Source organism: Medicago sativa, chromosome 7 (genome assembly GCF_051527215.1).
Source record: "Medicago sativa cultivar Bolivia chromosome 7, Bolivia_mono, whole genome shotgun sequence".
In the NCBI taxonomy this organism is placed as follows: Eukaryota; Viridiplantae; Streptophyta; class Magnoliopsida; order Fabales; family Fabaceae; genus Medicago; species Medicago sativa.
The window spans coordinates 92,097,486-92,167,833 of NC_140755.1; the positions used below are offsets into that span (position 1 = coordinate 92,097,486).

Sequence of the window (70,348 nt, forward strand, 5' to 3'; positions counted from 1 at the left end):
TAACCTTTTTCAAGATTACACCCATCCACCCACCCAACCATGTGTTTCCAGAATGAAAACAGTTAATAACTTTTTCAGAATTGATCCTCATACCATAAAGCTTATACAAATACAATATCTCTATTAATTCAGGTTGTCACAGTAATTCAACAATTATTCTCGATTTTATAGTTGTCTTCTTAATCACAATTCCAACAAATTAATCATTAAGATTATTGTAAAAAAAATATTAATCGTGAAAAGATTATTGTAAAAATAACAGAGGGGAAAAATCGTGAAAAGCTAAGGATTGAGAAATATAGAAATACATAGGGTATGTTCATGTATAATCATAACATAGCCCAAGCGTTAGATCTATTCAATTTAATTTTTAACTAAATATTACAAACTATAACAGATCATTTTCATGATCATAACCTAAAATAACTTGTTTTCTAGACATGAACAAAGGGAGGCACCATTGGAGCCGACATAAAGGAGATTATAGATTAAAATTCCGGTATAGTTTTCTTTTGAAGAATAAATTCCGGTAGTTATAAATTCTGAAAAACTTCCAATTGATTTTCGATGTAGTTATAAATTCTGAAAACTTAGACCATTTTTCGATTCTAGAAACACACTATGGAGGTGGAAGGGTGTGATTTTGAAAAGGTTAAAATCGGCATGTTTGGTCATTTGTAGGGTAGGAGTATAATTGTTGGGGTGTGGGGTAAAATGTTCATTATTTTGATGAGCAACACCCAAAAAACTATCAACAAGTTAACCATGGTCAATTCTTTAAAAAAAAAAAAAAAAGAAATAGCCACGGTCAAACCAATGTCATAAGCAGAAATTTCATTCGCTTTCTAAGCATTAGCTGATCACATGCCATTTATACGGACTAGGATTTACTGTTGTAGTGAGACCCTCGATTCAAGGATTAAATATTACCAAGAAAATTAGAGACCTAAAGCCCTGAGTGTCCTCTATTGCCTTGCCAACTCCGTAACTTCTACGATTTAAATGGCCACCTTTCCTCAAACTGTATGGAATATAAACATATTAACATTAGCTATGTCACTCCAACATGGAAAAAAAAAAAAGAAAAGGGTCATTTTGACTGCAGAAAATAGCACCAACAGAAATAAACTGAAGCAACTTTAGCAAATAGCTAATGATTTTTAATACCATTTTCTTCAAATTTGACTAGTGGTGATGATGGAGGGTGGAGGTAGTTTCAGGATTGGTAGTTCATCAATTTGGAGGAACAGTGATGCAGCTGAGATTTTTTCAAATTCTTTCCACCAAGAAGATGATGAAGAAGCTCTTAAATGGGCTTCAATTCAGAAACTTCCTACTTTTGAACGTTTGAGGAAAGGATTGCTCACTTCACTTCAAGGGGGAACCATCGAGATCGATATAGAGAACCTTGGGATGCAAGAAAGAAGAGATTTACTTCAAAGACTTGTAAGACTTGCTGAAGAGGACAATGAGAAGTTTCTGCTCAAACTTAAGGATCGAATGGATAGGTTCGAATTCAAAAAAAAATTGTTTCTCTTGTAATTTTAAAAGAGATGTGCTGATTTCTATGCTTATCATTCTTTTCTTGTTCATTGGATGAAATCAGAGTTGGAATTGATCTTCCTACGATAGAGGTTCGATTCGAGCGTTTGAATATCAATGCAGAAGCTCGTGTAGGAAGCAGATCTTTGCCTACCTTCACTAACTTCATGGTTAATATAGTAGAGGTAAAGTACTAACTTTTAAAGATAGTACTAACTTGCTATGTGATTTTTTATTGAAGGGGATTCTAACTAAACATTTTGGTTTATTTCTTTTACATTTTAATTTTAAAGGGCCTGCTGAACTCTCTTCATGTACTTCCAAGTAGAAAACAACATCTAAATATTCTCAAGGATGTTAGTGGAATAATAAAGCCTTCAAGGTATCATTAGAAACACTGTTCTATTCACTGATTTCTCTAGGGACTTTTGAACCAATGTAACTTAATTCAATTTGCTTTCTTTTTTCCTCAGAATGACGTTGCTTTTAGGCCCTCCAAGTTCTGGAAAAACGACACTCCTGTTGGCTTTAGCCGGAAAACTTGATCAGAAATTGAAGGTTAGAAAATTAAAAGGAGAAGATAACACCTCTTATCTATGTTTGCTATTCTATCTCAAGTTTCCAATCTTAAATATATAGCTAGAATACTAATATAGTGTGGCTTCATGATCAGGTTTCTGGAAAGGTGACTTATAACGGTCATGAAATGAGTGAGTTTGTCCCCCAAAGAACTGCTGCATATGTGGATCAAAATGATCTTCACATTGGAGAAATGACTGTTAGAGAAACCTTGGCCTTCTCAGCTAGAGTCCAAGGAGTTGGACCTCGTTATGGTTAGTTTCTATACGAGATTTCTTTATGCTTATATTCACTATTGAATACACAAGCTGAAGTATTAAGGCCTTGTTTGGATAACCAGCTAAATTTGTCACTTATAGCATAAACGTTTATTATTGGAAGAAAAAAAAACACTTATCATGTAAGTGCTCTTGTTTTCAAACTGTTTTCATAATAGATGTTTTCAAAAGCTATCCTGGCAAGCTTATGGAAATAAGCTGAAATCAACTTATGGATATGTCATAAGTTGTTTCCATAAACTCTACCAATTCAAACAAGCCCTAAATTAGAAAGTTTTGACCACGTGTAATATTGTTGACATTCTGCAGACTTGCTAGCAGAATTGTCCAGAAGAGAAAAACATGCAAATATCATGCCTGATCCAGATCTTGATGTGTACATGAAAGTAATATAAAAGTTTTTTTATACTCAGTGGATCACTTTATACATTACTGATAATAAAGTGGCAGTCATTTTGATTCATAATGTTCACAGGCTGTAGCAAGTTAGCAACCGAAGGCCAGAAGGAAAATTTGATAACAGATTATGTCCTAAGGGTAAAGTAATACTTACTTTCACGTCTAATGTCACCATAACTACATTTTAGTATTGCGATTTGAAGTCTCTCTTGTTTTTTTGCTATACATTTGTAGGTTTTGGGAATAGAGATATGTGCTGATATTGTTGTGGGAAATGCAATGATAAGAGGTATCTCTGGTGGACAAAAGAAACGCCTTACAACAGGTAAAACTAATCTGATTTCAATCTTAACACGAATTGTTATTAATTAACTCAATAAATTGATTATTAGGACTCTATAAATGTAGGGGAGATGTTGGTTGGACCGACTAAAGCTTTATTCATGGATGAAATATCTACTGGTTTGGATAGCTCCACAACTTTTCAAATTGTTAATTCAATGAAGCAATATGTCCACATTCTCAAAGGAACCGTGGTGATCTCACTCCTGCAGCCGCCACCAGAGACTTACAATCTTTTTGACGACATTATTCTACTCTCTGATAGTCACATTATATACCAAGGTCCCCGGGAACACGTGCTTGAATTTTTCGAATCAATTGGTTTTAAATGTCCAAATAGGAAAGGAGTGGCAAATTTTTTGCAAGAAGTGAGTGTCATTGTGTCTTCTCTCATTTTTTGAAAAAGAAGCTTTTATAATTTATAATGTGTGATGAGAATTTGATTTTTGCGATGAAAATTGTTATGTTATTGGTGACATCATGGAAAGACCAAGAGCAGTACTGGGAACACAAAGATCAACCATTTAGATTTGTCACGGCTGAAGAGTTTTCTGAGGCATTTCAATCATTTCATGTTGGCAGAAGACTTGGTGATGAACTTGGCACTGAATTTGACAAGTCTAAGAGCCACCCAGCTGCTTTGACAACCAAGAAATATGGAGTTGGAAAATGTGAGCTGTTAAAAGCTTGCTCATCAAGAGAATATTTACTTATGAAGCGCAATTCATTTGTCTACATCTTCAAGCTTTGCCAAGTAAGTTTGGAAATTAGACATTTTCATTTGAACATCATGTTCCAAACGCAAGCCATCACAATTTTGCCTTTAGTTGAAAGGCACATCGTCGGGCTGACCCTCTACATATATGTTATGAAGAACTAGTCAATATTCCAAAATCTGTTATAATGTTTTTAGCTAATATTTCGTGTGGTGAACAATGAAGAACACGACAACAATTATGGAACACAATATTCAAATCCATTACTGATGACTTCCCTCTCGTTTTAGCTTTCTATAATGGCAATGATAGCCATGACCATCTTTCTCCGGACTGAGATGCACAGAGATTCAGTGGCTCATGGAGGTATATATGTAGGTGCTTTGTTCTTTGGCTGTATCGTGATCATGTTTATTGGAGTGGCTGAACTTTCCATGGTAGTTTCAAGACTTCCTGTTTTTTACAAGCAAAGGGGATACCTCTTCTTCCCTCCATGGGCATATGCTCTTCCTGCATGGATCCTAAAAATCCCCTTAACTTTTGTGGAAGTGGCTGTTTGGGTATTCCTCACTTACTATGTCATTGGTTTTGATCCATATATTGGAAGGTAAGAGTGATATGTTTTTTTTAAGTCCTAAGTGTACTTGTGAATGTGCTCAGTTTGGATAAACAGTTTAATTAAGCACTTATAGCATAAGCACTTGTATAAGCTATTTCTATAATAAAAGTCAAATTGTTTTGATATAAGTTATTGTTGGAAATTCCGCCTTAATTGCGGTTCGCCCCTAGTAGCCTAAATTGCGACCTTTGGTTAGCTTTCATTGCAGCCTCCAACACCTTCATTGTGTTGGCTTTGAGGGGGTGGATTTAGTTCCACATCGGATAGATAGGACTCTTGAGAAGAGTTTATAAAGAGAAGGCACTCCTCACCTTACAAGCCGGTTTTGTAAGGATGAGTTAAGCCCCAAATTTCAACAGTTATCTTTGAGATCGTATAAACTTTTCATTGGTTTTTATCGAGTGCTTCCATTTCGAAGTTCATGGATTGTTTCCATTTCCTGTCAGGCAATGTCTCATATAAAGAGGTAGGTATTGTGGTAGTGTTTAGACTTGTGAGGAAGGCTTTATAGATGGATGAAAACTGGAAGGCAAACAAAACCTATCATAAATATCGATGATGAATAGTACCGATGCGATGAAAAGTATTGCAAAGTGAACAGTCCGGTTGAATAAACAGTGGCAGCGGATGAACGGTGTTTTCTGATGAACAGTGTTAGTGGTGGATAGTGTTTTTCAGGATCTCAGAGAGGCTGCAATAAAGGTGGAAGAATAAAAGAAGCCGCAATGAAGGAGGAAAAACAAAAGTAACCACAAATATGGTGGCTAAGTTTATGCGGAAGCAAGGCCCCCCAAGATCAACGACTAATGTGTTTATACAGTCTTTTCGAATATACTAAAAATTTCGTTGTTTTCAACACTTCCTGATGATATGCATTTGTCTATATACTTCCTAATGCAGATTTTTGAGACAATACCTTATTCTAGTACTAGTACACCAGATGGCTGCTGCATTGTTCAGATTCATTGCAGCAGTTGGGAGGGACATGACAGTGGCTCTAACACTTGGATCATTTGCACTTGCCATCCTTTTTTCTATGAGCGGTTTTGTCCTATCGAAAGGTATCATTATGGATACAAAACAAATAAACAATCACAGTGCTTGTTTCATTATGTTCAATGCTAAGAGTTCTCTCTTTTCTTTGCTTTATGCTTACAGGTAGTACAAAAAAATGGTGGGTATGGGGATTTTGGATATCACCTATGATGTATGGACAAAATGCCATGGTAATTAATGAGTTCCTTGGGAATAAATGGAAACATGTAAGCTTTGTTTTTTTTTACTATTCTATATCTTAATTTTCTATGACTTCCTTATCATATAAATAATCTAATGTACCACCAAGGTCTAGCGCAAGTGGTTGGTCCATAGTGTGTGCGTTGTAAACACCGAAGTACCGAATTGGATTCTTACTCATCAAAAAATATAAATAATCTGATGATTTTGATATGTTTTCTTATGAAAGGTTCTTCCTAACTCAACCGAATCACTAGGAGTTGAAGTTTTGAAATCTCGCAGTTTCTTTACTGAGACATATTGGTACTGGATATGTGTTGGTGCTTTGATTGGATATACATTACTTTTCAACTTTGGATATATCCTTGCTCTCACCTTCTTGAATCGTGAGTATCTTCACCTTAGATGTATAATTAAACAGATCAGAATACAGTTCATGTACTAATGTACTACAAAATTGATCATGCAGCACTTGGGAGGCATCAAACTGTTATACGACAGGAATCTCAAATCAGAAAAAGAACTGATGTATTGAAGTTCATAAAGGATAGCTTTTCACAACACTCAAATAGATGTACTTTCATCTCATAAATAACTACTGAAAATTTAGTAATGTCTTTATGAGTAATTGTTGATTTCAATTCACATAACGACTTATGAATAACATTGGAGCTGCTTCACAGTGAGAAACGTCGAAAGTAGAAGTGGAAGCATCTCGCCTGGTACTTTATTCTGTAGGCAAGAAATAGTTGGTGTAGAGACAAATCATAGTAGGAAAAGAGGAATGGTTCTTCCATTTGAACCACATTCGATCACCTTTGATGAAGTTTCATATTCTGTAGACATGCCACAGGTAATCTACAAACGTAATAAACAAAGAGTTTAGTTTTGATACACTGTCAGTGTTAAAAGTTTTACACTCTCAACACATCACAGCCATATGTTTGACTTAAGACGTAGTTCTAGTTAAATTCAAACTTTCTAATGATTTGATGGTTATAATTGATCGACAGTGGCATTATTGTGAAGTAAAGTTTATCAAATACTTGAACTGAAATTACAGGAAATGAGAAACCGAGGTGTTATTGAGGATAAGTTAGTTCTTCTGAAGGGTCCTAGCGGAGCTTTCAGACCAGGTGTTCTCACTGCTCTGATGGGCGTCACCGGTGCAGGAAAAACAACTCTGATGGATGTGCTTTCCGGTAGAAAAACTGGTGGATATATTGGTGGGAACATCACAATATCTGGCTATCCAAAGAAGCAAGAAACCTTTGCAAGAATTTCTGGATACTGCGAACAAACTGATATCCATTCTCCTCATGTTACTGTCTACGAATCTTTGCTCTATTCAGCATGGCTCCGATTGTCACCTGACATCAATGCTGAAACCAGAAAGGTTGGCATCAGAATCACTTGATATTTTTCCATCATATTGCATTCATGTACTTGTGTTATTTAGTTACCAATTACCATTCATTGGAATTATTACATTATCAGAAAACATGAGAATAAAAAGGTTTGAAACTGACTAATGCTTTCAGATGTTTATTGAGGAAGTCATGGAACTTGTGGAACTGAAACCGCTACGATACGCATTAGTAGGACTGCCTGGTGTTAGTGGTTTCTCGACAGAGCAGCGCAAAAGGCTAACTGTTGCAGTTGAGTTGGTTGCTAATCCTTCAATAATATTCATGGATGAGCCAACTTCTGGGCTAGATGCAAGGGCTGCGGCTATTGTTATGAGAACAGTTAGAAACACAGTAGACACTGGAAGAACTGTTGTTTGTACCATCCACCAGCCTAGCATTGATATATTTGAATCTTTTGATGAGGTGAAAAACAAAAAATTTAAAACTCAAGAAATTAAAAAAAATAAAAATTGGTTGTTCTCTTCCCATTGCAATTTACCAAGTGTCTAATATCTTTCTCATAATGAAATGCAGCTTTTGCTACTTAAGCAAGGAGGGCAAGAGATATATGTGGGGCCACTTGGACATAATTCTTTCAATTTAATCAATTACTTTCAGGTAGGTAGAAAATATGTATGTATGTATGCAGCATCTATGTGTGCACGTGTGTGTAATTAAAAGTATGGAATATTGATTTCATTTTTTTGTTTCAAATTATTATCTACTTGTTAACATTTCATAATGCACACGCTTGTCTTGAAGGGGATCCAAGGTGTTAGCAAGATTAAAGACGGTTATAATCCAGCAACATGGATGTTGGAAGTCACAACTTCATCTAAAGAAAGGGAATTGGGGATTGATTTTGCAGAGGTGTACAAAAATTCAGAGTTATACAGGTATTTTCACTTGTATGAAATCAAATCAAACTATAGAACTAGAAAATAATCTACTACAACTGTTTCAGGAGAAACAAAGCACTTATCAAAGAATTAAGTACTCCAGCACCAGATTCGAAATATCTTTATTTTGCTTTGCAATACTCGAGATCCTTTTGGACACAATGCAAGGCTTGCTTATGGAAACAACATTGGTCTTATTGGCGCAATCCTGAATATAATGCCATTAGATTTCTGTACTCAACTGCGGTGGCTGTTTTGCTTGGAAGCATGTTTTGGGACCTTGGCTCCAAAATGTAAGATCAAATTGTAAAACTAGAAACTTTTTATGGCTTCAAGTTTGTAAAATTTCATTTCATCATTGCAGTGAAAAAGACCAAGATCTTTTTAATGCCATGGGATTGATGTATGCTGCTGTTATCCTAATTGGTGCCGTGAATAGTAATTCAGTGCAGCCAGTGGTTGGTGTCGAAAGAACGGTCTTTTATAGAGAAAGAGCAGCCGGAATGTACTCAGCTTTTCCATATGCTTTTGCTCAGGCAAGAATCCAAACCAATTTATAAAATACAGTTTCTGATATCATCATAGATGTCTTTAATATCTTAAAGAAAATAACAAAAAATAGTTAATAATTTAATCATTTAGTAATTTCATAGGTTATTAGGAAGATTTAAAACTACTACTTTTTTATTTACTTCATTACGTGTAATTAATTATCTTGCATTGCAGGTTGTAATTAAGCTCCCATATGTTTTTGTACAATCTGTGGTCTATGGCCTTATAGTGTATGCTATGATTGGTTTTGAGTGGACTTTGGTTAAAGTTTTGTGGTGCATATTCTTCATGTATTTCACCTTTCTCTACTTCACCTTCTATGGTATGATGTCTGTGGCCTTGACCCCAAACAACCCCATTTCCATCATAGTTTCCTCTGCATTCTATTCAGTATGGAATCTCTTCTCAGGCTTCGTAGTCCCAAGACCAGTAAGTTTTTGACTTCCTCGAATTCTTGATGCATTTTAATTTCATCATTTTAGTAGTAAGAATCTGACTTTCTAACCTCAAGAGACAGTCAGAGACAGTTGTAAAATAGTAATTAATTAGTGTCATTTTAGTTAATAATAGTTTTCTCTTTCACATTTTTTTATTTTAAATCTAATGCATTTTTAAGCATAGCAATAGTAGCATATAACTAATTTATAGGTCATTTTTTCCCTTGGTGGCTTTGGCTAACAGAGTATTCCAGTGTGGTGGAGGTGGTACAGTTGGGCAAATCCAGTAGCTTGGAGTTTGTATGGATTGGTCGCTTCACAATATGGAGATGTAAAACAAAACATTAAAACCAGTGATGGAAGCCAAACAGTGGAAGGTTTTCTGAGAAATTACTTTGGTTTCAAGTATGATTTTATAGGAGTGGTTGCACTTGTCAATGTTGCATTTCCAATAGCATTTGCTTTGGTCTTTGCCATAGCAATCAAGATGTTTAATTTCCAAAGGCGTTAAGAACATTCAATTTTTACATTTTGTATCCCACAACCATTATTGTATTTTCTTTATTTACCAAATAGTGTCATAGCTCGAGATTATGCTATGCTCGTGCATATTTTCACAAGGGCTTTGTTAGCATGTTTGTCCATTGATCTTGAGCTGACATATGAGACAATTATGCTTTTGTTGATAACATTTTCCCTTACAAAGAATATGTTTAATTCCATATGTTTACAGCGTCAGTGTAGAATTGGAGAGAGAGAGAGAGAGAGAGAGAGAGAGAGAGAGAGAGAGAGAGAGAGAGAGAGAGAGAGAGAGAGTACTTGAATCATCACAAAGATTTAGTTTGTTGATCATAGCAAAATGGACATTTCACATTTTCATATATCAACCAAAAAATACCATAAAAGTTTTCTTTGACAACAGTCTCGTGCATTCAGCAGAGAATAAATTTCGACATGAATGATGCAGTAAAACATCAAAGATTCAGATTTGCTTGTGCCCAAAGGTTATTTTCACTTTTGGGACATGAATGCCTAATAGTTTTTTGGAAACACTTTCTCCAACCCACAACATGAGTTTGGATGCACATATCCGAAAAAACACCAACTTTGTGCTGTCTGGAAGTACACTTCTAGACCATTTATGTTGTCCGGAAACTACACTTCCAGAAACATGTGCAATATTTTAATAGCGACGAGGATGGAAAAATAGCGTCCATAGTTTTCGGAGGGCTGTAGAAATACTATCCAACCTCCTGACAGAACAACAAAAAAAATAAAAAATAAAACAGAAGAGGCTGATTCAGTAGCCTGGGTCTTGTTGGTCATTACTAATCGGCAACATGGATCTCTGACAGCAAATTTGTTTAGCAGAGAATGCCTATCTATCACCCAGCAATTGACGATCTGATGCTTCCTGCATTATGAGGGTAAACGAATTAACAACATTGTAATGCAAGCAGGAAACTTATTTTGTGTGCAACGTAACGTGATTAAGTGTCATGGAATAGAGCACGACAGATGTGACTCGGTGATGACTAAACCGTAAGCACAAGATTGTGAGTTTGTAACAAGCAGAGAACAAAATCAAGAGTCTTCCACTGTTAATTGAGCCTCGTTAATGCCTGGCATCTTGGCATTCAAGCGAAATCAACTATGCGATAAAAAAAAAATCCAGACGATGAGTGATATGTGTGCAAAGTACAAAAGAAAAACTAGTTAACTTACAATATCTACGAGAAAGCATGCAATTGAGGGAGCATTTGGGTAAACAGCTTAGTTAAGCACTTATATTCAATGAAAGTTTGTTGTAAAAGTGTTTACGTATAAATCATTTCTGCAATTGAAAAGGGGATGAAGCAAAACTCTGCATTAGCTGTGTAAGCTGCTTGTATAAGTTATTTTTGGAGCTGATGAAAATAAGTTGAAAACAGTTTATGGACATATGCATATGTTATAATAAAACCAGGTAAGATCTTCCAAATACCCAGTAAATGTAAAACCTCAAGTTCGGTATGAGCAAAGCCTTTTAAACTAGCAATTAAGTCAATGGTATGAAGAGTTTATCTAGTGTAGAGCACGGTAAGACAATCAAAGATAGCCTGTAATTAACAATTACAAGTTTACAACTACCATGTGATTTTTTTGAATTAATTCAACATTTTTACAAATTATTGTTGTGATTTCAAAATTTCGCTATTAATCAGGTATTGATATGCTAAAGAAGAATAGCTGCTAAGTGCTGACTAACATAATCATGGACCAATTTGGAAGTGGATGCAGTATATCTCATAAGCATGAACCAAGGGAATCTGAAACCCAAAATTCAAAATCCAAAACAAATTTTTAAACAACATAGAGAATGACACAGTGTAGGAAGTGAATAATCTTAAAAGGTAACAGGTCATATCTTTAATGTTGAAAGTAAAACAAACTTATGGACATTACATACAAATGGAAGATTAAACTTACTATTTGAGCGCTTCATATTCCTGCAGAATTTACTGCCGCATTTGCACCGAAACAGCTCCACAGACTGATCATCGTCATCAAAATCGATACCATAATCCTGCAAAAACACTATGCACATAAGCTTTCCTAGAGACGAAAAATCAAGTCCTGCATATGTAAACAATCCAAAGAAAGTGAATTACACAAAAATGAGAAGCAATGAAGATGTCCACTGACAGATGGCCGGCCAAGAGCCAACTAACCATTATACATGGCATTTTTCAATTCAGTAGCCAAGTACCAAATAAAAAGCTTTATATCAATCATGATTCACTAAATACACCAAACATATTACAGAACCAAATCGACATACCCAGGTCAACTCTTCCTGTGCTGCGATTTTTCTGGATGTGAAGAAGGCAAACTGCATGTTTCAACATTCAAAGACATCAGTTAGCAAGGTTTCTAAAGGGTCAACCTACACAACAAAGGTAATTATAAATGACAACTTGAATTTTGAGAATTTGCCAACTTCTCACATGATAATAGTGATGAGATGGACCCTCAACTTCAACCGGGATCTCAATCAAGTTTGCATCTAAACATCTGCCATAACGGGATAGAATTACTGAGAATCTTCTAATTTACAATTGCAAATTATGATTTAAGTGTCTGCCTGGCCACCCAGAAATACAGTAAACAGTAAAATAAGCATATTGTCAATAGCATGCAAATGGAACGAACCTTGGTCTACAGAAATGCTGCCACTAATTTCCCAATCTGTCCATTATTAAACTGAACCACTTTCACCCTAATTATGCTTCATATTTTATGTTAGGTACTTTTTGTCTGGGCAATTTAAAAACAACACTCTTGGAATTTGGTTTGGCCTAACTCAACTACACAAAACCAAAAGCCTTATTCAAAAATTAAAAACCAAGTACAGTTACGTCTAGCCCCCCGAGTATACTTACCGATTCCATGTTCCCCCGATTTTATCAGTTTCAGGCTTTCATCTAATCAGTCAACACTAGAATAGTGAACATCTTCCACTTTCTCAAAATAAATTATTCATCTTATCACACACACACACACACACACACACACACACACACACACACACACACACACACATATATATATATATATATATATATCAAAATTATTTTCCCTGGAATGATTCCCTCCCTCCTTATCACACAGCTTGTTTAAGTTGAATCGTTTCTGGCCTGACATTTTGTCTTCTTACATTAGGCATGAGTTTATTCTATGAAAACAATTAGAAATTGGAACTTTTTTTCCTTATTCATAATCTACTCCTGCCGGTATGTCAAAACAAGCAAAGTGTGTGAAGAACAGAACAATTGTTAAAAACTTGTAATGACGAACCCAATACATACCATAGAAATGACAGAGGTTCACACCACAAGGACACCGTGGAAAAATTTAGTTATAAGACGAGTTTCACTCCATGGTTGAAAAGGTTGACAAGTCACTTGCTTACACAATATTGAACCCAAAGTATTCAAATCTTTACAAGTTATTCTCTAAAATGATTGAGTTGTTCTTTGCTCAGTTTGATATTTGACAAGTCACTTGCTTACACAATATTGAACCCAAAGTATTCAAATCTTTACAAGTTATTCTCTAAAATGATTGAGTTGTTCTTTGCTCAGTTTGATATTTTGACATGGTGGTCACTTGTTTGAGTTGAAATTAATTATAAGGTTGATGAACTAAACCGGGAAGCAAAATGCGTTGTACTATTCTAAGATCATTAATCAGAAGAAAACACTGATGCAAACGCAATCAACATCAACAAGACTAAATTGCTAAGGATTCATTCATTTTATTAAAAAAAAAAAATCAATAATCCAAGTAATTACTTTTCAAAAAATAATCACAAAAAACTTCTGTTAAAACATGAGAAATTGTAATACCTGTGATTAATAAACCTAGCAGCATTTCCATATGATGCCGCATATAAGCAAAGAGCTTGGTTATCCTTTACAACTCCCGAGTCCCATTCTGCATCCAATAAAATTGGGAACGTATGTTTCCCATTTTTGGGATATTTCAAGTTCCTCTCATGCAACTCTTCGACGGTTAAAATTTCTCCAACAAACTCGCATACAAATGCACCTTTTGGAAGATCCTCTAAGGTACGAAGACCCCACCCTTTTCCGTTTGAAGTTAAAAACACCTGAGTAGCACGTAATCATTAGAGCAAAGATGTCTAAATATGTTAAGGGAAATGTGTTTAAGAACAGAAAGAAACCCATAGTGTCGCCTCAATGACATCAACATCGAAAAATATATATTTGTTTACAAGTAGTGAAGATTACTCAAACAATCACCTGCAAGTTGCAAGTTATTCCACGTTGGACAATCCGATTGCCACAATGTTTCCCACAACCACATTTGCTCCAGCACTCTTTAATAAACTTCCTCTTCAAGTGTCCTTTACATGGTTCTAAACAACCATCATTCTTTGATATTTCAAGTGGGCATTCTGTACAATAGGAATGATTTTGTGGATCACGGCTGATGGCAATACACTCTTCCACGAACTCTTCCTTTAGTACACCTTGTGCAGTGTAGGCAAAATCCCCTCCAGTTTTATTTGCACAAGAACATGGTTTAGATGATAAGACACAATTGCCCATACAGGTAGAACAACAATCTTCACTCCCAATACGAGATAGAGACATATTAACATATGCATCTCGGAACACCAAGTTTCGGGGTATGTAGTGGAACGGAGGTGGGATATCATTATTAGAATCATTCACCCATGAAATTTTCACTTTTTCTTCTCCCTTTGTTAGGTCATTGGTAGCACAAACAGCCCTTGTATCATCAATTGTATGATGATGGTTTGGAGCATTCATTACATTGCAGGAATTTTGAGGCATAGGTTCCCCTGACTCCTTCCCACCACCATTTTCTGATAAATCATTCATTACATCCTTGGAAACTAGTACAGCATCATTTGGACCACTTGGGCAGTGTGAAGAAACGAGAGCTTGAGGTGCGACCGAGGCAGAAGAAGACTTGACAGAGATTGATCCATTTGCAACAGAAGAATCTTTATTTCCTCCGTCAATTAGTGTGCCATTTGCCTCGGATTCTTTTGAAAGGCCAACTGTTGGCGTTATCTTTACAGATGCTTCCTGCAAAGTATTATTCAAATCAGTTCCAAATTCCACCAAGCAGACACACATATATCTCAACATTGTCAGTTTTTAGACTTGGATCATGACTAGGCAAAAAAATATCCGGTCCCCAAAGAACTGAGGTGCAGCTTAGAGAAAATGTTACCTCTCCCGTAGACGATGAGGCTAGCTCGGCATTAAAAGGCACTTCTACATTTGAGGAAGGAAGAATATCTTCACCTTCAACATTTTCGTTTCTGTATGGTGATGCCACAGTGTTGTTGCCATCTTGCTCTCCGGCTGTATCATTCTTCGTTGAAGAATCTGGAACACTTGATGGTTCTTTTGAAGGAAAATAAATCAAAAGAAAACTGATCAAACAATCATTAATACAGAAATGTATGCAGAGTCCACAATAGAATGTGTAGAAGAAAGATAAATGGCACAAAGGTAACATTTTTTTTTGTAGATCACAATAAAAAGACCATTTCTGGTGTAACAGAAAACAGAAACTGTCTTAAAAAGAGCTTTCTGGAAATGCAGAAGTAGTACAATATGCAAGTGGAGAATTGCATATAACATAAGCCAAGGAATCACATGGTGGGATGCCATCAAATGCCGGAATTTAAAGGGCAAAAAATCAATCAGGTTCATCGCAACTATAACTAATTCAAAGTCGAGCCAAAATTTGAACCAGCAATATACAATACTTATTATTGGATTTAACATAAGTAAACTTTGACATGTCGATATTACACCAAACGCTAAAAACCGTGAAAAGGAAAAAACTTCTTTTGAAGGCATGGTCAGTTAATTACCAGGAAGAATAATTGAAAGTGGGACGTAATCATATTCCACTTCATCAACAGGCTCATCCTTGGGGGTGATAAAAGGGTAAGCATGAGGCGTTTTGCTTTTTGACAACAGAGAGGCTCCTGGTTCAACAGCCGGTTCTCTAAACGCGACTGCAGGTTGAGTTCTGTCAGATATAGATCTTCTCCCTCTTAGAGGTTCTTCAGGTGATGCAGGCTTCTTTCCCTTGTCAACAACGGCATTTCCATTGGATAGCAGTCTGGAACTACTTTCGGGTACTGTACCAGGTTCTGGTTTCGGTGTTTTCAATGCAAAGGCAGCTGTACTTGAGCCACCGCTGTTCAGAAGGCGCCCGTCTTGGCCTCTTAATTTCAACCTCTTCAAAGGCCTCACTCGCTCTTCTGGACGAGCTTCCTCATCCACCTCCCCTTCCTATATGTTTGAAAAACCCTAACACATTTCAGCAGCCATAGAATTAACAGTAACAAAGAAACACAGACAAACTCAACATTATATAATTCTCCATCCGGTCTCAAATATAAGAAAAGATTCTTTTTTTCAGTTTCATTGAATAACTAATGTATGATGTATAGACCGGAGGGAATAACAATTAACAAGTTTTGCGAACGTCAACCTTGTTTTTCTTTTCCTGCTCCGGCTCCAACGCCTGTTAAATGATATAAAACAGTGAATAAACAAACAAAACCAGATACATAACATGTGAATGCAAGAGATAGTATAGTATAATTATAAACCTGATTATCATCTTCGTCGAAAATAGCATCAGCAAGAGCCCGATAATTCTCTTCTTCAATAAGTTCCCAGTTTTTATCATACAATTTAAGCAGTTTCTTCAACACAGGTTTGACTTTGTGTTCCTCAATCCCAAGGCACGACATTGCACGGAACGCAGCTACAACTTTGGGATTGGGTGCCATTGTTGATGAGACAGACAATAGTTAATTTACCCTAACCAACAAACAATGTTTCAATTATTACACGAAAACCGAGGACAGAAACTGAGGTTGTTGATTTTGAAGAGTGGTGGATCATGCAAACAATTGAAACCTAGAAATGAACAAAAACGTAAATTAATCGGTGAAGAAAGTAATTGAAAAAAAGACAAAATTGAAGTCAAAGCAAGAAACGGTGCATAAAGAACGAACCTTGGAGAGTCGAAGAGCGTGGCAATGTGGTCAAGAATCTTGAGGGTTTTGAGTGACGAAAATTGCCTGCATATTTTTTTTATTTTTATTTTTTTTTTTTGTGAGAAAAGGGAATGGAGGGAATGAGTTTTTGAGAGTGAAGAGAGAGTGTTATGTTAGGTTAGTTTGATTTTACCTGTGTTGTGTTTATTGACTGTGTGATTGGTTCACATTCACTCACGGATTCACTTGTGTGAAGTGAGTGATTACGATATAGCTTTTGCTGTTCATTTTTACAGAGCCAAACACTGTGAACAGTGTGAAAGTACGCTTTTTGACAGTGATAATTGATGTTTACTTCCAACGGAAGCGCGTTTCCTCACGCGGCCCGAATTCTTATTTACTGGACAAATTCCAGCCCGGCCCAAACCATTCAACCAAATGCAAACCATACGCTTTTTCTAGTTACTCCAACAAATCAAACTCTATCAAAATTCTTCAAAGTTAAGCAACTAATCAATCAAATAACAAATAAGTGTTCAAAATCTCTAAGCCTACGCATTGTGATTTTTATATGTTAGACTTTTTTTTAATTGCTCGTTGTGTGTTAGGGATTTTTATTATGAAATTGATGGTTGTTTGGATAGTTGTTGATCAATTATACTAGATTAGGGATTAGTGTGATGTTGGTAGTTTAAGAAATAAAATAACACAGTGGGTATTGTATGTATATTATGTGCTCTAAATGTTTGATGAAATGTTTCAAATTTCTGTCGATTGTTGTGTAGATATGGCTAACGAAGTTGGTAGTCTCATACTCAGTAGGTCTACCAAGCACAACTTCGTACGCAAAGCGAATGCTGCAGCTAATCATGCCCTAAACAGAACCAACTTAGGCATATGACTAAGAACGGTGGTAGATCAGGTACCTCATAAGTGGTTGACCATACACTTGTTGTGCATAAGACGAGTCTGAAGTAGCGATAAACGTCACTAGAAAGGGGATTTGAAATGTGACCTTTTTTAAATTTAATCCTGAAACTTTAACAAGTTTATATACTCAAGAACTTTCTTGCTAAAGGTAAGACAAATGCAAGATTATATATTTTTTATATTAAGCAATTGTTATATCAAGGACCATGTTATTCTAGATTAAACAAAGTTTATAAGCGACTTTTAACTATGACAAGAATGTTATGGATTAAACAAAGATTAGGTATTTAAGGAGTTATAATAAGGACCAACATGTTTTGAAGAATAATTATATAATATAAGCAAAATGCAAAACAATATTGTAGATTAATTTAGTGTAAAATGTCTTGTATATTAAGCAATTGTTTTATCAAGGACTAAAAAGTTCTGGATGCAGTTGTATGATAAAATTAAAATTATTTTAGGAGCAGAGAACTCTGGATTAATTTAGTTGTGTTTTAATTAGGACCAAAGTGTTATGGATAGATTAATAATAGTTATAATCGTGATAATGTGTATGTGCATAGTGTAACGTACATAATAAGAGAGAATGAAGATAGAGTAACACAAGAGATTTAACTTGGTTCACCAAAGCTAGCTACTTCCAATCCCCACACTTTGTGTGAGATTGTCCATTATAGTATCTAACTATTAGAAACTTTTGAATAGCATTATAAGTTCTTGATCACACTAGATCAGTCTGTTACACTTTGTGCTGTCAACCTCAACAAACTTCTACAATTTTTTGCTTTCGCACAAGATAGGTTGGTATAACTATTTCTCAAGCTATTGTTACAGATTAACTTGAGAATAAGATACACTTTGTATGGTGAGATAGGTTTGGATTAAAGAAATTTCTCAACACATGTTTGAGATTTTAATAAACAAGTTCGAATGAGTATGATCCAAATTATTTAGTGAGAGAGCTTGGAATTTGTCTGTATGTGAAGAGTGTGTATGTAATTATGATTTTCACTTGTAAGAATGCTTGCTTTTCTCCTTCAAGTATTCTAGTATTTATAGACGAGGAGCTATTTGGTGGCCAAGTAGAAAAATAGAGCGGTAGGAAACATTTTTCATATGTTCTTAGGCCCCTATTTGATTTCTCTTTTCTTCTAAAAATAAAGTGTTTTTTGCCCATAATATTATCAGAACGTTCTCGATGTCCAACTTGCTTTATGCATCCATGTGAAAGGCATCCAATTGTAATGAGTTATTGATAGTTGTATAGAAGTGACATGCCTATGTCATTCTTTTGATGTCATGTTTAATTCTCATGTGTTTAAAGCCTTTATAAGATATTTTGCTGAATGGACTTTGTTTCTTTTCCTTAATGGATCGAAAACAATCATTAAGGCCCAAAACATTTTGATAGAAAATTAGCAAGTGTACTAATTAATATCGAAGTAATAAAATAATTCGTATCCACAGGGACTGTTTTGATTTCGACTAAACAATAATGCTATTGTTAAGATGTGTAAATATGGGGTTGCCCTAGGCAGTCGGGTTGATTTCAATGATAATTTGAAATAACAAAGTAAATAAGTTTGGTTTAAAATCAATTTAGAAAGATGACTAGGTCATTCGATTCATCTGTATTTCACTTACTAGCAACCTGATCCTTATGTTTTACGAATATTACAAAGTAAACGACAAATTAACACATTAACTTAGGTCAATCCCTTGATCCTAAGTTCGCTTATCTAATCATAATTCCCTAATTCCTTAGGTGAACCTACAATCATCAAAGGCTATTGAGTCCGTTAATTCAACTATCACAATCTAACAACTTTCCATCCCTAGATCATCCGTTAGATTGAACAATATAACTATGTCCGAGTTTCAAGCTATTATCAGTAGTCAAGTAAACCCTAGGATCGATTATATAGTGTCAATATCATAAAAGCATTAAGAACAAGTTATATTGAATAAACTAGATTAATATTCATAAAACGACAAGAGTTTCAGGTTACATCAGTGAAGCTAATACAGAATCATCTCAAGACCTAGTCACAATAGATCTAGCTACTCATGGCTTAAGCACAAATAACTAAATACAAAAGAGAATTCATTACATGTAAATGATGACCGGCTATGAGTTTTGGTGGGATTCCACCGTTTGCTCAGTGATCCAGCTCCAAAAGTGTGATTTCTTCCCAAAAATTTCGAACCCCTTCCACATAAAACAACTTGGCTTTTATAATTTCAGTTCTGGGTTCGCCAAAATCGGAGCCCGATGTGTAAAATCGGAGCCCGATTTTTCATTAAAAGTCAAATTAATGTCACACGCTCCTTCAAATCGGAGCCCGATAATAAAGAATCGGAGCCCGATTTTTTACGTAGCTGCAGCTTCCCATCAGGTCATGAAATCGGGCTACGATGCTCTGAAATCGGAGTACGATTTCAGGCTTCCTTCAAGTATGAATTCTGCTCTTTGTAGCCTTTATCTTGTGCCAACAACACCTGAACTCCATTGGAATTACAAAAAAAATGCTCTAAAAGTAAGGTGTGACCTAGTGTCATCACAACCCCAAACTTGCATCATTACTTGTCCTCAAGGAATAAACTTTAAAAATGAAATTTAACAGTAACATAGCATTTACCTCACCAATGGCAGTGTCAAAAGTTCATCTTCTTGTTAGCAATTAGAGGGCTAACATGCTTGCCAATCATCATCCCACAACTTCACGCAACAATTTGAATACAGGGTGCACACAGTCGACATGCCAATACTATATTGCCAAAATTTGAAAACCTTCTAAACATCAATCAAAGTTGCATCACATTTCACACTTTTAAGGACTTTCAAGGTGTAACGGGGCCATGGTTAAACAAGGTGGGATAATTTGGGAAGTAGGTTAAAATTTAAAACTTTGGAGTTATGCTACTTCTTGAAAGAAAACAACCCATAAATTGGAACCACATAAACATTTGGGAATTTAGAGAACACCATGAAGCTCTTAGATCACTTATAATTACAAAGTCTCTATTTTTTATATAATATATTTTTTTTTTTTGTAAGTTGATTTTTTCTGTACTTCAACTTGATTTTCATTCATATTTTTTTTTTTTTTTTTAGAGAGACATAATGATCTTCCAAAAGAGTATAAAATTTTGTTCTCTAAACCCCCTACCCCAAACTTAGAAAGTTGCTATCCCATGAGCAACCCCAAACTTATATTTTTACCAACATATAACAGTGCATAACTCCAACAAGAAACGGGTTCAACATCCTAAGGCTCTAGGCATATAACATGGTTTGTCACCGAAACAAAGGGGTCTAACCTATTGGCTCAAAGTTGGCTTAAAAATGGAAAAATTCAATTCAAAGGGTAGGCTTCAAAGGCTCAAGGTACAAGCACTTTGCCTTAGTGTGTTATGAGATGCAACCAATTGACATAAAGAAAGTCCGCAAATCCTAGAAATAGCATAGCATGGAACACTCATATTTGTGAAAATTGAAAAATAAGTATTTGGCTTATGAACTTACAAGTTGAGGTTTATGGAAGTTGTGACCATTTACACTGCCGTACACTTCACCGTTGACACTTGTGCAAGCTCTACCTCCTTTGAACCTTTGACACCCCATTGAGGAATCACATGCTACAAAACTGGTAAACTTCAAAATTAAGGAAAATTCATCATTAACAAATTCCGATGCAATTACAAACATGGGAAGACTAACATCAAGACACTAGCAGCAATCACACATGAGTTTTTTTTTTTTATTATGCAGAGTACTGAATCGAAAACAAAAATAAAGACTACACTACTGAAATTACAAGTGAGCATCACTCGTCATGCTGCCCGGGGTCTTCACCCTGAGGGAAAAAATCTGACTGTGAAGGGACATCCGCCAAGTCAATCTCAATGTCCATGTTTTCACCAAAATCGTAGTCTTCCTCTATGTCCTTTCCCCTCTGTGCAGCTCTCTCCCTAGTCGCCTGAAAGTAATTCTGCATGTTTGTACGAGAACCAAACCTCTCAAAAGAATGCCCCGGCTTCCTCTTGTACTGAATCTGCATAGCTGCAAACTGCTCTGAAAAACGCGGAGGCTCAATTAAAAGCTGTGAAGACGCTTCATCCATCCAATTGGCAGAGGTGTAGATGTATTCGGCCAATGCCGGGTGCATAGGTGGATACTCGTCCTGAGGTGGTGCCTGGTGCTGCTGGTGAGGCGCCTCCGGTTGTGGTTGATGTTGCTGATGCTGATGCGCTGCTAGTGGTGGTACTCTTGCAGCCTTCTTCTCCAACCTTGCCATTGTCGACTCGGTGATGGGCACTTGAGACTTTAGAAGCACATCTCCCGGTTCCGGTAGCACTCCCGCATTGTGACACAACAGATTAATCAAACAAGAATGGCCCAGAGCAGTATTTTTATGGATCATTTCATAAATGTTATACGCCATCAACTTCCCGACATCCATCTGTTCCTGCTCAGAGAATAAAACCAATAGAATAAAAGCACGGGCCAGAATCATTTCAGCAGCAGCGGAAGTACTCGCAATAGTTGATAGAATGAACGATGCCCACGCCCTCGGAATCGGAAGCAAATCGGCAGTATCAAGCCTCTGAGGGTTGTTCGTCGGGTGTTTCCTTATCCAACCTTTTCCTTCTTTCATCAGCCCTATGAGTAGCTCATCCCACGCCTCTTGTCCCCGAGGCCAATTCCCGGATGTCCTTCTCCTTTCAACATCACAAACAGTCGGTACAGGTAGTCCCAAAGCACGGTTTATCGCACGGGGACTAAAGTCAACATTCTTCCCTCGCACTTGAGATACATAGCTTCCCTCTTTTTCACAGACAGCATTTGCAAAGTACTCCATTGCGATTGACTTGTTGCTTGTCTTGCCCACCATAGCATTCAAATTTTCCCATCCTTTCTCTCGCAATGTCCTCTCAAAGGTGTTGTACCCAGTCAGTTTAGTGAGATCAAAAGCACGCTCACCGGTGAACTCCAATTCCTGAATGACCTTGAATCTTTCCTCAGCCTTTTCATCTTTGAATCTCCGATACGAGGGCGGTTGGGTTTGCGGTGTTTGAGTTGGGTTTTGATTGGGTGGTGGAGGGTTTGATGAGGATGCTTTGGTTTGGTTTCGGGTACGTTTACGTGGTTGTACTTCGGTGTTGTCGGATGTTCTAGCCATTTGAGCGGTTTGGGTGGAGAATGTTGTTGGTATAGAATGTGTTTGATGAAATGGGTCTAAGAAAGTGTGTGAACTTGAAAGTCAAAGATGGGTTAATTGGTGGTAGTGATGAATTTGAAAGGTTATGATGAAAAGGTGTGGTTAAGAAGATGATGAATTGGAAGATGTGGTGTTAGAAATGGTGGTTTACGGTTCAGGGCGAAATTTCAGCAGAGCTTCGCTGCAATTTTCGTTTGTGAAGAAAATGAATGTGTTGAGGTATATATAGGCACAGGAAAATCGGAGCCCGATGGTGAAAATCGGAGTCCGATGGTTGGTTGTAACGGTCAGAAATTGTGCAGTTCCAGAAAAATCGGAGCCCGATTCCCTAAAATCGGAGCCCGATTTTTTACGTATCAAAACTTTTTCAAGTGTGAAATATCGGGGTACGATGATACGTGATCGTAGTCCGATGTTTTTTTTTTTTTTGTAAGAAAAATCGTAGTCCGATTTAGGGATATCGGACTCCGATTTTTTACGAAAGCAAAGTTCTAATGGAGACAGCAAATCGTAGCCCGATATTTTAAAATCGGACTACGATTTCTCTTTTGCTTCCACACTTTTTTTTTTTTTTTTCAACACATAAGAAAACGTAAAATTACCCGAACATATAAACAGTGGGTTGCCTCCCACTCAGCGCTCGTTTTCCGTCATTAGCTTGACTTCTGACGACCTTTTAAAGGTCGGATAGTACCAGGCCCACTCTTTCTTTGGGCATGTCACCTCCATGATAGGGTTTTAACCTTTGCCCATTTACCTTAAAGCTCCTCTCACCATCAGGTGTCATCACCTCTACAGCTCCATGTTGTGACACCTCTTTTACTATGAACGGTCCCGACCATTTGGACTTCAATTTACCTGGAAACAACTTCAACCGCGAATTGAATAATAAAACTGGTTGCCCAGCATAAAACTCCCTATTGACAAGGTTGCGGTCATGATATTTCTTTGTTCTTTCCTTGTAAATTAGCGCATTTTCATACGCTCGCAGCCTCATTTCCTCCAATTCATTTAGTTTAAGGAGTCTTTCCTTACCAGCTAGAGTTTGGTCAAAATTTAAAAACTTGATAGCCCAATAGGCTTTATGCTCTAACTCAACTGGTAGGTGACAGGACTTTCCGTAAACTAATTGATATGGTGAAAAACCAATAGGAGTCTTAAAGGCAGTTCTATAAGCCCACAATGCATCATCAAGTTTCTTTGACCAATCTTTTCTAGATGATGCTACTGTCTTCTCTAGAATTTGTTTCAACTGTCTATTTGACACTTCAACCTGCCCACTAGTCTGAGGATGATAGGGAGTAGCAACTTTGTGCTTAACATTATATTTTGAAAGAACACTTTCCAAGTACTTATTGCAAAAGTGCTTCCCCCCATCATCAAGACTCTAGGGGTTCCAAACCTAGGAAAGATATTTTTCTTTAAAAAGTTCACTACAGTATGGGCATCATTAGCCATGCAAGAAATTGCTTCCACCCATTTAGTCACATAATCAACACAAACAAGGATATAGAGGTGAGAATAGGAGGATGGGAATGGACCCATGAAATCGATGCCCCAACAATCAAATGGTTCAATCTCAAGGATTCCCTTGAGGGGCATTTCATTCCTCCTAGAGATGTTACCTGTTCTCTGACATTTATCGCATTGTTTGACAAATTCGTGGCAATCCTTAAATAAGGTTGGCCACCAAAAGCCGCTTTGCAATATCTTGGCTGCGGTTCTTTCACCGCTGTGGTGGCCTCCATAAGCTGAGCTATGGCAGTGCCACATGATACTTTTTACTTCATCACCTGCAACACATCTACGCAACAAACCATCAGCATTAGTTCTAAATAAATATGGGTCATCCCACACATAAAAATTAGCCTCCTTGAAGAATTTCTTCTTCTGCTGATATGTGAAATCTTCGGGAATCAAATTCCCTGCTTTAAAATTTGCCATGTCTGCAAACCATGGCCTCTCAGCTACCACAAACAACTTCTCATCTGGGAATTCGGCCTCAATGGCCTTCTCCTTTTTTGTAACTTCTTCATTCTCCAACCGGGAGAGGTGATCAGCCACCACATTCTCTACTCCCTTCTTATCTCGGATTTCCACATCAAACTCTTGTAATAAGAGTATCCATCTCAGCAATCGGGGTTTAGAGTCCCCCTTTGTAAGCAAAAATTTTAGTGTTGCATGATCTGTGAAAATAACCACTTTGGATCCAATTAGATACGATCGAAATTTTTCCAAAGCAAATATTATAGCAAGCAACTCTTTCTCGGTAGTTGCATAATTGACTTGGTTTTCGTTTAAAACCTTGCTTGCATAATAGATGGCATGGAAAAATTTCTCATGGCGTTGGCCAAGCACTGCTCCAACCGCGTAATCACTTGCATCACACATCAGTTCAAATGGGAGATCCCAATTTGGTGCAATGATTACCGGCGCAGTGACCAACTTCTTCTTAATTATAGAAAACGATTCTAAACATTCAGCATCAAAAACAAAATCATTTTCTTTAACAAGGAGGTTACAGAGGGGCTTAGCAATTTTTGAAAAATCTTTTATAAATCGCCGATAAAAACCAGCATGCCTCTAGAAACTCCTCACCCCCTTCACATTGATGGGAGGAGGAAGTTTCTCTATAACCTCAATCTTGGCTTGATCAACTTGGATGCCTTTCCCAGAGATTTTATGGCCCAAAACTATACCTTCAGTCACCATAAAGTGACATTTTTCCCAGTTTAAAACAAGGTTAGTTTCGATGCATCTCTTAAGAACAACATCCAAGTGATGTAAACAATCATCAAAAGATTTACCGAAAACAGAAAAGTCATCCATAAATACCTCTATGTTCTTCTCCAGCAAGTCTGCAAAGATGGCCAGCATGCACCTTTGGAAAGTGGCTGGTGCATTGCACAATCCAAAGGGCATTCTTCGATAGGCGAACACACCAAACGGACATGTGAACGCTGTCTTCTCTTGATCCTCCGGAGACACCGCAATCTGGTTGTACCCCGAATATCCATCCAAAAAACAATAGAAGGCCTGTCCAGCAAACCTCTCCAACATCTGGTCCATGAAAGGTAACGGAAAATGGTCCTTCCTAGTAGCCTGATTCAGCCTACGGTAGTCGATGCACATCCTCCAACCTGTCACCGTCCGAGTGGGAATCAACTCATTCTTTTCGTTTGCCACCACGGTCATCCCTCCTTTCTTAGGTACCACATGCACCGGACTTACCCATGCACTATCTGAAATTGAGTAAATCATGCCTGCATTCAACAACTTAAGGACTTCTTTCTTGACCACCTCTTTCATAGTGGGGTTAAGGCGCCTTTGGGGTTGGACCACCGGTTTATATTCAGCCTCCAAATGAATTTTATGCATACAATAGGCTGGACTGATTCCCTTTAAATCTGATATGTGCCACCCAAGAGCTGCCTTGTTTTCTTTAAGAACTCTCATCAATTTTTCTTCTTCAAGAGGCGATAAGGTGCTACTTATGATAGCTGGATGGCTGGCATCTTCACTTAAAAACACATACTTCAAATGAGATGGAAGTTCTTTCAATTCTGGTGCAGCTGATTTCTCCTCACTTTTTGCTTCTAAAACTTCAAATTTCCTGCTTGAGGATTCAACTTTTAATGCCTTCAATTGCTGCACACACTCATCCACTTCATCATTAGTGTCCTTCTCACCAACTTCAATTGAATTTGCCATCACTCTTTCTAAGGGTTGCATAGGAGTCACCTCTTGATTTGTCTCATCAACCAGATTATCAATAACATCAATCCTATAGCACTGAGGATGATCATTCCTATGCTTCATGGCCTCAAAAATATTAAATACAACCTGTTCATTCTGAAACCTAAGTATCAATTCTCCCATCTCAACATCAATCAAGGCTCTCCCCGTTGCTAAGAAAGGTCTTCCCAACAACAATGGTGTCTCATCGTCTTCCTCCATGTCTAATATTACAAAATCAGCAGGAAACATCATATCATTTACCTTTACCAATACATCTTCCAACACTCCATAAGGATGAGAAATAGATCGGTCGGCAAGTGTAAGAGTCATCTTTGTTGGTTTGGGCTCCCCGCATCCTAACTTTTTCATCATAGAGAGCGGCATCAGATTAATGCTAGCCCCCAAGTCACATAGTGCTCTTCTAACATTCACCTTTCCAATAGTGCAAGGGATGGTAAAAGCGCCTGGGTCTTTCAATTTAGGAGGTAGCTTCCTTTGAAGGATGGCACTGCAATTTTCTGACAAGGCAATGTTTTCACCATCTCTAGGTTTCCTTCTTCCGGTTAGCAAGTCCTTCATAAACTTTGCATACAACGGCATCTGTTCAATGGCCTCACTAAAAGGAATGTTCACTTGTAGTTGAGACAACAGCTCCATAAACTTTTTGAATTGACCAGCCTCCTTCTCTTTCTTCTTTGATAGATGTGGATAAGGCAATTTCACATACGGAGGGACAACTTGTTTCTTCTCACCCTCTTCAAGGAGCTGGCTCTTCGTCTTCCTCAACATAGACTCCTCATCAATCAACTTCTCATTTTTTTCTCCCTCTTTATTTTTTTCTTCATGTTCATTTTCAACTACGCCCTTATCATTTTCAACTACTTCTTGTTCATACTCCTCCACTTCAACTGTTTCATTCTTTTTAGTCACCTTTTGGGGTAAAGGTGTCAACACCTTCTTACTTCTCAACTCAATAGCCTTGCAACTCTCATTGTTCTTTGGATTGTCTTGAGTGTTGCCTGAAAATCCTCCCTTAGTGTGCTCAGCCATCTGTTTTGCCATCTGCCCAATTTGAGTTTCAAACATTTTTCGGGCTGCCTCATTATTTTTCCTTTCAGCTTCCTGGCTTGCTTTCATCTCCTCCAAATTGGTTTGAGTCATTTGCATGAATTTGGTCATGGCCTCTTCCCAAGCTGCTAGGGGTCTTTGTTGTTGCTGCGGTTGTTGGCGTTGAGGGTTAGGAAGAAGAGGGTTAAGGGTATTTGTGTTGGAGTAACTCAGGTTAGGATGTTTGGAATATCCAGGATTGTAAGTGTTAGAGTAGGGATTATTTTTTTGATAATTTCCCATGAAATTGGCTTCCTCACTGGATCCCTCTAAGGTACACTCACCATTTGGATGATCTCCTTGGCAAAAATCACACCTTTGTTGCACTTGTTGTACTTGGGCATGTTGGGCTTGTGTTTGTCCCAAAGTTATGGCTTGGACTTGTTTAGACAAGGTTTCAAGGTGTTTGTTCATGGCTGCTTGATTGGCCAAGAAAGCAGTGTTGTCACTCACCTCAAACATTCCCCTCTTCTTTTTCTCAGCATCAGCTCGATGCTCATTTTGGGTCATGTTCTCTATCAGGTCTCGGACTTCGTGATCAGTTTTGGTTCTCATACTTCCACCTGAAGATGCATCTAAGAACATTCTATGGTTAGCGGTTAACCCTTCGGTAAAGACTTGAAGATAAGATTTTTCATCTAAGCCATGTGCAGGACATCTCTTCAGCAAAAGGTTAAAACGCTCCCAAGCATCATACAAGGTCTCACCCTCCCCTTGTTTAAAGTTGGTGATCTCATGTTTCTTCTCCCAGTATTTTGACATAGGGAAAAATCTCTTAAGGAATTTAAGCTCAAGCTCATCCCAAGTTTGAATGGTTCCACTAGGTATGGACAACAACCAATCTTTGGCTCTACCGGTTAGAGTAAAAGGGAATAGTCTAAGCTTCTTTTGGCTCTCGGTGACATTACCGGGCGGCACACAAAACTGACAAGTTTCATGGAAATGGCTCAGATGCTCATGAGGGCTTCTGTCATCGCGCCCATCATATTGGTTCTCCTTAAGGTTTTGTTGGACAGAACTCTTAATGTCAAAAGCTACCGGGTTGGCTGGTTGGAAGACATGAGTTAGATGGCCACGGTTGGCATCCAATCCATAGTCCCCCATCATAGGTCTTTGTGGTTGTGCGTCTCCCATGATTATGACTTCAGGTTCAGATTCAACGTCCTGACTTTCCGTTGATGAAGAACCTTGGCTTGTACTCTCAGCTATTTTAGCTAACCGAACTGCTTTTCGATTAGCTCTTGCGGTCTTTTCGATCTCCGGATTGAACTGCAAGTCCTCAGGTCGGACTCTACCTCGCATACACAGCAAAAGAATACCTTAGTAGCACTGCACCACAACAATAAACAGATATTTTTTTTTTAATTACAGATAAAAATTTAAATGACAGAAATCTTAACAATTAACGTTGTTGCCTCGTTGAAATTAATCAACAGTCCCCGGCAACGGCGCCAAAAACTTGATAGAAAATTAGCAAGTGTACTAATTAATATCGAAGTAATAAAATAATTCGTATCCACAGGGACTGTTTTGATTTCGACTAAACAATAATGCTATTGTTAAGATGTGTAAATATGGGGTTGCCCTAGGCAGTCGGGTTGATTTCAATGATAATTTGAAATAACAAAGTAAATAAGTTTGGTTTAAAATCAATTTAGAAAGATGACTAGGTCATTCGATTCATCTGTATTTCACTTACTAGCAACCTGATCCTTATGTTTTACGAATATTACAAAGTAAACGACAAATTAACACATTAACTTAGGTCAATCCCTTGATCCTAAGTTCGCTTATCTAATCATAATTCCCTAATTCCTTAGGTGAACCTACAATCATCAAAGGCTATTGAGTCCGTTAATTCAACTATCACAATCTAACAACTTTCCATCCCTAGATCATCCGTTAGATTGAACAATATAACTATGTCCGAGTTTCAAGCTATTATCAGTAGTCAAGTAAACCCTAGGATCGATTATATAGTGTCAATATCATAAAAGCATTAAGAACAAGTTATATTGAATAAACTAGATTAATATTCATAAAACGACAAGAGTTTCAGGTTACATCAGTGAAGCTAATACAGAATCATCTCAAGACCTAGTCACAATAGATCTAGCTACTCATGGCTTAAGCACAAATAACTAAATACAAAAGAGAATTCATTACATGTAAATGATGACCGGCTATGAGTTTTGGTGGGATTCCACCGTTTGCTCAGTGATCCAGCTCCAAAAGTGTGATTTCTTCCCAAAAATTTCGAACCCCTTCCACATAAAACAACTTGGCTTTTATAATTTCAGTTCTGGGTTCGCCAAAATCGGAGCCCGATGTGTAAAATCGGAGCCCGATTTTTCATTAAAAGTCAAATTAATGTCACACGCTCCTTCAAATCGGAGCCCGATAATAAAGAATCGGAGCCCGATTTTTTACGTAGCTGCAGCTTCCCATCAGGTCATGAAATCGGGCTACGATGCTCTGAAATCGGAGTACGATTTCAGGCTTCCTTCAAGTATGAATTCTGCTCTTTGTAGCCTTTATCTTGTGCCAACAACACCTGAACTCCATTGGAATTACAAAAAAAATGCTCTAAAAGTAAGGTGTGACCTAGTGTCATCACATTTTTTCCTTCATTTTACCAAGAATCAATGCATGATTAAATGTCTTCTTTTTGTGAGGCAGTATGAATGTCTTGATTTTGATGTAAATGATTCAAAAGTTGAGTATTCTTGTAAAGCCAAATCTCGTCTGTTTGTTAATTTGTCTTTCAATGTTACTGCTTTATTTATCCGTGATACAAGAATGTTCTCGTTCATATGACAGATCATTCCCGTGAAACAATTATCAAAAAACAAATTAGTAAAGACCATGTATTCCTGGATGAAACATTGGAGGCCACTCAATATCAATTTGCACGAACGAGGAAGCCTTTTAGATAATTATTTTTTCATTCTGATTTTTTTTTCATGCATTGGTATTGTAATGCCCAAACAATTATTTTTCACTTTAGAATGAAAGACTTAAAAATTTATGCATTTTGAACGTTGATGAGTGTTTGAAAGTGTTTAAGTGTGTGTGTGCATCTAACTGCTAATCGAAATAATTTCATGTTTGGCTATTTGTATTGTTCGTATGAACGAGTGTTTGAAAGTGTATGAGTGTAAGTAGTGCAAAATTTGGCCAATTTCGAGTTTCTCCTACTACTATTGTGTTATTCCCGAAAGTGCATCCTAACTATTGTTCTTGTGAACGATTGTTGATTCTCGTTCCAATGAACGGTTTATAACCATCGATTAGCATCAAACGATAACTATTTGTCGTTGGGGGTATTTTTTATAGCTTGAGGTGCTTGTAAGAAAATGGTAGGTGTCAATAGAGCTTTTTGCGTGACCTCCTAATTAGAAAAATGAACTAAATATTTTAAGTATTAGTTACGTATGAATTTTTAAGTGATAATGATTAAAAAAATTAATCCATCCTTTCTTAAAAAATTATAATTTTGCAAGAGATGTTTTTATAATGTACCAAACAAAACTACAAAAGAGCAATTCAAACTTTCGAAGAATGCATGCAAGTTTACTTAAAAGTAAAGACCATAAGTGGTGATAGAAAATATTTGGGGAAAGTCGATGAAAAATATCAGAGGAACTAAAGATCAAAATTTGAAAATTTCGTAGGGATCAAAAATCTATTTAAACATAATTTTAAATTAAAAAATAATTCTCAATACTATATAAATCACACGCGTTTGATTTTTCCTATTTTCATGAATTAAATGTGACTTAATGAGTCATGTATAATAACCACAAAACATCACCAACTACATGCACGACACCAACAACATACCTTGCTAAAGAATATCATATCTTCTTCATTTTTAATGTATCAAACATGACTATTTAATTTGAGTCATGCAAGTCATATGAAAATAAATATTATATATATATGAAGTATAAAGTAATTGTAAACTTCAAATTCTATTACATATGTATTATATATATATATATATATATATATATATATATATATATATCAAAATTCAAATAGCTAATTCTTTTTAAAATATACAAAAATAGCATAAAAGTTTATAATGTACCAATATTTTATAGATTACATGGGTTATCAATTTACGGTGAGCATCATCAATATTAGTAATTATTTGCTTGGTCTCTCGTTTATCTTCACGAATTCTTTTGTATTTTCTCCCTTTTCTTTTCCTTTTTTTTTGTCGCATACAAGCGTAAAAAGAAAATACAATTTTGCAAACACGTAATCACAAAAAAAAATTGTTTTTTTATTTGACTGAAAGTTATTATACTCGTAGCTATTAACATATAGTGTTATTCAAAAAAAAAAAAAACAGTGACGCTCTAAATATTTATATGTAACTACCATTCAAACGGGAGCTCTATGTCTGTTTATCTTCTCTTTTTATTGTTTTTATACATATAAATTATGAACAATAGTTTTTATGAGATTTTAATTTAGATTAAAGTTATTTTGATTTTGCTTAAAATCATACATATATTATGCATCATCATATTGTAATAAACTATACTTATTTTGTTTAATGACAAAAAAAATATAATAAATATAATATAAATTCTTATATTATTAAATAACACCAACAATATAACATTTTGTTAGACAAATTTGTTAAAAATATAATTGAAAGTGAAAAAATTAACTCAAAACCGTATATTCCTTTGATATATAGTATAGATATATGTATTACTGAAGAAATGGTGCCTCTAAATGTGGGGCTATGAGCGGTCGTTTATCCCGAGCATGCTCAGAGCCACCACTATACACACATACATATAAGTATCATACATTAACTAAAACAATATTTAATGACATATTTTTTTTGACTGAATATTTAATGACATATTATTTTTACTATTATTATTTTAAGTGTATTATTTGTTATCTTATTATGTTATTTGCTATTATAAAAAAAAAGTAACTTTTCAAAAGGCCTACACTTCACTTGGATGTCGTACATTTTTTAAGTTATTTGTATTGCTTATTTAAGATTTAGAGGTCTATGATTAAAAAATTAGTCATACTAACAAGTGTTCTATCGACATCTTATGACACTTGTTAAGAATTTAAAAGAAGGCTTTTTACATTGAAACCGACCCTTATATTTTTAAAAGTTGACTAGAGACATTCCAACAAATTATTATTAACCTTGATTTCTTAAAGAATGTCCCTAGAATATTTGCAATTATTTTCCTTAAAAATTAACCAGTTTAATAGTTCATGTGACCCTAAACTTTTCATGTAGCAGCAGGCACATAAGCGTCGCTTGGCCCGTTTCATCTTTTTTTTTAAAATACTAACCCATTTCAACAAAATTTTACTGTGAAATGGATGACCTGGTGCGAAATAGATATGTGATGATTATAACGATGCCTCCAACAAGGATTTTGACAATCAATTTTGATTACCTCTAATAGAAAGTAGAGTGAAATATTCTTGTAGTATTTCATTTAAGAATACACTAGGAACCATTTTAGACTCGCCCATGCATATACATCAACACCCTATTCACAATAGAAAATAAAATCAAAATACAACACACGTTCTTGATAGAGGATGACGGAAAAAGTCAGGGTTTACGAGGAGGGAGAACAAGCGACAGTTAAGCAATCACTCACTTATTTTTCAAATTAGATATTCTATCTCATAACTCATACATAAGATTAAGGTTATATTATGATCATTGTATCGTAAATATTTTGAATGGAATGAGTAATTTATACCCTTCTTATTATATGCATCAATTGTTATTTACTTTTGCTTTAATGAAAATATCTTGAATGTTGATTAAGTGCATTAGGCATAAACTCACCCTTGATTGATTATATGTCTATCTATTCCTATCTAAGTTTCATAAAATTTGTTTAATTTTTCTATTATTAAAGCAAAATATGCTCGAGTTGCATAAGTTTGATGCGACCTTGTGAAAAGGTGAAAGCCACTTAATAATGGTTAACAAACTTGCAATTGAATACATTGTTAAGATAGTACACCATTCAGTCATTATCATAATTAAAAAATCATATTTTAGATTCATTTAATAAATGATGTATGTAGTTTATATATAAATATGAATTTTGCTTATAACAATGACAGAAGAGTGGACGTGTTAAGAAAATCATTATAGATCTATTGTCTAAAAAATGGTGCATTCTATTCCCTTAAAAATTAAGAATCGTTATTTTTAACAATTTTTTTTTACTAGTACTTAAAAAATATTTAACAAGTCTCTTTAGTACAAAAATTAACATTAACAAGACACAATTTAAAAATTAAAAAAGAATTGTTAACGAATGTTTCAAATTATTATTCAAAAGTCTTAAAGAATATCCTTCAAACACTTCTTAGCATTTTCCCTTAAAAAACATTGCCTAAAAAAAGAAAGAAAATAAATTTGAAACAATAAATATACACAAATATTTCATGACTCAAAGCCTCAATGGTAATTTAATACGAAGAGGACCCACACGTTACAACCGGGACCACACATGAAAGGGGTCTGCTTTTTTACCACAAAAATTATTACTCGTTCATTTTTTTGGCTTTCTGGTCAAAATAATCTCACAGACTTACTTTACTTAATGTGAAAAAGTTTGCAACAAAAAGAGGATCATCAGGTCTCAATCCTTTTCAGACCATAATCAGTAATCACTAATCACTTCCCAAATTTTTAATTAAAACTCCAATAACTCAAGACGAACACGCTCCTTTTCAGGTTAAAAAGTTCCATATTTTAATCACATCTCTCTCAGTCAAACATAGATTTAAATATTTTTAGCATATTCATTCTTTTATTAAACGAGTGTTATTAAATAAAGTACTACTAGATCTCCTGTTCAAAAAAATAAAAAGGTCATGTAGATTTCACGTTTATTTGGTAGATTTTACATAAATGTCAATAAATAAAAGTGTGTGTGTTTTTTTTTTCCTTTTAAAAAAGAAGAAGAACAGATCATTTTTTTTTTTTATAAAAACAAAAGAATGTAAAAGTTAAGGATGAGAAGAAAATAAACCATAACGGCACTCATGATGATGCAAGTAGTACAAGGTGGTTGCATATAAAAACAAGAATACAAACTCAGAACCAAAAGAAAACAAACACAAAATAAAAACCTACAAATAGTACAACCTACAAATACTCATCATCAAAGTGAGTGAAAACCCAACAAAAAAAACGTCACTTTCTTTCCAATCTCACAAATGGGTATCCTTAGGCTCTGTTTGGATTGATGGAACATAACGGAATGGAGCGGAATGGAATATGATGGAATGGAGTGGAGTGGAATGGAATGGAATAGAGAGTCCATTCCTCTGTTTGGGTATATTACGACGGAGCGGAACAGATTTCTCATTCCATTGTTTGGAAAATTGATGGAATGGAATGAGTTATAACTTTTTTATTCCAATTTTACCCTTATAAAAAGACTATTATATAATATTAAAACATGTTATTTTTATGGAAATAATCAATTTAAGATTAAAAAAACATGACGGAAAGCAAAGGAAAGCCTTGTAAATTTTTTATCCGTTTAATAATTTTAATATAGAAAGAGTTATATGTTATGAACAATTTTAATATAGTATTTAATAAAACTAGATCATTGTAGTTGTTAGTATGAGATTGTTTCAGTAATCCATCGATCTAATGCTGGGAAAGGGGAAGAACATTCATTTGTCTCAATTCATATAATTGATAATACTCACAGGTTTAAGGAAAAAATATCGAATTTAACAAAATTGGTTGAAATGATACAATCAACGAGATTGCAAGACAACAAACATAAAAACTGAACAAGAAGAAATATGTGCATAGCGTAACACTAGAGCAGAAGCAGGAGAATCAGTACAGTGATGAAGTAATAAAATAGGGATAAAAGAGTAATAATAGAATTAAGTGGTTCCATTCCATTGCATACCTCCCAAATTGGGGGGAATGAAAAATAGAGAAAGATGGTGGTATGGGATGGAATGGATTCCATCATGTTCCATACCATTCCATCCAATTTTTAGAAATCCAAACAATGGAACATAACCTCATACCACTCCATACCACTCCATTCCATTACATTCCATCAATCCAAACATAGCCTTAGAACAAAACAAACACTCTCATTTCTCATTCTGCTCAATTTTTCATCACTAGTTTTCACCACCGATAACACCAACGTTGTTTACAAAGGTTGTTCAGAGCAAAAACTAGCACAACAAGCTTCAGAGAATCTGCAAACGTTGTTATCCTCTCTTGTTGCAGCATCAGGACAGAAAACTTTCGCGGCCACTACCACCGGTGACGGCCAGAACGCAGTCACCGGAGTTTACCAATGCAGAGGTGACCTTTCAGCTTCTGATTGTTATCTTTGTGTCAGCAAGATTCCAAGCAAGATAAGCAAGCTTTGTGGTGAAGTTGCAGCGGCCAGGATTCAGCTCAATGGATGTTATTTAAGATACGAGGTTGTTGGATTCAGGCAAGTTCCGCAGACACAATTGTTGTACAAGGTTTGTGGTTCGAAGAAGGTGAATGATGGTGTTGGGTTTGAAGCAAAGAGAGATTCAGCGTTTGGAATGGTGGAGAATGGTGTGAAGAGTGGTGGGACTTTGTTCTATACAGGGAGCTATTCGTCTTTGTATGTTTTGGGACAGTGTGAGAGTAGTTTGGGTAATGATGATTGTGGTAATTGTATTAAGAGTGCTGAAGAACAAGCTAAATTGGAGTGTGGTGATTCAATTTCTGCTCAGATTTATCTTTTTAGCTGCTTTATCAGTTACAGCTTTTATCCTAATGGAGTTTCCACAACTTCTTCCTCTTCAGGTAGTAAATTACCATCTATTTATCCATCTCCATGTTTGGATTGACAGTGAATTAGTAATTTTGTCAAAATTGATGATTTCGTCAAACTCGTTGTAAATTCAAACATGCATTAGAATATCTATGGATTGTGTTCAATATATGTTCATGTTTATGACTGTATCTTTTAGAAATTATAATTTTAATGCTAGATAGTCTTAATTAAGAAAAAAGTGGATTTTCATTAATTTTTTAATGGTGGGGAAAATGTGATAATGTATGTTATTTGATTTGATATGATTATATGAGTTTGTGAAGTGCTGATATCAGTTGTTGTTTGTCTGATTAGATTTAAATATTGGACCAAATGGTATTAGGTGATTTGAGAATGTGTTTTGGGAATGAATCTATCTAGGATATGGGTAGGTGGTTTTTTTTTTTTAAGATTTGGACATGTGGTTGTGGTTGTTAATTTGTTTAATAAGAATTTAATATAAAGATTAAAATTTTGTTGTGTTTGATTTGATGTTGATTAGGATCAGGAGGGAATCCACACACAGAGAGGACAGTTGCTCTTGCTGTGGGAGGAGTTGCAGCTTTTGGATTCTTGATTGTTTGTTTGATGTTTCTGAAATCAGTACTCAAGAAAAGAAATCATGGGAAGTATTGAGGTTGAATTGGGTTGTATATACCTCATGATTCATAAATCTAATGTTAGAATCTTATTAGGTGAAAAAATATACCTTGAGACCTTTGTATAGTTCTGATCAAAGGAATTAAAAAGGGAATTCTTATGATGAGTACTGAATCCGATTTGTGGTATGAAATATGAATGAAGAGAAAAGTTTAAGACTTTAAAGTGTGAGACAGAAGTTTATTGGGATATGTGTGATACATCTTTTGTCCCCACATATGACTTTAGTCTTTAGCAAATGAGATTATGACATCTCTATCTTTTGAGGAAAATTTTCAATCTAATTGTTTACTCCATAATTATCACTCTCTTGTTTAGTCACGGAATTATTTTCTGCTGTGACTTACTAATCACAGCAGAAAATCAAATAAAGTGAAAGCTAAACTTTGTAGTTTGTGAAAATCACAGCGAAAATTTAAATAGAGTGCGTGTATGTTGTGGAAACGTCAAACCAAACACACACCTGAGTTGTTTTAAAAAATAAAAGAGTGATAGTTGAGGGAACTAACTTGATGACCTAAAAACTATAAAAATAGTTTAAAGACTCCTCTTATTATATTTTTATACTTAAGATCAGATTTCTATATTTAAGATAAAAAAATAGAGAAACCAAATTGAAAGTTCATTAAAAATTATCAAATTTTGGATAGACCCCCACACTGCACTTTGTTCTTTTGTTTGCCAATTGCAATGCATATCCTCTCCCAAAGTTCTGCATCATGTTTATCTCATACGGGGAAAGACAAGTGAAACTGAAAGTGGAAAATCAATTAATATTAACAATGTATCTAAGTCCATAAATACCATGGTTTGTGTGTGTTCTCGATTGTTAGCCGCAAAAGGGAAAAATAATCTTATTTTTCTCCCTTTGCATAAGTATCTGATCTGATGCAGTCAGTGTTTATGATATGGAACTTACTCAACTTAGCAATCACATAGTAATATATTAATATAGTAGTATAATAGTATATGGAGTAATGTTCATGCATCACCACACTTGTGTGCTCACTTATTTCATTAAATGTTCTAGGTTTTTATACATTAGATTAATAAAAAAAAATGTACCAATTATGTATTGAATAAAAAAAACACAACAAGAGGAATCCAAATTTGCTACAGCAAAAAAAAAAGGGGAATTAGTCACTTTAGTCCCTGAATGGGGAACGATTCGTCAATGTAGTCCATGAATGCAGATAATATGCAAAACAGTCCCTGCATGGTCAATTTCAGGGACTAAAGTGACTAACGAAGTCTACATTCAGGGACTAAATTGACTAACGGAGTCTGCATTCAAGGACTAAATTGACTAACAAAGTCTACATTCAGGGACTATTTTGCAATTTATTTGCATTCAGGGACTAAATTGACGAATCGTTCCCCATTCAGGGACTAAAGTGACTAATTCCCAAAAAAAAAAGACACAATCACTTCAACTAGTGCTCAGAGTCCATTGGAAGAAGACACGTGGAGTACTAGACTAAATTTACTGAACTTGCAATATTTTCTTGGTTATTAAGAAATATAAGTGCTTTTAAAATGTGTGACCAAGATTACATGTTGATCCATTAGATCTTATCTCCTTCTCTATGTGCCTAATAAATATAAGAAACATCAAAAGTACTAGTAAAGAAAGAAGAAAGTGAGTGAAAAAATATCCAAATCAGTATTATTAAAGACGTGATTTCCACTATAAATGTAACAAAAGTTATTCTTTATAATGGCGATTTTTTTTTGTAAAATAAACACACTGGAATTTAAAATGAAAAGTGATCAATGGAAAAATATATATTTCAGCCACCTGAAATGAAAATAAAACTAGTGCTAGTAATGGGGACATTGCTTAATATAGAAAATAAGTGAAGAATAGGTTTACTTTGAAGGCTTAGCCGTGTGCTAATGATTAATGCAGTGGAGGTCTCTTTCAGGGCAGCACATAAAGAAGACAGGTGTAAATCTGCTTCAATTGCAAGAGTTGTGGCCAGCCATACAAAACAAGAGAAGATTGATGTTATTAATTTAGTACAGATCAAATCAATAGTTATAATAAACTAAAACAAAACAGAGAATATTCTTGGTCAAAGGGAACAAATAAATTTGTAAACTCTGGTGCCAATGCTTGGTGTGTCATAATTTTTATCAACATCAAGCAATAGCAGAACGGGGGTATTACATATGAAGAAATGGTTAAGAGGTTTATCAAAGATGGTCAATTAAATTCTCTAATATGGATTAATCAATGTAGTTAGTGGATGCTCCACGCAGGGTTGTACACAAAAAAGTACTACTACCGCCAATCATTCGCGGAGACAACAACATTAAGTCCAATTAGAGAAAAATGTGAAATGAAATATGATGGAATATTTGGATCGATCAAATATGATGGAATTGAATGGAATATAGGGTGGTATAGAGTCATGCTCTAATATTTGAATTTGTTTAAAATGAATGGAAATGGTATGAAATACAATGAAATCCATTCTGTCTTATATCATCATTTCTTTCTATTTTTCGTTCCCCTAATTTGAGGTGTATGTAATAGAATGAAACATTTTAATTGAATAATGAATGGAATAGGGTGGTATAGAGTCATGCGCTAATATTTGAATTTGTTTAAAATGAATGGAAATGGTATGAAATACAATGAAATCCATTTTGTCTTATATCATCATTTCTTTCTATTTTTCGTTCCCCTAATTTGAGGTGTATGTAATAGAATGAAACATTTTAATTGAATAATTAGTCTTTTATCCCTATTTTTGTTTCATAAACAATTCTCCATCCCTTTATTTCTCGTTTTTTTCTCTCTATTTCTCAATTGCTTGTATTCTTGTTGCTTTCAAGGTTCACATGTGCTTTGTTCCAACGTTCACATGTGCTTTGTTTGTGATTCTTAAAACTCGTTGAATCACGCCATTGTTAAAACTTTATATTATTTAGTATGTTTTTCGTATTTTGTTTGACAAACTCACAATGAGTCAACAAGAAGCATTGTGAGTTTGTCAAACAAAATACGAAAAACATACTAAATAATATAAAGTTTTAACATGACCCCTCAAGCAGAAGCTTACTAAGCTTTAAGCTTGTTACAAATTAACCCAGAAAAATAAACCAAATCAGCTCGTAACAAAACCATTGGAGAGCAGCAACCAAAGTGAGTTATTAGAGAGAGCAGCAAGAACCATCACCATCAGCCAATCAAAGAGAGAACCATCCAAACAAAAGAACCGATAGAGAGAAGCAGTCATACAGAAGAACCAATAGAGGAGCAAGCAGAGAATCATCAAAAGTGGGAGAAGCGCAATCAGAAGAATCAAAAGGGGGGAGAAGTGCAATCAATCAGAAGAATCAAAAGGCAAAAGGGGGAGAAGAAACCAAATGTGAGCACTCGACTCACCAAACAACCAAATGTGAGAACTAACTCACCAAACAACCAAATTGAAGAATCAAAAAGGGGGGGAAGAAACCAAATTGTGAGCATTCGACTCACCAAACAACCAAATGTGAGAACTAGACTCACCATACAACCAAATTGAAGAATCAGAAGGGGGGAGAAGAAACCAAATTGTGAGCACTCGACTCACCAAACAACCAAATGTGAAAACTCTACTCACCAAGCAACCAAATTGTGAGCACTTGACCCACCAAACAAACAAGCGAACAAACCAATTGTGAGCACTATTTTGACTCACCCAACAACCAAACAAATTGAACCAAACTAAACCGAACAAAACTAAATCAAGACAACTTGAAGAACCAAAACGAACAAAACCAAACAAACCATGACAAGCTGAACCAAAGCATATGGAGACAAACAGAGACGAACAACCAATTAACCAAACACAAACACAGGAAGACTAAAAAAAGGACCCACACATAGAGAACTAGACCCAAATAAAAAAAAATAGGAGACATACCCGAACATAAAACTCAAACAAAAAAGCCACCAACCTTAACCAAATTATTGTTGATCAAAGAATGACTCACAAATAGCACCGTAAGTGGAATTGGAACAATGATGATTTGCATCCATGTATACCAATCAGATCAACGAATCAAAGTATAGTACACCACTGAAAGCAAATATCATTATTTCCTTGAAAGATATCAAAATCCAAATCCACAATCAATAGATAACCATTATCACTGAAGTACAGGGGCGGACCTGGCCTCACAAAACCAGTGTGGCACAATTTTTTTTTGTAGGTTGTCTTATATATTTTTTTTTTGAGTTGTGCAGGTTGTGTTATATATTATTTCTCACAACAATATTCATAAAACAATTGTATAGATTAATGGTATATATGAATGGATTTTACTTTAGGTGATGCGGTTCAACACTTGCTTTTTGCATTTTTTATAGTATTATTAGTTAAAATAAAAGTTAAAAAATAAAAAAAATAGGTGATGCGGTTCAACACTTGCTTTTTGCATTTTTTATAGTATTATTAGTTAAAATAAAAGTTAAAAAATAAAAAAAAATAAAATGTGCATTGCAGGAAAATAAAATGTGCATTGCAGGAAATGTGCATTGCAGGAATCGAACCGAGGTTCCCTTGATGAAAGGGGCGCACGTTTGAAAGGGGCGCACGTTTGCCACTAGATACCATCATACAGATGTGGTTAAGTGACAAAATTTAATTTATATAAGATAATATTTAGCTAAAAAATTAAAAAAAATATATAGTTCGGTCTGGACTGGTGTGACACTTGCCACAGTGTGCCCAGTCCAGGTCCGCCCCTGCTGAAGTAACGATAACCAAAATCCAACATTCTTGCTATCCATGATATTTGCAAAACAATAATTCCAACCGAACAATAACTCCAAGCAAAATCCAATTTACTAATGATTCCAAGCCGTGAGTTTCTTTTTCCTTCGAGTATGTATAGATTTCCCTTCAAACATAACAATCAGACCAATACAAAGATGTATGCACTATTTCTTCAACCGAACCAAAATTAATTCACACAAACTAAATATAGAGAACGAAAATACCTTCACAAAAACATATTCCCAATCTCTTTTGGGAACTAAATAGCGGAAGCAACAGATCTTTTCAAGGAGGATCGAAGCAAGCTCTCGATACCATGTTAACAATACAGATACAAAATAGAGAAAGATAGATAACAACAAAGACAGTTAGGGTTTCATTAGAATAACAATAGCTTAACATTACAAAAGATTATAAGAGAATATATAATAAAACATAATCGACTCTAACTTACTAATATAAAGGCCCAATAAGATTATAAGAGAATATATAATAAAACATAGAGTATTACTTTTCCCACCCTATGGCTTTCCTCGCGCGCCCTATTTTTTTTCCAATTTTATCCCTTGTCCGGATTCCGTAATCCGGAATTTATTAGTAATTTTCAGATGTCTCCGGATTTTAAAATCCGGATATGTATTTTAGCAGAACTTTTGCAATTTTAAGCTCTACAATTCGTAAAATAAAATGCGAATAAAATAAAAAACATTAATAAAAAGACACAAACATAAAAACAACTCATTTTATTAATATATGAACAATACATTACAATAATTTTCAAGCTTTTTAAGCTTATTACATAACATCCTAAATCTATTTCTAATCTCCTAAAAGCCTATTTCTAATCTCCTAAGAGCCTAATTCTAATCTCCTAAGAGCCTAACCACTGCTATGTGATCGGACATAGCAGTAACTTGGCTATTGGAGGAAAACCGGAGGAGGAGGGAAGAGGGTGCTCACACTTAAGCCCAGGCAGGCGAAGCTAATAACCACACTGACCCACATGACCCTCAGATGAACCGCGCTTTGTTGCAGCGCGGTTCCATCCTCATTGACCGTTCATACAAACCCTGAAAGTTTTCAACGAGACCCTTATCTATGAAAGGCCAACGATGGAAAACCATGGTTGTAGAAGGAAGAAGAGGAGTAGAGGGATGGTGTGAGAAATGGTGGGGTTTGGAAGGGTATTTATAGGGAGGGGTGGGTGAAAAACGGTTGGGAAGGAATAAATGCAGTCAAAAAAACCTGGTAAAACACGTTTTTGACTTGACCACAGTAAAAAACGCGTGTGGCAGACCACCGGCCATGGCACTGAGGCGTTCCGGAATATACAATCCGGAATGATCCATCAAATTCCGGAATATATTTTTCGGATTAGTGCGATTATGGTGCTCTTATGGTGAACGAGGGGAACGTTTGCACTTCTTTGTAGGGCGAAGGACATTCCGGATTGTATAATCCGGAATGCTTCAGCATTGGCTTCTTTTGAAAGATTGCTTGGCTTCTTTTGAAAGAGTGTCATCAATTAGTGGTTGGACGGTTACAACCACTAACACGTTTTCATTGACTGTATTAATGACATAGGACGTGTTTATGGCTATAAATAGGCTTCCATCTTCAACAAACACCATCATTCTTCACTTCACCTATTTTCTTCCATTCTCTTCAAATTTTTTAAGTTTTGTAGGAGTGTTTGTGGTGTCATGGTCATTGTCGACCGTTCCTATGAACCCTGCAATTGCATTGCAGCTTGTGTGGGGTTCATATAACGTTCAACAGAGACCTTTGACATCAAAGAAAGACACAAAAAAGCGTATAACATCTGTTCCGGATTCTGTTTTCCAGAAGACACTTCACCACTTTTCTTCAATTTTCGTCGTATGTATTTAGTTTTTTACGAGATTTGTGGTGTCATGGTCATTGTTGACCGCTCATACGACCCCTGCAATTGCTTTTCAGCTTATGCAGGGGTCGTATAACGGTCAACAGAGACACTTGACATCAAAGAAAGACACAAAATATGCCTATCGAATTGGTCCGGATTGTATAATCCGAAAACTCTAACAATCTTGTCCGGAAAATGTAATCCGGACCAGGGGTTTTTTTGGAATTTTTACAGGGCGCGCGAGGAGGCCATAGGGTGGGAAAAGTAATACTCTAAAACATATTCGACTCTAACTTACTAATATAAAGGCCCAATAACTTAAGCCTAATACTTTTTTATCTAACAACCATCTCATTAACAATCCATCATATATTAATTTACATTTTTCATGTGTTATTGTTTCTCATGTCTTTATTAAAAACCCATTTTCATGTGTTAATTTTTTATCAGCCAAACCCATTTTTATGTCTTTATTAAAAAACAAGTGCATCACTTCTTATGCCAAACCATGAATTTTCGATATGCTAGTTTACATTTCGGTTAAAAATAATAGAAAACTTCATCACACTAAACTAATTAAATTCAAAAATCAGAAAGTATAAAAATCAAAGAGAAAAAGACAACTTTAAGATTTAACTATTAATTCTATCTAAAAGTTCCTTAAAAAAAAAAAATCTACCTAAGGGTGATAATAGAATAAAAATATAATTCATTCCGTTCCACACCCACTTTCCAAACAATGAAATAAAAAGTGTGTTACGGTCCGTCATAAAATAATCAAAGAGTGGAATGAAGTTTTTGTTCCATTCTACTCCGTTTTGTTCTATTCCATCAATCCAAATAGAGATATACACACACTCACGCGCGACTAAAAAACGTGGGATGTCCATTTTTTTTTTGTTGGATTTTTATTGCATCTTTTAAAATATGAAGCTATTATATTGATTATATTTTAATCCACTCTGTAAGTGGTTTTATTCTTCAACTCAAGAGTTTCAGATGAGATGGTTTATATCTCTTTTAACTTAATTGGAAGTCTTGAATTTAAATTCAACGTTAAAGAAATGCGGCTACACCTTAAAATTTTGTAAACAAAGTTTTGTCGCTCGTTGCGGTCATTTAGTTTAATTGATTCGTTTCAACAATTATGTAGAGGTATCTAGAAGCATGAATAAGAAGGTATGTATTCTCGAAAGTTAGTTCATTTAACTTAACATTGTTGGACATATTTTTTAAAAATAAAATAAATTATATCTTTCAATTAAAATATATATTTGATGTCCCGTGAACATAACTCAGTTGGTAGGACAATGCATTATTATATGCAGGGGTCGGGGTTGGAACCCCGGACACCCCACTTATTCACCTTATATATAATTTTATAGGGACTGAAAGTTGAAGGAAAATTTTAGAGGGACTAAAACGAAAAGTTGACATATTTATAGGGACCAAAAACATATTTAACCCTATTTCCTTCAAAAAAAAAAAAACCTTTTATATTATTTTTCCTTTAAAAAAAAACTATTATTTTGATCTCCCATATTTTCTAACTTGTATTCCCTAGTCTTTTTTACCGTACATGATTAGTCCTCCTTTGGAATTGTGTGATTGTCGACATGTATCTGAATTGTTTGAAAACATTGGGTACATAATTGACATTTTGTAAGTAAAAAAAGAGATTACACAACAAGTGATATGTCCGATATGAATTTAAGATTCATGATAGAAGACTTGCGAAAAAGAAGATTTTGCTTTGCAAATTCAAGGTGCGGGGAAGAAGTATGTAAGGGGCGTTTGTTTTGCTACTTAAAAAAACATTATCGGAGTCTGATGCTGAAAATTAATATCTCACTGTGTTGGTGGAAGGGAATCTTTAAAAAAAGGCTGGGATTTTTTTTTTTTTTCTAGTAATATACACTTTTACAACACATGTGACTATGTGAGTACAAAAAATCGTTTTACCTATTTTTTTTTTTACCTATTTTTTTTTTTTTACAAATATCGTTTTACCTATTTATATATGGGGCAGTCACCCACCCCGACCGTGCTCAGAACCACCATTGTAAGGACATATTAGAAAAATATAAAGAAGTTAAGAAATAAATTAAAAAGGTTGTGGGCAAAGCAATGTCCAACACTTTTTGTAACACCCTGTTTTCCCAACATAAAAATTTCATTTAAAATTAGAGTATTTAATTCATAACGGAATGCCACACACTACTTTAACATCTCAAAACAGATAAAAATAATTATCCTTCAAAATCAACATCATGAAAAATCTTAAACTGTTGCAGCGGAAAATAGTTCAACATTTAAAAGTCTTGGCACGCAGGCCTTATTGGAAATTCTCATAATTTAGTTCATAAAAGAAACACGTAAGGAATGGAAGTAAAAGCAAGCCCCCATCCCGTTACGTATCAGAGCACCTAGACACCAACTGAGAGTCCACTCATGAACGCCTCTAATCTTTATTACCTGCACATTACCCACGGTCGAGGCAACATATACGCAGAAGGGGTGAGATTTCATACTCAATACATTAAGAATATAATCCAATAAAATGCATTTAACAACTTAAACATTAATAACATATCAACAATTAGCATATTTTTCATTTCATAACAATTACAACCATCAAATACCATTACTAATTTTCATCACAAATCATAATCAACTTAACACTTAACTTGACGACACAACTCATCTTTGACCATGCAACTCTATCAACTCAACAACAACTTAACAACACAACTCTTCTTTGACCATGCAACTCTATCAACTCAACAAAAACTTGACAACTTAAACATCATGAACTTCTTGATATGCAAATGCATGTGGTACCAATCAACAACAAAATGAGCATAATGGCTCTTCAACGTGTGAGCACAAAGGCTTCCGGGCCTAAAGCCCCCAACTTTAATGAGCACAAAGGCTGCCGGGCCTAAAGTCCCCAACTTTAATGAGCACAAAGGCTGCCGGGCCTAAAGCCCCCAACTTTAATGAGCACAAAGGCTGCCGGGCCTAAAGCCCCCAACTTTAATGAGTATGCTATGAACTCAACTTCCAACAACTTAGACAACAACATAAACAACTCATACGACTCATAATCATGGACCACTCCTTGAATTCTGCAACATAGACCGACTCATGCAACTTCAAGACACTAACAGTCAAAAGCAGGGAACAGCAGCAAGATACAACATTTAATAACATTTGAATGCGTTAACATCATCTAAGGTATGAATTACATCAACATAAATATCATAAAGCATCATTATAACATTCATGCAACCACACTTCTAATCTCAGTCACCTGAACAGACTGCAGGGTCTATAAAAACATCCTAAACAGCTCTCTTACTTAATTCTAAGGTCAACTCAAGACTACACGTGCGAAGGGATCGCATCGGGACAATTTTGGGCAACTAACAGCCTAACTCGCAGTGGCGAGTAACTCTGCTCGCAATGGCGAGCAAAGCGTGCATTCTGGGTTCCTAAGTCCTTACTCGCAGTGGCGAGTTATTCTGCTCGCAGTTGCGAGCTTACAGGTCACTCGCAGTTGCGAGTTGCATTGCTCGCAGATGCGAGCTCTGGGTTCTAGCTCGCCGTTGCGAGTGTTCTTGCTCGCAGATGCGAGCGATGAATGTCAGTACGGCCAGAAACCTAAAAATCACAACTTTTCACCTATATTCATGATTCCTTCATCCAAATAGCATCTAATTATCATCTTAAGTCATATCTAAGGTCTGTACACTAATTTTGCATCAATCTAACATTTGTTCTTGATTCATTCATCAAAATTGATCCTAAACCTAATTCTCAATTCTCACCAAAACTTAACCTAATCATGCTAAATTCATCCTATAGAATTATACCCTTAATAATATTGAAAATTAGTCTCACCCTTACCTGATAATAGCAGAATCGCAGCCCTCCTTTGGTTCTTCTCTCTTTCTGACTTTTCTCCCTTTTTCTCCAAAAACGTACGTACTACTTTTCCTAACTTATGTCTGTCTATTTATCTCTCCTTTTTACTCTTCTCACTACTAATTGCTCATCTCACCACGCAGCCCAATCTTTAATATTTTTATTTTATTTCTCATATCTTATTTTATTTAATAATAAAATAAGTCACACCAACATAACAACTTCACAACATCAATATACCTCACGTCATTCTAGAAAATCACATAATTTATCTATAAATCATGCAAACTATTTAAATTCTTAAATCATATAAATATATATATAAATAAATATATAAATCCTCGTTAAATTAAGTAAATAATTAAGACGGGCGTTACAACTCTCCCCAACTTATAGAATTTTCGTCCTCGAAAATTTACCTCAAGCAAACAACTCTGGGTAAGACTCCATCATCTTACTCTCCAGCTCCCACGTCAAGCTTTCACCAGTAGTGCCGCTCCAAACAACTCTCACTAGAGGTATTTCTTTGCCTCTCAACGTCTTCATTTTGCGATCATCAATCCTCAAAGGTAAAGTCTCCACCGTAAGGTTGTCTCTAACTTGCACGTCATCACTCTGAATCACATGGGACGGGTCTGGAACATACTTCCTCAGCTGCGACACATGAAACACATCGTGCAAATTCGATAAATGCGGTGGTAAGCCAACTCTATAAGCCACCGTGCCAATTCTCTCAGATATCTGATAAGGACCAATAAACTTTGGAGTCAACTTCTTTGACTTCAATGCACGACCAACACCGGTCGTTGGGGTAACTCTCAAGAACACATGGTCTACCTCTTGAAACTCAAGGTCTTTCTTACGCTTATCATGGTAACTCTTCTGTCGACTCTGCGACGCTTTCATCTTCTCTTGAATCATTTTCACCTTCTCAGTAGTCTGTTGAACAATTTTGGTCCTAGAACCACACTTTCACCGGTCTCAAACCAACACAACGGAGTCCTACACCTCCGACCATACAAAGCCTCGAAAGGTGCCATCCCAATACTTGAATGATAGCTGTTATTATAAGTGAACTCTATCAACGGAAGATGACTATCCCAAGTTCCACCTTGCTCAAGTACACAAACTCTCAACAAGTCTTCGAGTGACTGAATTGTTCTTTCCGACTGACCATCTGTCTGAGGATGATAAGCCGAACTCAATCTCAACTTAGAGCCTAAAGCCTCTTGCAAACTCTTCCAAAATCTAGAAGTAAATCGTGGGTCTCTATCTGACACAATGCTCGAAGGAACACCATGCAGCTTCACAATGTCTCGAATATAAATATCTGCCAACTGAGCCACAGGAAAACTAATATTAATCGGAAGGAAATGTGCCGACTTCGTCAATCTGTCAACAATCACCCAAATTGCGTCATTCCCTTTAGGAGTATTTGGCAAACTCGTCACAAAATCCATGGATATACTATCCCATTTCCATTCTGGTACATCTAACAGTGTCATCAACCCAGCAGGTTTCTGATGCTCTACCTTCGACTTCTGACAAATCAAACAAGAGTACACAAATTGTGCCACATCACGTTTCAATCCTGACCACCAAAACAACTTCTTTAAATCATGATACATCTTTGTAGCTCCCGGATGAATGCTCAAGCTACTCCTATGACTCTCTTCCAGAATCATCCTTTTTATCTCATCATTGTCTGGAATACAAATCCTACCTCGGAACCTCAACACACCTTGATCATCGACTTTAAAGTCACCATCTTCAGTTTGATTACTAGCAACCAACAAGTCCACAAACTTAACATCAACCTTCTGTGCATCTCTAATACTTTTCAAGAAATCGTTATCAATTTTCAGCATTCCTAACTTAACGCTCCGAGACGACATTTCACAAACTAAGCTCATATCTCTAAACTGTTCAAGTAATTCAAATTCCTTCACCATCATAGCAGACATATGTAAACTCTTCCTACTTAAGGCATCCGCAACAACATTAGCTTTACCCGGATGGTAATTCAAACTAAAGTCATAATCCTTCAACAATTCGAGCCACCGTCGCTGTCGCATATTCAATTCTTTCTGATCAAACAAATACTTCAAGCTCTTGTGATCACTAAACACCTCGAATCTCGAACCATACAAGTAGTGTCTCCAAATCTTAAGGACAAATACGACTGCAGCTAATTCAAGGTCATGAGTAGGATAGTTTCGTTCATGAGTTCTCAACTGTCTTGATGCATAAGCAACAACTTTACCATCTTGCATAAGCACACCGCCTAAACCCAATTTGGACGCATCACAATACACCGCAAAAGGTTCATCAGGTTTTGGCAAAATCAAAACTGGAGCCGTCGTCAAACGCTTCTTCAATTCATTAAATCTGTTCTCACAATGAACATCCCACACAAAGGTTTTACTTTTACACGTCAACTGAGTTAACGGAAGTGCCAACTTAGAAAATCCTTCTATAAATCTTCGATAGTATCCTGCCAAACCCAAAAAGCTTCTAATCTCTGTAACTGACTTAGGAGTCTCCCATTGTGATACTGCTTCAACTTTAGATGGATCGACTGCAATACCACTACCAAAAATAACATGGCCCAGATAACTTACCTCGTTCAACCAGGATTCACACTTAGACAATTTAGCATACAACTTCTTCTCTTTCAGCACTTGCAAAACGATTTTCAAATGTTCTGCATGTTCTTCTTCTGTCTTAGAGTAAATCAAAATATCATCGATGAACACAACCACAAAGCGATCCAAAAATGCATGGAAAATGCGATTCATATACTCCATAAACACGCCAGGCGCATTACTCACACCAAAAGGCATCACCTTATATTCATAATGACCATATCGCGTCATAAAGGTCGTCTTCTGCATGTCTTCATCTTTTACTTTAATCTGATGATAACCCGACCTTAAATCAATCTTGCTGAACACACGTGCACCCACCAGCTGGTCCATCAAATCATCAATTCTAGGAAGTGGATATCTATTCTTTATAGTTACTTTATTCAGTTGTCGATAATCAATGCACAACCTCATACTTCCATCTTTCTTCTTAACCAACAATACCGGCGCTCCCCAAGGTGAAACACTCGGTCTAATGAACTTCTTATCTAGCAATTCCTCCAACTGTTTCTTCAACTCAGCCAACTCAGAAGCTGACATACGATAAGGTGTCATAGACACAGGCTTCGTTCCCGAAACAAGGTCAATAGAAAATTCAACTTCTCTCTCCGGTGGTACATCAGGGATTTCATCAGGGAAAACTTCAGGAAAATCACACACCACCTGCAACTTATCAATCACTGCTTGATTCTCCAAAGATAAGGATGCCATCAAGGAAAACATCAAGATCCCATCGCGTTCTAATTGCTTCAGCTGCTTTCCTCTTCAGCAGAAGAGAAACGCACCGACTTACTAAAACAATTAATGAGAACATGGTTGTACTCTAACTAGTTCATACCAAGAATTACATCCATTCCACTCAGAGGCAGACAAACTAAATCAATCTCAAAATCACGATCAAACATAGACAAAGGACATCGTAAACAAACAAGAGAAGTAGTCACCGAACCCTTAGCTGGAGTTTCGACGACCATTTCTCCACTCATATCAGACATAGCAAGACCCAACTTAGAAGCACAATCAAAAGCAACAAAACAATGTGTAGCACCAGTATCAATAATAGCAACTAAAGGAGTATTGTTAATATAACAAGTACCTCTGATCAAACGATCCTCATTTTCAGTCTGAGTACCAGTCAAAGCAAACACTTTCCCTCTAGTCTGAGTCTTCTTCGGATTCGTACACTGAGACCCAATATGACCCTCTTCTTTGCAGTTAAAACACACAATGTCCGCATGCTTACACTCTGCAAGTGTATGTCCTTTACTGCCACAACGAAAGCACCGTTTAATATCCTTAGTACAAGCATTACTCTTATGGCCTTTCTCGCCACAAGTGTAACAAACAACCTCAGCACCAGCATCCTTCTTATTTGACCTCCTCTCATCATTAGCTCTTCCTTTTCCTTTGTCAGCAGGAGCACTGTAAGGCTTTGTGCGACTTTGTTGGCCCTTACCCCTCTTCTCACTCATAATCTTATAATGAGCTTTGCTGTCATCTTCATAGATTCTGCATCTGCTCACCAAACCAGAAAAGTCACGGATCTGTTGGTAACCAATGGCTCGCTTAATATCAGCACGCAAACCATTCTCGAACTTGATACACTTAGAGAACTCAGCATTGTCCCCAGTGTAGTGTGGATAGAACTGAGCCAGCTCCACAAACTTTGCTGCATACTCTGTCACCGACATGTTTCCTTGCTTCAGCTCAAGGAACTCGATCTCCTTTCTTCCGCGAACATCCTCAGGAAAATATCTGTTTAGGAACTCTCTCTTAAACACAGCCCAAGTAATAACTGCATCATCCTGCTCTAGGGTAGGTTGGAGGCTCACCCACCAGTCATCAGCTTCCTCAGCCAGCATATGCGTTCCAAAACGCACCTTCTGATCATCAGTACATTGCATAACTCTGAAAATTCTCTCAACCTCCTTGAGCCACGTCTGTGCTCCATCAGGGTCGTACCTTCCTTTGAAGGTAGGAGGATGATTTCTCAGAAAGGTCTCCAACATTCTCACATCAGCATTCGCACCAGCACCAGCATTTGGATGTTGTCCCACAGCTTGGGCTACAGCTTCCAAAGCAGCAGCAATCGCAGCATCATTTCTTCCAGCCATTCTAGTCCTCTTATAGCAAATAAGATTCGCAGCCTCCAGGTCTCTTCTCTGCACAACACACAACATTTAGAATATCATAATAGTGGTATTCCAACTCCTAAAGACACAACTCGACTCACTACTTGGCCGGACCGACCTGCTCTGATACCAATTGTAACACCCCGTTTTCCCAACATAAAAATTTCATTTAAAATCAGAGTATTTAATTCATAACGGAATGCCACACACTACTTTAACATCTCAAAACAGATAAAAATAATTATCCTTCAAAATCAACATCATGAAAAATCTTAAACTGTTGCAGCGGAAAATAGTTCAACATTTAAAAGTCTTGGCACGTAGGCCTTATTGGAAATTCTCATAATTTAGTTCATAAAAGAAACACGTAAGGAATGGAAGTAAAAGCAAGCCCCCCATCCCGTTACGTATCAGAGCACCTAGACACCAACTGAGAGTCCACTCATGAACGCCTCTAATCTTTATTACCTGCACATTACCCACGGTCGAGGCAACATATACGCAGAAGGGGTGAGATTTCATACTCAATACATTAAGAATATAATCCAATAAAATGCATTTAACAACTTAAACATTAATAACATATCAACAATTAGCATATTTTTCAGTTTATAACAATTACAATCATCAAATACCATTACTAATTTTCATCACAAATCATAATCAACTTAACACTTAACTTGACGACACAACTCATCTTTGACCATGCAACTCTATCAACTCAACATCAACTTAACAACACAACTCTTCTTTGACCATGCAACTCTATCAACTCAACAACAACTTGACAACTAAAACATCATGAACTTCTTGATATGCAAATGCATGTGGTACCAATCAACAACAAAATGAGCATAATGGCTCTTCAACGTGTGAGCACAAAGGCTGTCGGGCCTAAGCCCCCAACTTTAATGAGCACAAAGGCTGCCGGGCCTAAAGCCCCCAACTTTAATGAGTATGCTATGAACTCAACTTCCAACAACTTAGACAACAACATAAACAACTCATACGACTCATAATCATGGACCACTCCTTGAATTCTACAACATAGACCGACTCATGCAACTTCAAGACACTAATAGTCAAAAGCAGGGAACAGCAGCAAGATACAACATTTAATAACATTTGAATGCGTTAACATCATCTAAGGTATGAATTACATCAACATAAATACCATAAAGCATCATTATAACATTCATGCAACCACACTTCTAATCTCAGTCACCTGAACAGACTGCAGGGTCTATAAAAACATCCTAAACAGCTCTCTTACTTAATTCTAAGGTCAACTCAAGACTACACGTGCGAAAGGATCGCATTGGGACAATTTTGGGCAACTAACAGCCTAACTCGCAGTGGCGAGTAACTCTGCTCGCAATGGCGAGCAAAGCGTGCATTCTGGGTTCCTAAGTCCTTACTCGCAGTGGCGAGTTATTCTGCTCGCAGTTGCGAGCTTACAGGTCACTCGCAGTTGCGAGTTGCATTGCTCGCAGATGCGAGCTCTGGGTTCTAGCTCGCCGTTGCGAGTGTTCTTGCTCGCAGATGCGAGCGATGAATGTCAGTACGGCCAGAAACCTAAAAATCACAACTTTTCACCTATATTCATGATTCCTTCATCCAAATAGCATCTAATTATCATCTTAAGTCATATCTAAGGTCTGTACACTAATTTTGCATCAATCTAACATTTGTTCTTGATTCATTCATCAAAATTGATCCTAAACCTAATTCTCAATTCTCACCAAAACTTAACCTAATCATGCTAAATTCATCCTATAGAATTATACCCTTAATAATTTTTGAAAATTAGTATCACCCTTACCTGATAATAGCAGAATCGCAGCCCTCCTTTGGTTCTTCTCTCTTTCTGACTTTTCTCGCTTTTTCTCCAAAAACGTACGTACTACTTTTCCTAACTTATGTCTGTCTATTTATCTCTCCTTTTTACTCTTCTCACTACTAATTGCTCATCTCACCACGCAGCCCAATCTTTAATATTTTTATTTTATTTCTCATATCTTATTTTATTTAATAATAAAATAAGTCACACCAACATAACAACTTCACAACATCAATATACCTCACGTCATTCTAGAAAATCACATAATTTATCTATAAATCATGCAAACTATTTAAATTCTTAAATCATATAAATATATATATAAATAAATATATAAATCCTCATTAAATTAAGTAAATAATTAAGACGGGCGTTACACTTTTGGGGGAGTTAGTTATACCAAAATTTATACACTAAATTGACTAATGTCATTGATAGTGGTGTTGAGATAAATCACATAGTCCTTCTTAAACAGATGTTTTAATGACAACAAATTTATTTGAATTAAAAGGATCAATATGATTCTGATCCGTGTTAAATTCTAACAAATTGACTAGTGTCATTGATAATGCTGTTGAGATAAATCACATAGTCCTTCTTAAGCAGATGTTTTAACGATTTGAATTAAAAGGATCAATATGATTATGATCCGTGTTAAATTCTAACAAATTTCTTTGAGTGTTCTTTATAACAATATATTACAAATACACGAATATCTAAGAAATATTAACCTTAACATCATCAAATGTTAAGAAGGATTGTAGATTGATCGGAAGAACTTGAGAATGAGATCAAAAGCGTTTAAAGGACACTGCAAAAATTGAAGACAAGGTTGACCAAGAAACGTGAGATTAGAATCTGCTCCATGTCAATCTTACAAACAAAATTTTTCTATAAAAAGAACTTCAGAATAAACTTCAAAAGCATTTTAGGTTGTAGATCATGATATCAAATAGGCACATCGGAAGCTCTTCAAAAATACTAGTCTATAAAGTTCAAAATTAGTTGTCATCAACTAAATTTCATCTAAAAAGCCAGGATCAAAACTTTGTGAAGAACAAAATCAAGATCAACTGTACTTTTTTTTTTGAAGTCGGCAAAAATTTTATTAACCAACAAGTCCGTGCAAGATGCACTAATAAGCTCGGGTGGAGAGAAAAAAAACACAAAGAAGGGGAAATCGGTTGTCATATAAACAGTGGCTCGAACAAAAACCCCTTTAAAAAACCACCCGTAAATAAAGAAACACACCACTAGAGTAATGACACAAGAATATACAAGTGACAGACCACAAGCATACCAGAGGAGCACAAAAAGATTAGGAACTGAGAAGCAATGCTAGACGACTACTTTCAAATCTTTATTGGTCCACAAGGCAAAGTACAAAAGGACAAAATAACAACTAGTTTTCTAACGACTGGTTCCTTGCTTGCTCACCAAGACTGAAGCTATATGTAGGTCATCGTCATTCAAATGAGAACATATCTCTCAACAACATAATCTCTCAACAAAAATATTTTCTATCAAGACTCCCTACATCTAAAAAAGGTCAGATTACTTGAACAAATCCAAACATCTTCTCAAATACACTTGAGCCTCCATTATATTTTTGGAACATTTTTTATAGTGTAGTTGAAAAGTTCAGATACACCGGTGTGTGATGAGATTGAACTTAGAGAAACAAAAGGTCATATTCATCTAGTGTGATCGGTTTAAACCTGAAGAGGGGGAGAGAGAGAGAGAGGTCATTATTAGATTTAATTGATTATTTGTAAAGATCAAGATCACATGAACAAATGTGTTGTCAATTGTAAAGCTTCGCTAATCCTCTCTAAGGTGTAAATGTGGAGTGTGTGGTGACTTAAAGTCTAAAGAGGTTGCCCGAAATTTGTATGGCTTAAATATATTTTGGTACATACTTCAAATCCTCATATTTAAGCATCTTCTTAGGGTTTAAAAAACAACCAATTTTTTTAAAGGGCCACAATTCAAATATTCCTTTCTTATGACCATTTTTTTTTACTTCAAGTGATGGATAAATAAAGACAATATTACTGTCCAAAGAGAAATGTATCGAGGGGGAAGAAGGTTACATTTTCAATAAAGAAATTTATAATAATGATGTGTATATATAATGTTTATTTCCAAGTTTTATTTAATAAACAATGTGAAAATGTATTATGTTCAAATAGATTAAATTCACTTCACCGATCAGGGAGGAGAATAAAAAACATACTTCGTGAGACACATCCGTTTGACGACATACGTTGGTACTTCGGTTGGATAAAGTACAACTACAAGATAATTTATCACCACTTGTCAGAGCGTGCGATGAGACAACATGGACATATTCAGACTATTCTGAGGCATCCCTCCATCGTACCATGGCAGAACATCTTCTAGATAAGCTAAGCATTCCAATATTTTTGGTGCATGTTATACCTAAGAAAATGTCGGGTCTATTTCTAGAGGCACCTTAATAGTCCGCAATGGGTTACGTTGTATGGTTGATATAGGGTATCTCATTCTAGATTAGTGGCTTAAATCGAGGGGAATTTGCCTAAGCCAGCAAATATGGAGGTTAAGTTAAAAGACGAGCATGCCAAATATACCCTGGATATGTTGCATCTAGTCAAGAGGTTCAAACCTTTTGCTTGGATGGGAAGGAAAATGATACCACCTACGGGGATATATATGGTACTATGCAACAGATTGCCGAGAAACAAAGTTGATTAACCAGAATCGAGCCGCACGTTATAGGAGGGCATTCCGATGATGTATATCAGTAATATCGCAATAATTATGTCATCTTGATCGTGTATAAATATTTTTACTTTTGAATGTGGAGTGAATTATGCACAATTTTATGTCATTTGGAATGTTAAGTGTAGAGTGTGTTTAAAAAGGTTTGTTTGAGTGTCATCTCATCTGCTATGGCAAAGCAATTTTGTTTAGTGTAGTTTTGTTATGTTCTATAGTGGTTGTGTGATTATTGTGTTTAACACAACTTTATTGACCCTTATGTTATGTGTTACACAACATGTTTTTGTGTTCGGTGCAATTCACACCATAACTTCCCATTCTTGGAGAAATTCGTAACCTCTAAACATTGGATCAAGATTTAAGTTCCAAACATGGGCGATTAAAGCCTAATTTTTAGTAAGAACATTTTTGACATATTGAAGGACATGTGAACATTTAAAGGTTGAGTAAACCATTAAATTGATATATGTTTAAATCATTGTTTTTATGTTTTGGTCCCACGACCAAGAACCCAATTGAGGAATTTATGACAAAAATACGAATTAGCTTGAAATATTAATAGAGTTGAATACTAATTCAAGAGTGATCTACAATGATCTCTGAAGCCCCGATACTTCAAAATAGATGACGTACCGTATTCCCTGCGTATCCTGCACCAATACCTGCCCGATACTTCCCGATACGTATCAGGAGAGTATCCGAAGATTAAATTTTATTTTTTTTAAAAAATAATTATTCGATACTTCCCGATACATATCAGGAGAGTATCCGATAATTATCATGCACCGATATCTGCCCCGATACTTCCCAATTAATGTTAACTAAAATAACTTAACTTTTGAGTACCGATGTGTTCTTTTTTTTGGATATAGTGCTTCTTTTTTGGATCGATATAGTATAGCACTAACAATGTTCATTTTGGATATGGTATAGCACTGATGATGCTCTATTTGGATATATTGTGTATATAATTGACTAATCATCAGTCTCTTAATAGTTAATATTATTTATATAGTGCTATGAGTCTATGACTGATTTCTTTTGTTTGTTAATATATTTGCATATTAAAAAAAATGGTTATAATTATATTGTACATCTAATTATATAATTTTTTATTAACGTATCCCAGCTGTATCGTATCTTGATTTTTGAATTTTTTTCGTATCGGCGTATCGGTGCAGTATTGTATCCGTATCGTATCTCGTATCTGGGCTTCACAGACAATGAACAATTTAGTGGTTTGTTTTTGAAGGCTCATTGCAACTTTCCATCGTAAGATCTTAGAACGAGAACCACTGCCACATCGAACTCAATTACACACAACAAGTTAGGGGTGTTTGCGGTGCGGTTTGGTTCGGTTTTGAGCAAAAAAGTCATCCAAACCGCGAAATAAAAAAGCACGCGGTTTGGTTTGGTTCGGTTGATTTTTAAAAAGCCATCCAAACCAAATCAAACCAAACCAATGCGGTTTGATTGGTTCGGTTTGTGCGGTTTATCGCGAGATAAAAAAATATTACATTAACTCTAATATTGCCAACTTGTTACAAAATAAACATAAGACATTTTATTTTGATGTTTATATGATAAAATATTAGGTAAAACTTATATCAAAATAGGTAAAATTAAGAAGAAACATAAACATGAAACAAATTATTGGGAAGTAAAGAAAACAAATTCATCACTGGAAATGAATTGAAAGAGATGGAAATGAATTATAATTGAACCTGATGGCGCAACGATGGAAAAATCGAATCAAAAGAGATCATTCTTGAGCTATGTAATTGGGCCAGTACATATTTAAGTAATATTCATTATTCTTGCGGTTTGGTTTGGTTTGGTTCGGTTGCTGAGATGCAAACCGCAAACCGAACCGAACCGCGCGGTTCAGTGCAAAAGTCATCCGAATTCATCCGAACCAAGTGCGGTTTTTTGCGGTTTCGGTTTGGATTGGTTTGGTTTGCGGTTTTTCTAATGGGTTGGTTCGGTTTTGAACACCCGTACAACAAGTAGTACAACGCTTAAACCAAACAAAAGCCCATTGGAACATCTTCATCGAATCTACACCGCACAAACAACCCTATCAAGTAATCAACTGTTCAGATCACATCATTATCTATCACCAACGGTGTCAGATCTTGCAGTTGCATCATTTGCCATGAGGACGCAATCACCCACATCATCAGCGATATATTTAAAGTAGAACCTCACACGCTCGGTGCCCTACTTCGCAAATTTCCATCCTCGATTTACCACCAAAAACATCATCGGAAGCTACTAGTGTTTCGTTTTCTCTCTCTTCTCTGCAACGTAACCGTTCTCTCTCTCTCTCTCTCATAAGGTATTTCGATTGCTTCCAAAACTCTTGGTTAGGGTTTATACTCTCAAACCCTAGGGATTCTATATTCAATTGTCATAGCTTTTTGCTTAATTTGTTTCATTAATTCCAAATTCTGTTTTCGTATCATGCATTCATTCGATTAGATTTACTGGTTCTGTTGCTATCGCATTTCAAATTATCTGATATTGTTATCTCAGGGCCTGTTTGGATTATTTCAATTCACTTATTTGAACTTATTTAGTGGAATAATTGACTTATTTGACCTTATGTAGTGGAATAAGTTTTGTTAGGCTGTTTTTAGAGAACTTATGAAAACTGTTTACGTCATTAATCATAAGCTGTTTTAGCTTATTTTCATAAGTTCTCCAAATAGCTTATGAAAAAAAACTTATAGCTCATACAAAAATAATTTAAATTCAACCAATTTTTTTGCTATAGAATAGCTTATAATAAGTGCTTATCATAAGCTGCAAATAAGTTGTTCATCCAATTGTAATTGTAGAAATTTGGTTAATATTTTATGTTTTGTTTTTTGTGGATTCAGATTTTTTGTTCAAGTATGGGAGATAGTGAAACAATGGTTGCAGAAGCATCTGCTGCTGAGACGTATCCATCGGATGCTTACAACAACACCGCTTCGAATCCTGTTCCCAAGGTTGGTGCTAATGTTCCTGCCCCAGCCGAGGCTGCAGGAGAAGCTGCTGCTGCTCTGCCCAATTCAGGCTATGCATTTACTTATTCTGGTGATGGGAATGCTTATACTGCTGGGGATCCTAATTCTGTACTACAAGCTCAATTTAGTGCAACAAACGAGTCAAAGCAAGCTGCTGGAGTGCCTAATGAGGATTCCAGTCTGGTTGGAAAGGAAGCTCTGGACTCTGCTATGGTCTCTGCTGACCATTCATCTGTAAATGGAAGTGTTGATACAGTTGGACTTGAAAATGGAAATGCATCAGAGAATGTTGATGGGTCGGCTGATGAGAAACAACTCACAGATGCTTACGGTATGTATATGCCTTCTCTGTCTGTTATGTTAGCATACTCTTCGGGAAAAGTGAAGTTATTTCGTTTTTATTGTTATTGAAGTTTTGTTAATAAAAAAATCGGAGTTCAATGTTAAGGGTATGTATAGAGCTTGCAAGTAATATAATTAACCAATGATGGAGTCAAGGACTTAAGATTCAAGTGATTTATTATTAACCAGCAAATAGTTCATTTAGGCCTTGTAGTTCATGTAAGCTTGTAAGTAATACAATTGCATATCAATGTTGAGAACTAATGAATTTTCACCAATATTCATGAATGGAAATAAGAAAATTTTAATCGCTCATAGTAACAATAGTGTTGTCAATTGTGGATAACGGATAAAACAGTAGCGGTTTGTTAATATTCCGCTACGCTATAGCGGTATAGTGGTTGCTGTTTAGCAACACTGAGTAAGAAGCTTTATTTTTTCATGCATTGGAGGTGGCGTTTAAGGCTACTTCCATTTGTTTTTGTCTCAAGTGACTTTGAAATTTTTCCAGGCCTGGTTTGAATTGGATCTTGACCATATTGATATAATAACTAGGTTTATTAGGTGTATAAATACGTTCATACATTTACATTTTTTTTCCATTTTATTGGTTTACCAGTGCAACAAGATATCATGACTTTGGTTTGTAATTTGATGATCACATATTCTAAGCCACTTCTGCGATTTTTGGATGTCTTCTATTTTACTGAGTTGGCTGATTCAGGCCTAAACATACACGTCTTATCTCCATACGTCTTGTTTTTAATATTATCTTGTTATTAATTATTCACAAGCATATTGCTGTTCAACCAAATTATGGTTTTGCTGCTAATCATTTATCTCACGTTTAACAGCTGCGTTGTCTGCTGAAGAAGATCGATTGTGGAATATTGTAACAGCTAATTCTTCTGATTTTACTGCTTGGACTTCTTTGATTGACGAGACAGAGAAGGTGGCAGAGGTATGATATGTTGACCCAATTTTTAAGACGTGAATTACATGTCGAGGAATCAAAATAAATGACTGATCTCGATGTTTTCATATTAGTTTGATATATGACATGCATGCATTATGATTCAGTATACTACGTGTTTAATGAGATGGATAATTTATATTGTTAAATACTTAAACCTGCATCTGTTTAACGGGGGTGTCTTGATTAAGAATGTCTATAATGTACACACAAGTTATGTGGGCGATTTCTCTGGTTCTGTCTGTCGGTATATTATTTTTTAACCTGCTAGTATATTATTTTTTCCTTTTTTGTCCCTTATTACGAGATACTTGTAGTTATAGGTTTAGTGGCAAACTAATGTGATGTATTTGATTTTATTATTGATTTATTTTATGACTCATGGTTCTCATATAATGATTTTTTTATTGAAGAACAATATTTTGAAGATGCGTAGAGTCTATGATGCTTTCCTAGCAGAATTCCCTTTGTGTTATGGGTATTGGAAGAAATATGCTGACCATGAGGCGCGCCTTGGCTCTGCTGATAAAGTTGTTGAAGTTTATGAACGAGCTGTTCAAGGGGTTACATATTCAGTGGACATGTGGTTGCATTATTGCATATTCGCTATAAGCACCTATGGAGATCCAGACACAGTTCGTAGGTAATAGAGGCTTATTTACATGTTACCTTATTATTTTCTATGATCGGATTTTCTATTTACTAGGCTCAGCTGTTTCTTGCTTGCTTTCTAACCTGATTTCAGAGACCGTGCAACAGTACCATCTCCTTTTTATGGCGGAAAAGCTTTGATGGGATTGCATGTCAGAATGTTTTCCATTCTGATGTTTAAATCCTTGGTTTTGATTCCACTATGTATAGTAATTGAAATTTTGGGTCCATTTTCCCCTATAAACTTTTCAATTTGATTTCAAACTTCATAGTTGTGTGGAAGGGTTCTATTTTCCCCCCCTTTCCTGTTGAAATGGTTAGCTGTTTTTATCTTTGACACTATGAGGTGTATCAATTTGCAAATTGCTGCTGGGAAGATCTCGTCTGGTTAAGGGCTAGATGGCCTCTATGACTGCTCCATTTCTCGGACATTGTATGATTTTTTGCAGGAAGGTAAATGCAGCGTTTGGATGTCTTATATGATGTTACGAGTGATTTGTTTGTTACCTTAGAACACTAGTGCTGCTGTTTCCCATACATGGATGTGCATCAGTAAATGGATGCTTTAAGTTACAGATTAATCAAGACTGCTTGCTTATTTCAGGCTTTTTGAACGAGGATTAGCTTATGTTGGAACAGATTATCTTTCGTTTCCTCTTTGGGATAAATACATTGAATATGAGTACATGCAGCAAGACTGGGCCCGCCTTGCAATGATTTACACCAGAATATTAGAGAATCCAAATCAGCAATTGGATCGATATTTCAACAGGTAATTACTTGTTTTAATTTAATATTATCATTCCACTTCATTTGTTTCCAAAAAAGAAACACAATTACTATTTTTTGTTTTATATTTCTACATAATATCCCCTTCTACTATCTCCTCTCTATTTTCCCCCGAACTAAATTACTTCAACGCTGTAAATGGTGTTGCAGCTTCAAGGAGTTGGCTAGTAATCGACCTCTTTCAGAATTACGGACAGCTGATGAAGCTGCTGCAGTGGCAGGTGTTGTTTCAGAGGGTACTGACCAAGGTGTTGAAGGAGAGGTTCATCCTGATGGTGCAGATAATTCTCCTAAACCTGCAAGTGCTGTATTAACAGAAGCAGAAGAGTTGGAGAAGTATATCGCCATTAGAGAAGAGATGTATAAGAAAGCTAAAGAGTTCGATTCTAAGATCATTGGTTTTGAAACAACTATCAGGAGGCCCTACTTTCACGTACGACCTCTTAATATTGGGGAGCTTGAAAACTGGCATAATTATCTGGATTTTATAGAAAGAGAAGGCGACTTGAGCAAGGTAACCAAACTGCTTTCTTATAAGTGCACATTCTGTTCTAGTTTTTCCTGTTATAGATTGACTTACAGTAAGTAATATCTGCTGTATCATATGTCTTATAAGTGCACATCCTATTCTGTTGGATGAAGAAACTTTTTAATCGGGAATTGAACTGAGACTAAAGCATGGGCCTACAAATTGGTTTCTTGAGGCTAAGTACTTCAAACCCTAATTTGTCAGTGGACATTCTAGGTTTGTCATGTGTTTGCAAAAGTTTATTTTTAAAAGTGTGAATGTTATGAATGCAGGTATCTTCTAATCTTCATAATCACCTGTCTCAGGCAAGGAGGGTCCCTCTTTTCATATACGAGGGGCCTCTCTGTCCCGCCACGGAGTATTTCTAATGCTTTGAATTTTCTTTTTATGCTTCTCTTTCTTGATTTTTTTGCTTGCATTTACATTGTTGGACAATTTTTATGATGTGTTCTTTTCTTGTTTTGTTGTTTGTGGATCAGATTGTCAAGTTGTATGAGAGATGTGTCATTGCCTGTGCCAATTATCCCGAGTACTGGATACGCTATGTTTTGTGTATGGAAGCTAGGGAAAGTATGGATCTTGCAAATAATGTTCTCGCTCGGGCGAGCCAAGTTTTTGTCAAGGTAATTTCTTCCAAATGTCAAAGCTGTAGTTTTGGCAGCCATTTGCTGCTTTTTAGTGTTGTATTCATCTGTCCTGTTTTTAAGCTAAGTGAATTGGCAAGAAACACACATATATAATGGACTACTAGCCATAGGATAATAGTTCATGAAACTTGATATAGTGTGTCAATACACCATAGGTTGGTTTTTTGTTTACCTGATTGTAAATGGTGAAGGGGCATCTTATATTTTTGAGCTTTATGTTTATATGATTTCTTTAGGGTAAATGAAAGTTCAATTGTCTTTTATTTCCCCATCAGGGCCTTCGTTTAGCCGAGAATAGAAATCTTATGTACACCGCGTTGCCAATGACCCATTTTGTATAAGTGAAGGCGTATAAATGATTTTTTTTTTTTTTTATATCGCCTGTCTTACACAAGACATATGATCCCTTTGAGGTTGTGACTAGCTAGTGATTCAATTACTCATTTCCTTTTCATGGAGGTATTGGTATTATGTCGTAGATCAGTTATCCTGAAAGCCTAAACTGCGAGGTCACATATACGAAGAGTATTTTCATATCACTGGCAAGCTTTTTGTTGTGGCCCATCAGTGAATGGTGTTTATTATATGTGCAATTTAGTCTTGATTTATAAAAAGCAATGTTCATGTATACTTTGTTTATAAGCATAATTAGCTCAATTGCATTTCTTGTGTGAGAGGCGTTTCCCTTTGTTTTGTTGCTGCTTTATCATTTTTTGCTTGTCATAATGCAGAGACAACCCGAGATACATCTTTTTTGCGCTCGGTTCAAGGAGCAGGCTGGAGATATTGTTGGCGCTAGAGCTGCGTATCAACTTGTTCACACTGAAATTTCTCCAGGTCTTCTTGAAGCAATAATCAGGCATGCCAATATGGAACATCGATTGGTATGCTGACTTACAAAAGCGTTAATAAACCGTGACTCAATTTTTGCTTAAATTTACAGCTTTTCCATTCCATGATATTGCAGGGGAAGTTGGAGGATGCCTTCTCTTTGTATGAACAGGCCATTGCCATTGAGAAAGGAAAAGAACATTCACAAACACTGCCAATGTTGTTTGCTCAGTATTCTCGATTTGTTTATTTGGTAGGTTTGGCAGCATATTTGTATTCTTCGCTTGTTATTCAGTCTTGTTTTGTTTCAGACATTTCCGCATTTGGCTATAGAACATGAAATAGGGACAGTTCTCTTAATTAACATTAGCTACTGTTTTTGTTGACCTGTCTGGATCTGGCCAAATGATGATTATTTCTGCGAGCCTCTCATTTATCCCAATAAATAGAGATGATTCTGGCTTTATATTATTTAACAATTTTTATATTATTTAACAATTTTCTAGCTTTATGCTTCAGTTGCTTTACTCGTTTGTGTGAAAATTGTCTAGTCTTGTTTTTGAAATATTCTTTCTCATTCTGTCATTAGGCTTCTGGGAATTATAGTTTTATGCTTCAGTTGCTATGCTTGTTTGTGTGAAAGTTGTCTTGTCTTGTTTTTGAAATATTCTTTCTTATTCTGTCATTAGGCTTCTGGGAATTCCGAAAAGGCTAGAGAGATTTTAGTTGGGGGACTTGAGAATGCTTCACTGTCAAAGCCACTACTTGAGGTTTGTCTCAACTTTCACTTTCTATTGATACTTAACTAATATTATGCACTTGGCAATTTTTCTCTTCGTCTTTCCAAATGTTTTTCATATCTAACGAGATTATTCAACTTCATCTCTAACGAGAGTATTTAACTTCATCTCTTACACAGGCTTTATTGCATTTTGAGGCTATTCAACCCCAGCCAAAGCGAGTTGACATTGACTTTCTAGAGTCACTGGTTGTAAAATTCATAACACCCAACCCAGAGAACCCTGGTGTAGCAAGTGCAACAGAGCGCGAGGAGCTTTCTAACATTTTTCTGGAGGTGATTTCTTATGAGGAGGATGTTCAATATTATATTTTATTAGTTTCCTTTAGTTAGCAGTATTATTAAGTTCTTACAAATTTTCTGTTGTTTTTTCAGTTTTTAAATCTCTTTGGAGATGTTCAATCGATCAAAAGGGTTGAGGATAGACATGCCAAACTGTTCTTGCCAAACAGGGGCTTGTCGGAGTTGAAAAAACGTCATGCAGAGGATTTCTTAGCCTCAGATAAAACAAAAGTGTCAAGAGCTTATTCTGCTCAATCACCTGCCCAATCTGTAGTGGGTGCATATCCAAATGGACCTAATCAATGGCCTAACTATGGAGTACAGCCTCAAACTTGGCCAGCAACGACTCAAGCACAAGGACAACAATGGCCTGCTGGCTACACCCAGCAGCAGGTAAATTGGTTTTTGCCCTCAACTATTTTTCTTGTGTGTTGCTTCCCTAGTTCAAATCCCAGTGTTGCATGGTGTTTGTCTATGACGTGGGCGAAATTGTTTTATAAACTAGTGAGTCTTTCTTGCCGGGTTGTGCAATATAAACTTTTTTTTGTTTTTGGAAATAGTGGTGTACACAGGTGTGTCATAACCTTAATCCATGAAGCATTATAATTTGAAAACACCATATTAGCCTTGTTGAAATGGAATTTGCGCCATATCTCATTGTAATGAGTTGATTACCCTTTTAGTTTATATTTGCCTTGAACCCATAAAGACATCTTCATGCATTTTTATCTACAGAAAATCATGTCATAAATGCTCTCCATTCATGCTATGCCCAACAGTTTCATGTTTTCTAGAGTTAAACATTTGTCGCACTTGTAGTGTATGTTTGACACTGTGTTTGTGCATTCTAGAATGGTGAGGTATTCCTGTTCTGAAATTATCCATTCTGATTGAATACAGGCTGCCGCTTCCTATGGGGCTTATGCTGGATATGGAGGCAACTATGCTAACCCACAATTGCCTGCATCAGTTCCACAAAGCACTGCTTATGGGGCCTATCCTCCTGCATATCCTGCACAGGTGAAAAGCTGTTTCAGCCCTTATGATTTTTGCAGATTATTGTTTGCCTGATATGTTTCAGCTCTATAGTTCTTTCTTGCGAGTGTTAATTACAATTTTGCTCTGTAGAACAAGAGAAAGCAAAAAAAGTAAGGGGAATCATGTGATGGTGTTTGTGTGTGTGTATAGCAAGCAAAAAGAATGTAAAATATTATCAAACATACCATTGTTTTATAAGGCCTTGGCTTTTTTTTTTCTTTTTTTTTTTTTTTTTTTGAGGGAACACGTGCCCAGCGTATCAGGATTTTCATTGAGTTGAGTTTCACCAGTTTAATAATTGCACTAATAGTACATAAGTTTGGTTTCATTTCTCAGTTGTATTTGACTTCTCTGACCTTTTGTTACTCTTTCCATTTCTATATTTCTGCTAAACCTGAGTACTGCGAATTAGATTAGTGTTGATTATTTTTTCTGAATTTCAGCCGGCACTGCCTCAACAAAATTATGCACAGCCTGTTGCAGCCCCGACACAGCAACCTGCAGCCGTTCCTCAGGCATATTATGGGAATTACTACTGAGTCGACAAAGTGAGATAGCTACTGTTTTTGCTTCCTGTAATTTTTCTCTTTTGTAGGTAATTGGTTTTAGGTAATTTGGAGCATAGATGCAGTGTAACTTTAAGTACTACCGAGTACCGAGGATAGATAATCTTTTTGACTAAATTATGTTATTTGTTGTGTACACGGTTTTCTTGATATCGTTCTTTCTTTTCTCGGTTTTGATCTTACACTTATTATGTCTATTACCGGATTCTTCATCTAATTTGTAAGCTTTGACGAATGAAAACAGTATTCTTAAAAAAACTGCTTGATTTAAAAAAAAATTCCATGTTAGAAAAGTATAAAAAATCATGGATCACAATTTTGCGTAGGTTTTGATTTAAAAAGACCTTTTGATGTGTCTAATATATTAAAATATCATTTCTCTAAAGCGAAGCCAATGAAGTATCCATCTATTGAATAAGCTACAAAATAAAGAACAATTGAATCCATGTCATCGGAGGGAACTTTTTTTTGGCTAAACACAATTCTAGAAAATTATTTTGCAAGGATGTCCAAACATACAATCCTGTGAAGGAAGCATCCACAGTTGTACAATGTGAAGGTGGATTTATAACACTAACAAGTCAACAACCATGCGCATAATTTTGAAGGAAATTTCGGAGCAATGGTTTGCGAGTGGCGACTTCTGGCGCCTCGATCAAGGTTCCTTGAGACATCAAGAATTTCACTTTATAGGAAGAATTTTGTACAAGATTTATTAGGAAATGGGGATTGAATTGAGAGGCATAAAAAAAGGTTTTCATAACAATCGTGTCCTCCACTTCTATACATCATACTTGCATGCTATTTTTCTGCTGGGTAGAGTAGTGTTAGTTGTTGGATGTAGTTACACTTAATTGTGTATTGAAAGAGAGTTAAATATTTTTGATTTAGTCAATGTTGTTTCACGTTTTAATTCAGTCGCTCATATTTCAATTTAGTTTATGATGTTATTCACTTGTTATTCATATGATGTGAAGTTGGTTGTAACCAAAAAAAATATGATGTCAAGTTGGTGGACGATGATATGCGTTGATATAGCAGAGGATTATGTTGATATAAGTGCACAATTTAGAAGAGTGGATGGTGGTTAATCCAACGATGCATTTATCTCCTCCAAAGACACTAATACGACTTGAACCAGAATCTTCTTTTCACCACTCGATCAAAACTTTAGAGTTTAAACTTTATTCACGACTCTATAAAGCTAAATTGTATTAAAAAAAAAACTCAAACCCAAAGAATATACTGATAAAAATTACAAACAAAATATATATAAAGCTAAATTGTATTAAAAAAAATCATTAAAATAAAACACAAACCCAAAAATAATACTGATAAAAATTACGAACAACATATAAAGAATAAAATTGAAATTCCAATTGGAAATCTTGTTTGCAGGCGAAAAAATATTAAGTCAATGAAAAATGTGGAGATTAATACGTGTAAGTAGTATTACAAAAATAATGTTCAAATATTTATTTATTTTTGAGAAATATCTGAGTATAAATTTACATTCAAATATATTTAAAATAAGATATGATTAGAATCTAATTTATTCAAAAAATTATGTTTAAGATATTTTTAGGATTGGTAAAGATTTGTTTTTCTTTTATTGCAGTTTTTTTTTTATCAAGAGGAAAATAAAACAAGATAAATGGACTAAACTATCCGTTCTTTAAACACCCCAGAAATATTTGCAAGCAAGATGATATTCAGCTGAAAAGGGATATCAATTCACATCTTTAAGGAGTCGCCATTAGAAGCACCAACATTGTAAATTAGTTAGCACATTCATCCCCTTCTCTTAAAATATGATTAAATGAGACCACCCAAAAAAGAAAAATGAACTTCCTAACGAGAGAGTAAAGTTGCATGAGGATGAAAGTCATTCTACTTGATGTCAACAATTAAATCCAAAGTTGTTTGAGTCAGTTTTCATGATGATATATTTCTAACCAAGACCCTACGCCAATTGTAAACCTCTCCCGATAACTAAAAGTTAAGCCAATAAATTAAAAACTCAACCTCACGATCGGAAAAATCCTAAATTCAATTACCTCCATCATTTCTCAAAAGTTATCCAAAAATTACATTATCAGTATTACCGAAAGAGAATCCATCTACGTTGATTTATAATTACGAACATCAAGACGAAAATTTTGTATCCAACTTTTCCCTTTTACCAACAATGAACAATAAAAAGATAGAAATTTAATTAAATGGGGGTAAAATTGAAAAAAAATGTTAGTTAAAAATACAATATTGGTATATATGCCAATAAATTGTTCTTTGTGATACCTTACATGCAAATAGTTGTTTTTTCATGCCTCAAATGTGTACTTACATTACATCATCAGTATGGAGAACATAGATGATAACCTAAAAATAGTTTGTTTTATCCAAATAAAGCAAAACTAGATCTATGTATATGTGTTTTCTAAGTAATAACGAATTTAGAAGAAACTGTAAAAAACCCTACAAAAAGAAGCAAGGACTCTCTGTCACACACAAAGTCCAAACAAGTCTATTTATAAATCTCCATCCGTCCATCTACGTTGACTTGAAAATAATCTGACCCATTAAATTTTACGTTACTATAGAGTAATAAATAAATGGAGTAAATAAATAAAAAACTTTATAAAAATAAATTATATCCCTCACACCTAATCCAACGGCTACGATTTCGTCCTAAACCCCTCACAAAATAAATTTCTTCTCTCATTCACTCTTCGATCTATATTCACTTTACTTTGATTCCTGCGTTTTTCTCTCCGCATTCTCATATCTAAACCTAAATCGCAGTTTCACTCTTTTTCTTTGAGTTTTCGAAAACCCT

The 70,348-nt window shown here is 35.8% G+C and overlaps 7 protein-coding genes, 1 non-coding gene and 2 pseudogenes across 13 annotated transcripts in view; 8 read left to right on the forward strand and 2 right to left on the reverse strand.

The window, feature by feature from the left end:
* The first annotated feature begins 1,089 nt into the window (after positions 1-1,089).
* On the forward strand, positions 1,090-2,794 carry LOC146910276 (pleiotropic drug resistance protein 1-like; annotated as a pseudogene). Its single transcript, XR_015020249.1, has 5 exons — positions 1,090-1,727; positions 1,836-1,924; positions 2,016-2,100; positions 2,216-2,375; positions 2,709-2,794. The product of XR_015020249.1 is annotated as a pleiotropic drug resistance protein 1-like (transcript).
* A 70-nt stretch (positions 2,795-2,864) lies between these two features.
* Positions 2,865-3,894, forward strand: LOC146910277 (pleiotropic drug resistance protein 1-like). The gene is made up of 3 exons (XM_085729420.1): positions 2,865-2,936; positions 3,033-3,123; positions 3,207-3,894. The coding sequence occupies exons 1-3, from the start codon at positions 2,865-2,867 to the stop codon at positions 3,539-3,541; spliced, it is 498 nt and encodes a 165-aa protein (XP_085585546.1). The 3' UTR covers positions 3,542-3,894.
* Positions 3,565-5,637, forward strand: LOC146910278 (pleiotropic drug resistance protein 1 pseudogene; annotated as a pseudogene).
* LOC146910279 (pleiotropic drug resistance protein 1-like) lies at positions 5,634-9,574 on the forward strand. Its single transcript, XM_085724837.1, has 12 exons — positions 5,634-5,737; positions 5,941-6,097; positions 6,181-6,285; positions 6,395-6,564; positions 6,775-7,107; positions 7,253-7,543; positions 7,655-7,738; positions 7,883-8,016; positions 8,085-8,312; positions 8,384-8,555; positions 8,746-9,000; positions 9,253-9,574. Exons 1-12 carry the CDS (start codon positions 5,678-5,680, stop codon positions 9,517-9,519), a joined length of 2,256 nt encoding a protein of 751 aa, XP_085580963.1. The 5' UTR covers positions 5,634-5,677; the 3' UTR covers positions 9,520-9,574.
* Positions 9,575-9,849: 275 nt separating this feature from the next.
* Positions 9,850-16,752, reverse strand: LOC146910280 (putative inactive histone-lysine N-methyltransferase SUVR2). 3 transcript variants are annotated; one of them, XM_085724832.1, is made up of 11 exons: positions 16,591-16,752; positions 16,180-16,393; positions 16,059-16,091; positions 15,430-15,856; positions 14,778-14,953; positions 13,814-14,629; positions 13,397-13,659; positions 11,996-12,062; positions 11,830-11,880; positions 11,478-11,574; positions 9,850-10,422 (listed from the first exon to the last, which is right to left on the reverse strand). In XM_085724832.1, the coding sequence occupies exons 2-11, from the start codon at positions 16,360-16,362 to the stop codon at positions 10,394-10,396; spliced, it is 2,142 nt and encodes a 713-aa protein (XP_085580958.1). In that variant the 5' UTR covers positions 16,363-16,393; positions 16,591-16,752; the 3' UTR covers positions 9,850-10,393. The 3 variants fall into 3 exon arrangements, with proteins under 3 accessions (XP_085580958.1, XP_085580957.1, XP_085580959.1); XM_085724831.1 differs by having other exon boundaries at positions 16,180-16,492; XM_085724833.1 differs by lacking the exon at positions 9,850-10,422 and adding an exon at positions 11,001-11,317 and having other exon boundaries at positions 16,180-16,492.
* Positions 16,753-23,403: 6,651 nt separating this feature from the next.
* On the reverse strand, positions 23,404-29,155 carry LOC146910281 (uncharacterized). Its single transcript, XM_085729421.1, has 5 exons — positions 26,442-29,155; positions 25,535-26,306; positions 25,326-25,426; positions 24,165-25,178; positions 23,404-24,012 (listed from the first exon to the last, which is right to left on the reverse strand). Exons 1-5 carry the CDS (start codon positions 28,872-28,874, stop codon positions 23,404-23,406), a joined length of 4,929 nt encoding a protein of 1,642 aa, XP_085585547.1. The 5' UTR covers positions 28,875-29,155.
* LOC146910282 (small nucleolar RNA R71) lies at positions 28,213-28,319 on the forward strand. Its single transcript, XR_015020916.1, has one exon. It is a non-coding gene; the product is annotated as a small nucleolar RNA R71 (small nucleolar RNA).
* A 339-nt stretch (positions 29,156-29,494) lies between the features above and the next one.
* Positions 29,495-37,258, forward strand: PDLP1 (plasmodesmata-located protein 1). Its single transcript, XM_085729422.1, has 3 exons — positions 29,495-29,527; positions 35,625-36,423; positions 36,936-37,258. Exons 1-3 carry the CDS (start codon positions 29,495-29,497, stop codon positions 37,067-37,069), a joined length of 966 nt encoding a protein of 321 aa, XP_085585548.1. The 3' UTR covers positions 37,070-37,258.
* Positions 37,259-59,276: 22,018 nt separating this feature from the next.
* On the forward strand, positions 59,277-67,662 carry PRP39 (Tetratricopeptide repeat (TPR)-like superfamily protein). Of its 2 annotated transcripts, none has more exons than XM_085730668.1 (14): positions 59,277-59,392; positions 59,937-60,396; positions 61,262-61,368; positions 61,794-62,023; positions 62,636-62,803; positions 62,971-63,334; positions 63,829-63,972; positions 64,728-64,880; positions 64,964-65,080; positions 65,517-65,597; positions 65,747-65,902; positions 66,002-66,301; positions 66,809-66,928; positions 67,390-67,662. In XM_085730668.1, the coding sequence occupies exons 2-14, from the start codon at positions 59,952-59,954 to the stop codon at positions 67,483-67,485; spliced, it is 2,481 nt and encodes an 826-aa protein (XP_085586794.1). In that variant the 5' UTR covers positions 59,277-59,392; positions 59,937-59,951; the 3' UTR covers positions 67,486-67,662. The 2 variants fall into 2 exon arrangements, with proteins under 2 accessions (XP_085586794.1, XP_085586795.1); XM_085730669.1 differs by having other exon boundaries at positions 59,277-59,361.
* Positions 67,663-70,221: 2,559 nt separating this feature from the next.
* Positions 70,222-70,348, forward strand: part of LOC146910285 (nuclear transport factor 2-like) — a 4,935-nt gene continuing 4,808 nt past the window's right edge. Inside the window, exon 1 of one of the 2 annotated variants that reach the window (XM_085730670.1) lies at positions 70,222-70,348. This exon is cut by the window's right edge and continues 91 nt beyond it. The gene's annotated coding sequence lies outside the window, so the exon portion shown is untranslated. The other variant, XM_085730671.1, reaches the window with a different exon arrangement.

Coding starts and splice junctions, on each gene's coding strand:
- LOC146910279 (XM_085724837.1), top strand. CDS start 5,678: ATGATGTATGGACAAAATGCCATGGTAATTAATGAGTTCCTTGGGAAT. Junction 8,556..8,745: donor TTCCATATGCTTTTGCTCAG/GCAAGAATCCAA, acceptor CTTGCATTGCAG/GTTGTAATTAAGCTCCCATA. Junction 9,001..9,252: donor GCTTCGTAGTCCCAAGACCA/GTAAGTTTTTGA, acceptor TTTGGCTAACAG/AGTATTCCAGTGTGGTGGAG.
- LOC146910281 (XM_085729421.1), bottom strand. CDS start 28,874: ATGCGAGGTAGAGTCCGACCTGAGGACTTGCAGTTCAATCCGGAGATC. Junction 25,427..25,534: donor GGATGACTTTTCTGTTTTCG/GTAAATCTTTTG, acceptor TGGTGACTGAAG/GTATAGTTTTGGGCCATAAA. Junction 24,013..24,164: donor TGGCTAATGATGCCCATACT/GTAGTGAACTTT, acceptor TATCATCCTCAG/ACTAGTGGGCAGGTTGAAGT.
- LOC146910280 (XM_085724832.1), bottom strand. CDS start 16,362: ATGGCACCCAATCCCAAAGTTGTAGCTGCGTTCCGTGCAATGTCGTGC. Junction 14,954..15,429: donor ACTTTCAATTATTCTTCCTG/GTAATTAACTGA, acceptor TTCCTTCAAAAG/AACCATCAAGTGTTCCAGAT. Junction 11,575..11,829: donor CACAGGAAGAGTTGACCTGG/GTATGTCGATTT, acceptor GTGTTTTTGCAG/GATTATGGTATCGATTTTGA.
- LOC146910277 (XM_085729420.1), top strand. CDS start 2,865: ATGTTCACAGGCTGTAGCAAGTTAGCAACCGAAGGCCAGAAGGAAAAT. Junction 2,937..3,032: donor TAACAGATTATGTCCTAAGG/GTAAAGTAATAC, acceptor ATACATTTGTAG/GTTTTGGGAATAGAGATATG. Junction 3,124..3,206: donor AAAGAAACGCCTTACAACAG/GTAAAACTAATC, acceptor CTATAAATGTAG/GGGAGATGTTGGTTGGACCG.
- PRP39 (XM_085730668.1), top strand. CDS start 59,952: ATGGGAGATAGTGAAACAATGGTTGCAGAAGCATCTGCTGCTGAGACG. Junction 60,397..61,261: donor ACAACTCACAGATGCTTACG/GTATGTATATGC, acceptor CACGTTTAACAG/CTGCGTTGTCTGCTGAAGAA. Junction 62,024..62,635: donor GATCCAGACACAGTTCGTAG/GTAATAGAGGCT, acceptor TGCTTATTTCAG/GCTTTTTGAACGAGGATTAG.
- PDLP1 (XM_085729422.1), top strand. CDS start 29,495: ATGTCCGAGTTTCAAGCTATTATCAGTAGTCAA. Junction 29,528..35,624: donor AAGCTATTATCAGTAGTCAA/GTAAACCCTAGG, acceptor TCCAATTTTTAG/AAATCCAAACAATGGAACAT. Junction 36,424..36,935: donor CACAACTTCTTCCTCTTCAG/GTAGTAAATTAC, acceptor GATGTTGATTAG/GATCAGGAGGGAATCCACAC.